The 72,089-nt window shown below is 40.4% G+C and overlaps 2 protein-coding genes and 1 long non-coding RNA gene across 6 annotated transcripts; 2 read left to right on the forward strand and 1 right to left on the reverse strand.

Annotated features, from left to right (window-relative positions):
• Positions 1 to 6,687: 6,687 nt before the first annotated feature.
• On the forward strand, positions 6,688 to 32,755 carry LOC147151701 (solute carrier family 4 member 11-like). Of its 2 annotated transcripts, XM_086020123.1 has the most exons (20): positions 6,688 to 6,904; positions 11,349 to 11,399; positions 14,401 to 14,496; positions 16,007 to 16,050; positions 16,874 to 17,093; positions 17,168 to 17,249; positions 18,142 to 18,265; positions 19,082 to 19,291; positions 21,765 to 21,849; positions 21,958 to 22,083; positions 22,876 to 22,989; positions 23,738 to 23,870; positions 24,158 to 24,231; positions 25,764 to 26,037; positions 27,465 to 27,571; positions 27,646 to 27,811; positions 28,783 to 28,956; positions 30,425 to 30,620; positions 30,859 to 31,028; positions 32,324 to 32,755. In XM_086020123.1, the coding sequence occupies exons 1-20, from the start codon at positions 6,868 to 6,870 to the stop codon at positions 32,388 to 32,390; spliced, it is 2,550 nt and encodes an 849-aa protein (XP_085876249.1). In that variant the 5' UTR covers positions 6,688 to 6,867; the 3' UTR covers positions 32,391 to 32,755. The 2 variants fall into 2 exon arrangements, with proteins under 2 accessions (XP_085876249.1, XP_085876258.1); XM_086020132.1 differs by lacking the exons at positions 6,688 to 6,904; positions 11,349 to 11,399; positions 14,401 to 14,496 and adding an exon at positions 15,181 to 15,444.
• A 6,750-nt stretch (positions 32,756 to 39,505) lies between these two features.
• LOC147151702 (uncharacterized) lies at positions 39,506 to 40,834 on the reverse strand. The gene is made up of 3 exons (XR_015085830.1): positions 40,674 to 40,834; positions 39,835 to 40,158; positions 39,506 to 39,756 (listed from the first exon to the last, which is right to left on the reverse strand). It is a non-coding gene; the product is annotated as an uncharacterized LOC147151702 (long non-coding RNA).
• A 14,736-nt stretch (positions 40,835 to 55,570) lies between these two features.
• Positions 55,571 to 59,245, forward strand: LOC147151703 (single-stranded DNA cytosine deaminase-like). Of its 3 annotated transcripts, XM_086022420.1 has the most exons (6): positions 55,571 to 55,624; positions 55,742 to 55,901; positions 55,994 to 56,237; positions 56,331 to 56,449; positions 56,554 to 56,779; positions 56,869 to 56,998. In XM_086022420.1, the coding sequence occupies exons 1-6, from the start codon at positions 55,611 to 55,613 to the stop codon at positions 56,877 to 56,879; spliced, it is 774 nt and encodes a 257-aa protein (XP_085878546.1). In that variant the 5' UTR covers positions 55,571 to 55,610; the 3' UTR covers positions 56,880 to 56,998. The 3 variants fall into 3 exon arrangements, with proteins under 3 accessions (XP_085878546.1, XP_085878524.1, XP_085878534.1); XM_086022398.1 differs by having other exon boundaries at positions 56,554 to 59,245; XM_086022408.1 differs by having other exon boundaries at positions 56,668 to 59,245.
• Positions 59,246 to 72,089: the final 12,844 nt, after the last annotated feature.

The raw sequence follows: 72,089 nt of genomic DNA on the forward strand, positions 1-72,089 counted from the left end.
GAACCAGGATTATAGTTATAAATTATAAAATTATAACTGTGAGCAGCAACACAGCATCCCACAATCCGATGATTGAGTAATAGGGATATAATGATTAAGCGAAAATCGATTTAAAATTGATTCAAATAGGGATGCTCCGCTCGATCGGCACCGATCATGATCGGCTGATTTTTGTGAGAAATTACATGATCGGAATATTCGATCAAAGCCTTTTGTTGCCGATCAAAACATCCGATCACCCGCAGCTCATGCTTGGCTGCCGCGAGACGAAATGGCAAAAAAGTTCAATTGTTCAATACGCGACGACGTCCCTCCGTCCAAAAGAATCACTCGCGCCGCCCTGCACGCAACCGTGGCCGCCCACGCAAACTACATTGACTCCAATTGAAACGCGCCGCCAGAAAGGCTCCCTAAAGCAGCCGTGCCTCCGCTGCGACCAGAGGGGAGCATGAGCTGCGGGTGATCGGATGTTTTGATCGGCAATAAAAGGCTTTGATCGAATACTCCGACCACTGTAGTTGGTGTGAACATAGCATTGTCTGCTGTGTGTGTGGACTTTGCGTCTTGTAATACTGTACATGCCATGAAAAGGTACCTCGCGCGGGTACCATGGTCAAAAGTTTCACACAACCAAATTAATCCGACATTTGAAGAACAAGCAATTGGGAGACTACGGTGAGTTTACGAGGCTCACTGCATTGAATAAAGTCAAGGCGGACAAAGCGCAGCATTATTGCCACGGGGAGATTAAAAGATTAACAGTGACTTTTTTCTCGACAAATGCACAAGATAGTTTGTCTATGCACAAGACAATAAAGTTCCTGAGTCGTTTCAATTTAGGAACTCATTGAATAGTTTATTCAAGTGAAGCCTGCATGTGACTATTTTTTCTACTTTGATTATATTCTGAACAATGCAACGTTTAGGTGGCATGTTATTTATTTGACTTTTTGCATAATTAAGTCTTTTGAGACTGCTGATTATTTTGATCTGTTAAAAACGGTGTTACTAAAAGCTGATAATTTTAAGTTTTTCAGCTATCTTTGTGATTGTTGTATTGTGCCAGCAACGGTTTTGTATTTCTTCATGCTTTTGAAAATATATATAGTTTTTTGTCAAAATTATGGCAATAAAGTGGCAGTTTTTTTTAGATAATATTGCAAAATAGCAGTCACCATAAATAAATGGAAAAATATACAGATATTCCAAGTGATCGGTATCGGTATTGGCTGATCTCACTCATGCATGATCGGTATCGGTGTCATAAAAGCCGATCGGAACATCCCTAACTCAAACCGATTAATCCAAAACATTCCCTTTTGCACATGCATTCTCCGAGTCCCAATACTCCCTCAGAAGGTGAACAACTGCCAAGTCCCATCAATATAGAGTGGTCAAAAGACTGTTTTATAAAATATCCAGGGGACATACTGTACGTGTTTCAACCAAATACAGGGCCCGGCATTCATATTTCAGTGAACCCTTATTCATTGTGGGAAATATTTTCAGAACCAGCCCACTATAATTGGAAAAACTGCCATACAGAGGGTCCATACAAAAAAAAGATGCTCTTCTGCGAGTATGCTCACCGGGCCTCATGAAGAGTTCGAATGCAAAAAACGTAATCTGCATTTTTTTTTTAATGAGTAAAATGAATAGTTTTTATGTTAAAGCAAATTGCTTTATTTGGGGTATTCAAAGTTAATATTAATTAAGAATTTAAGAAGCTATTTGATGTCATTATGTCACAACTCCAAGAAATTAATTGAGCTAAAAAACAGACAAGTCCAACATTTAGTGCACACACTAGCACTCCGTTTTTGGTGTGCTCTGAATTTCTGGCAAATTCGAGGAACGCACTGAATTTCCGAAGAGTCGGAGTGAACCAGTGTGCACTCCGAGCGTATTTCCGGACGCGCCCTCAGACACCACTTGCTGCCATATGATTGGCTGGCTGTTGCTTGCGCATAGAACATATGCAAGTGTGTATACGTGCACCGCATATTGTATATCTATCACAGACCAGAATGACAACAAGCGGTTCGTTAAGTAGAAAAAAGGAAGAAGTCTTTTGCTGATTTTTTTTTAACAAAATGAGAGGAGAGAGGTGGATGCTAGTGGTGAAGGAGAGACAGCGAAAGGTGCCAAATCACACGGTATTGATGATGAAAAGCACAGGGAGACATCAGCCAAGCATGCGGACCATGTTGCAAACATCTCTTGATCACATTTTGTTAAGTTCCTTTCTTTTTTCATTTGTGACTCGTGGTTTGATAATGCAATTATCTGTTCACGCAACATGATCATCCCCACCAACAATCCTTGTTTATACTAATTTGCATATTTCTATGAGGGCATGGTGAGGAAGGAGTCTGGTACTCCAACTCACCCGGATTGATTGAGATGCATGAAATGAATGTGCTTGGATTCATGCGTACGCACAGATTCATGTATCTGGATTTTTTGTTGTCCGTGCAACATTTTGTGGATTTGGCCGTACGCCGTGTTTTAGTATGAAAGCCTATGCGCCATGTCTTTGTACATGAAGCCGCTGATGACTAACAAATTATGTGCAAAATGAATGAATGAATGAATGAGGAGCTGCTTTGATTGGCGGGGACTTTAGTCAACTGAGTTCACACCCACAGAGGCACAGACCTCCCTCTTTTACATATAGTCCCTTACCATTGTCTACAAAATTACGAACACCCCGTCCATCTACCTCTGCACTGATTTATGTTGCCCGCCGCATCGGATTTACATCGGTCAAAAAAATAGAGCCTATGAGAGATTTAGGACACTTCCTTGTGTCGGGGCATTCCACAGTGCCATTTAAACACCTACTATTGTCACCGTATGACAAGTTGTTTAAAATGTTGGCATGTCCCATCAGGGGTCATCATAGCAAGCCACTCACATTATTTTTGGGCACATTTTTCATGCTATATGCCATTCCTGACGCACGCCATCTGTTAGAGAAAATGACGGAACTGACTAATCCTAGCACTAACACGCACGCACACACACACACACACGCAAAGTGCAGATACTGATACTAACAATTAGTGGTGATATACAAAGTATACAGTAATTTGATCAAATCATCAGCATTTCTCCTCTGGTCCCTCTCTAAAATTATGACTTTACTGTGAAAACTGATTTTTACTCTTGAAAACACACAACTTTCTTCCCCTAACATATGCAAGTTAAAAGTATATAACTGTAAAACTTTAATCTCGTAATGTAATCATTTTTCAGTGTGGCCTTATTACTTCATTGTAAAAATGTCCCACTTCCGGGTGAGTGGCAATGGCCTTTAAACACATTGAATTCTACTCCTATAAGGGCCAATGTTGGTTTCAGTCCACAACTGTGATCTAAACATCAGATGATTTGTGAAGCGAATAACTAGGGCAGCAATGACTAAATGGTGTGGGACCAAGGAGCTCAAAGTTTGACACACCTCCCCCAACACTGTGGGGATATGGGCATGAGAAGAGACTATAAGCAATGAAAAGGATTTAATCTCACGATTTAAAAAAAAAGTTCATGGTGGACTCTGTTGCCATTTTCCTTCATCATCTGATGGCAGTGTCATTAGTCCAAGAGTTACTGATTTAAGGCTGGTGTGTGTGTGTGTGTAAATAATGAATAGGCAGACAGAATTTAACAAAACAAAGCACGATGATGCAACACTGTTCAGTATAGGATCAGGAATATAAATAAATGACTTGTTCAATTGAAAATGACACTCAACAGTGCTTTTCTTTTTTTAATATGAAAAAAAAAAATGTAATCCAGAATATTACCACCTACATAAATCTGTACGGGATGACAGATGAAAAAAATGAGGACATTTTATGTTTGAATGGTCACTTACAAAATATTTTAAAAATGGTACATTAATCCAAAATATTACCACCCACGTACAGTAATTCAATTCTGTACAATACTGTATGTAACATGGTTTTCATGCGCTGTGCTGCCATCTAGAGGCTTTTATGCTGCAAAGTAGTACTAATAATGTTCCTGTCCTGTACTCACTCAGAATGGTACATTTCTACAGTTGCCTCAATCAAATTGAAATAGACTGTAATTTTTGCATGGGTTATTTGTTTTATCTGCCACATCTTTCCCCTAAAAAGTTGGCCTAAAATTGGCAACATGAATTAGGAAGCTTGACGTTGAAGCTCATACAGTATTAATACTCCTCAACCTATCATTGTACTTTAAAAACTGGCCATCATCATGAACCACAATTATCAAATTGTACGATTTTCTTGCTTTATTTCAGTTCAAGGTTACTGAGTTCAAAACTGTTTCTTTAGGTCCAAATACATACTAAAAATAGCGCGGGGGGGTGGGGGGTGGGGGGAGACAACCACTTCAACCAAAACAAAGTCAAGCTTGAAAAGAATGAATTTCAAATCGAAAGACAACTATGACAAAAATGTTATACATTTTATACATACAATGACTTACAAGGTAATGATGGGCATCATCAATCACTAATAATTGGAAGATTTTATGGAACTGATTCGATCTGTCTTGAAACAATTGAGGGACTACTTGACTGCAGCCAGCTGTTGTTTGTTGTTTGTCATGTGTTTGCAGCGTTTGGCCATTTGCAGCATTACTTACTCGCAGAGTTTTTGTTTTGCAGTTGTTTTGTGTGTTTTTTTGTTTGTTTGCAAGCATGTGTGGGTTTGTCTTGTTTATTGTTTTTTTAATCTTTTTTTGTTGTTGTTTGCAGCATTTCTGTGTTTGCAGCATTTCGCTGGGTTAGGGTTAAAATAATAGACAGACTGACCGATAGGAGATTACCATTTGCCCCGGTTTGACAAATAGACAGATAGACGGATAGCAAAAGGTATATACCCAGGCTGCAGTCGGATGGCGATTGACAGACCCACACATTTTACTCAAATGCTCACCTCTGGTGTTATGTAGATGTCGTTTGTGTGCGTGCGTGTGTGGGTGTGCGTGAGCATGTGTGTGTTTTGTCATCCAGCGAACACTGCAAGAGCAGCGAGTGAAGATTTTCACCTCGTCACTGTGGCGTGTCCCGCACTTCGAAATTATGTTAAGATGTTAAAAATCAATGCGTGTATCCTGCTTAATGATTCCAGCAAAGACTGGAGCAGTAAATGCCAGCTTTTCATAGGGATGAGTGGTGCTGCAAATAGCAAGTCTGCGAGTAATTGACACTCCCTAATTGCCAAACTGACACTTGTGAGGATAAGCGGTATCGATGATGGATGTATAATTGCCAAACTGTAGTTGCCACACGATGGCAGCAAAGCAATCTTTACAAGACAAAGTTATGAACCATTTTAGGCTATATTCACATTACACTGCAGCTTAATTCCGATTTGTCTTTCCATTTGAACCTAATTTAACCCCACTTGAAACATGAAGCACTTACGAATTCCACCATTCAGATGCTTCATTTATTAGGTGTGGCAATGACGTGACGTCATATTTAGTAGACGTCTCCATTAAATGAGGACATCGAGCAGTGTTGCCTCATATCCCCAAAATATTTCTACCACCTCCCGTCTTGCTACTCTGGCGATTTGAGATGATAAAATGAGCCCCTACATGCGGGATCATATTTATTTACGCAAACACTGCGGCACGTGAGATCTTTTTTTGGTGCACATCATTCGACGTCGTGCTTTGAGCGCATGTGTGTCAGTGTCACATCACGGACGTGTTGCATTCACATTATAAGTCACATTATGTTTTTGTAATGTGAAAGACTACATAAAAAGATCAGATTAAAAAAAAAAAATCATCACGCGCAGCAGTGTGAACAAAGCCTAAGTAAAGTTTCTCTCCTCAGTTCAACATGGGTGCCTGGTCGTGATGGGAAAAAATAAGGTTCAAATTTTCTTCATGAACCAGTTGTATTTTTGACTCTTCTAGGTAGTATTGTTGGTTTAAAGACAGGGGTTTAAGAAATGGCAAATCAGTGTGCTTTCAGCCCTATGATGAATGGAGAGTGCCAACTAGAGGGCTCAATGAACACAACAAGTGGATCATCTTGAAGCTTCATTTTCCCATCACTAGCTTGTCATTAAGATCTTACCAGATGACACCAAAGCAATATGTTTGCATTGGACAGGGCTGCACACATGCGACAACAGCAAAAATGGGAGAGCTATCAGCGAACGAACAACCTATAATAGGTTCCCCCAGAAACCTGTGAATAAGTGAATTTGCGAATGCCGAAATCACAATGTGAGTGTACTGTTCACTATATCAACAATTCACACTACAATGATAATCAAGCTCATCTTTGATTAACACATGCAAACAATAATTTGAACAGTATTTATTGTTGCAGTAGTGTAGAAAAAAACTACAACTTTACACTGAGAGTAACTAAAATATAAGAAACAGATCTAAGCATGAGACAGCAATGCAAACTATAACCACAATAACAAACAAATGATAACTTCCTGACAGTGTCAATCAAAACCGATATTTATTATCCTTGGAGAGGCAGAACTCTGAGCTGACATGTTGCGCAAGTGTTCCTAATGTTATGACCAGAGTAGCAGTAGTAGTTGGTAACATGAGCCAGCTCATAGGCAGAGGGACCCAGCAGGAACAAATACCGGCCACCACCCCAACACGTCACCTAACCACTTCCTCTTGCAAACCCATGTGCTGCTGTAGGAGGTCTTAGGAACTCCACGTGTGCGAGTGCCTTCTGTGTATGTGTGTAAGGTTTGTGTGTGTGTGTGTGTGTGTGTGAGAGAGAGAGAGCGAGCGAGAGAGAGAGAGAGTGTGCAGAGCAGGGCAAACGTGAAAATGATGGGTTGACCTCTTGAGAGCATCTCACCTGAACCCCTGGAGAACATGGAGGGCAAAAAGGTCCTCCATTTTGTGCCAGCCGGTAAGTTTTTTTTTATTGGTGTACATGTACATGTATGTAGTTGGAAAGTCTCCCACGGTGCAACCTGAGCCACCTTATATCACGTGGAGTGGAGACCTCTGCTATGTGTGTGAATTGATTTATGACAAAATGACTTTCAGTATTTTGCTATTGTTGTATTCACCCTTCCTATGAAGAAGGTCTGATGAGCAGCGCGCTTGTATTGTCAAAAAGCAACCAAACAAAGTCAATATTCACCACCAAGCAATAAAAGTGTTCACATGTGAGGTAGCTATACAAACACTACATTTGCTTAGTCAAATGAGATTTTCATGAGAGATCTTCTTGCACTAGAGCCACAACCGGTTAAACCTCAATCACACGTCACAGATTACCGGTTAAATCTCAATCACATGTCACAGATTAAGGAGATTATGAAGAAGAAAAATGTTTTGTGTTTTAGATCTAGCAAACCATTTGGTCTCCAACTTTCCATTGATATGATGTATCCCTGTTTTTATTGTGTCATTTCATAAGTGATTGTTAGTATTTGATGATTACGTTCACATCCACTGATGTCTTGGGGATAGCATTTATGGCTGAGATTATTGTTGGTCCACTGGCTACGTCCACTGTGCCGGATGAGCAAACATCAGGTGGTTTTGAATTGCAAGACGTTGAGGTGTTGAAGCGGACTGAGCTGTGAAGCTTTCCTTCCTGCTATCCGCTTTATTTCGCATGCGAACGTGTACACCGGGACTTCAAGTGCAAACACAGTTCATACAGCAACCATTAAGGGTGACTGAACTCCAACTGCACCTGACGTGACCCTGATCAAATCTGATGAGCGACAGGAGCTTCATATTCAAAAGCCAAAGCGTGTACAATTTGTTTTCAGAGACACTACAAGGATTCTTTTTTTCAGCTTGTTTCCTATTGCTCAAGGACATCCTCTTCTCGCTGATAGTAGGACAGTGAAGATGAATACAACATTCTCCGCAGTTAGAGGCAGCTCAGTCCATCCAGAGATTTGTTTTCATGTCTGAGGCCTAACACAACTGATTCTTGATTGCTTGCTTGCTCGCAGTGTGCAAACGTTTTAATGCTGTTACACACAGATTATTTTATGTACAGTATGTTGCCTCATGTTAGCTATACAGTAGTTGCCTACCTCATATAGCGGCCAGGGGTATTTATTTTCAAAGAGCACCATACGTATAACCGGTATAGGTGAAAAGGCATTTGTGTGTCTGTGTATGTGTGTGTTTTTTTTAATCAGAAAATCCAAACAAACTAAAGGACTTCGCATTTCAGACGAAAAACTCAAAAAATTGGAGCTACAGTGAACCCACACCTACAGTATTTATTTCTATTCACAGATTCACCGATTTGCATTGTCCTTCTGTTTTCTATCCTCAGCTATTTGAGACTTTCAGTCACATTTTTGTACGCTTTCTCGAATGCCCTATGATGCTGGCAAATTAAACAAGTGTATTTTTGCACCGCTGGAGTGGCTACTAAAACTCTTGATTTAACAAAACAATAGATGTCTCATTATTGTTTGACAATTGGTATTTTAATGATTGTGAAGGTGACATACACTACATGCGTACGTCCGGTGCATTTTTTTTTAGATCAAATCATCGGTAAGCCATTTAATTTTAAAGGGTAATATTGTGGGTTGAGTTGAGATGATACTTAAGTGTTTTGTACGATAGTTTGTGCAATGGTTAACTATCACTATAGGCCATCATAGACATTTTGGTGGGTTTACAATTCCTCTGTTTTTGCTATGCGTGGCAGGGTTCGGTCCCTATCCCCTATGAGTAATGGGGGTTTACTGGTCATGCTTTTATTGTACAGCAACGACAGACGTCAGCTGTACAGATGCCATGTCTGCCGTGCAGGCAATGTTTGGTGTAAGATGCCTCTACCATGTCACTCTTCTCTATTAACGCATCATACATGGAGGATTTTTTTTTTTAGGGTAGGGGGGTCGAATGTAAGGACGGAACCGCTTTGAGAAGACAAGGACGGATGGGGTCGGAGGACGATTATTTTTATGAATAAGGATGGAGGGATGACAGCTCTGCTAATATACTTAATAACCATATTCATACTGAGTTTCTCCGGTAATGACTTGGCTGCTAGGATTGCTGAAATTCCATAGATATTTGGGAGTATTTATGTCACGCACCACACAGCTAGTGTAATGTGGTGGCTTGGTGATGAAATGTTGCTTCTACCCGTGTTATTCGTGAAATATGTATGGGCCACTCACTTTAAGTGTGTGTGATCCCACCCACTGGTCGTCATTGCAACGAAAGCCAAACTTGCCAGCAGTGGAGTGGATGAGTGGCTGGCGTACTTGCATCAGACAGGGCTGCCCCCTAAAACAAAACAATTTTAGCAAGACAATAGAGTGTGTCAAATTCTGGATCCTTGGCATAAAGTATATGGACAAAAACATGTTACAGATATCTGGAAACGTTTAAATTGCAGAAAAAAATATACACATTTGAGGAGCACTACATTATAAGAAACTACTCAACTCACTTCCAATATGGGACCGTATGGGAAATACTTTTATCATAGACAATGCTTTAGCCTCGGCACAAAAACAGCAAAATAAGTATCAGATCACAAATATGCGGTGGATGCTGTAATGATAAAATCAATTTTGGCAGCCATTTTGTGAGCAGTATGCCCCTAGCATGGACCCCGCTAATGATTAGCTACAGTTATGAATGCCTAAATGCCAAGTTGGACCATTTCCTTAGCGACACAAAAGAGTACATCTCGCAGACACCCTGCATAGTACAAATACCTTGTTGCTCGAGTTGTGAGGCTCCCTGACATCTCCCGTGAGGGGAAAATGAGGCCTTGGGAATGTTCTGTGCTAATCTGCTGTGAGGCTGAGTCTAGCTCAGGAGGTTTCAGAGCCAAACAGCTCATCTTTACAGAAACACAATGATTGCTTATAAAAACACTGGTCACAGCTGCTCTCCGGTTTTCATTGTAAGTGAGAGCGGAATATGTGTTTTCCACTTCTCACCGCATGCTATAGCTTCCCTCTACCGTTTGAAAAAACAAAACAAAAAAAACAAAAAAAACCCTTTCCACCACATTGTACTAGTGTCAGAGAGGTGTGAATTTAACAACAGTGACAATGTAAAAAAAAAAAAAAGAACATATGACAACAGATTGTGGATTTCCGAGTTTAAATCTCGGCTCCCTTCCTGTGAGGGGTTTGCATGTTCTCCCCGTCCTTGTGTGGGTCTTTTCACGGTACTCCTACATTGCAATGAGGAAAACATACATAGTATGTTCATTGTAGACTCTGAATTGTTATCTTTGACATGAGTGTGAATGGGTATATGTGTGCCCTGCAATTGACTGGCGACCGGTTCAGCCTGAAATAGGCTCCAACTCCTCAACCATTTTGGGTCATATACTGTATATTTCTGTAAACCCTGATTATAGTTAAATAAAATCCCCAAAACATTTTACAACTGCGGCCAGTTTAGTTCCACACAACTGTTAATGAAGTGTCCGTCACTTTTTTCACAAAGACAACAGCGACCTCCAAAGCACCAAGTACGAACTGCAAGAGCCATTATTTAAAATGATGATAAGATGTTCAGAATCGACTGATGAATGTACACCGATTATCACTGTAAAGTCAAATGTTATGTAAAGTATGAGCTTAATGGTATAAACTATTTAACTTAAATTAGCGTGTTGCCATGGACGACGATAGAGCTCACAACTTACAACTTCAACATAATTTCAGAACAGCATTACAGAACTGACATACAGTAAACGAGAACAAAAGTGCTATCAAGACAAACGCTGTTTAATGTAATCTTAAATTAAATTTGACATTTGCTTACTTAACAATTTGTCCGCTTCCTGGTTCGTTTGCTTCGCTTCCTCGTATTTCTTCTTCTACGGTCAGGTATGACTTCCTTTATTGCTTGCTGAATTGTTCTAACGGTAGTTACTTCTATTGACATATTGACTGCCAAGGACTTAACTTATATGTCTTTTCACAATCCAGATATTCAATCCCAGGAATTCATTTATATTTTCTCCCATTTTTTTAAACGTTAGGATAAAAGAGGGTCGAATATGTCTGGTAGTGAAAGAGTTAATAATTGGGTTTATGTTGCGTACAGCACTGTTTCAGCTGTGGTGGCTTAAGTGCTCTAAAAAATTGAGTTGAGTTCTATTGTGTAAAGCGTTTTCTAATGTTTTGCACTTCATGTAGCTGAAAAGGGTACTGCAATTACTTACAAATAGTTAAATTATTAGTTATGTTGAAAGTCTCAGTCAAAAGTGAACAATGTTCCAAATAAGTATGTGCGATTAAGTTTTTGTTTTGTCAACAAATAAGTGCTCAATGAATAATGGAGCATATTTGAATGAAAATCTCACAAACATGGTTATGTTTTGTGTTCTGCAGAGGCCCCACCAACCGGGAGCTCCAAGAATGGATATGTGTTTCAGGAAATGGGTTTGTATTTTTCTATATACTGTATTTGTGCTAATTTCTTTGAATTCAGTGCTGTCATTTTCTTTTCAGGGTCTGCTTTACACATGTTTGATGCAATCATCATTCCGAGTACCCATGGACATCAAATATTTTGTGACATTTTAAACCTTCATTAGTTTAGATCTATCAGCAAGCGCTTCATTGATAGGAGCATGCAGATGTCAATGAGTGCAGAGTTTTTGCCTACAAGTATGCCAAAGCTGTACTTTTTGTGTACAGAAATGTCATACAGTAGTGGAAAAAGCAGTAAGATGGAGAACAGCCCATCTACTAGTGTGCACTAGTCGTTGCGCTGAAATGTCTTTCTAGTGAGGACAAAGACCATACTAGTTACACGGAATTGAAAAGGAATGTTGAACGGCTTTCCATAAAGCGCTCTTCATTGTGGACAACTTTGGCATTTTAGTAGGCAGCTACATAGTTGCTATAGTGAAGCACTTTTTACTTCACCAGTAGGACTAATAGTGCAAAGATTTTCTACTAGTATACCACATTTCTCCTACTAGTAAGGACAAAGCACTTTATGGATGGATTTATTCCACAGTGATACTGTCCAGTTTAAAGATGAAGTCAACACCAAATTTTCTTTACAATTAATGTAGCCCCACTAGTCCAAACACGGCATTCTGACTGATATTGTGTTTTTGGAATATGAGTTAACCCATTATGGCCTAAAGCGCCTGGCTCAACAGCTCCCCAAAACCTAAGGTCCCCTTTGGAATTACCCTTGAAAACCTGAAGTTCTCCCAGAAATTCAAAACTTACAAAATAATTAATATCTCAGCCCCTATAGCAGGCAGAAACATAATTCCAAAATAATTAGAGAGAATAGACATGTGGCTTTCACACAGGCCGAATTTATTATTATTTACTAGTAAACAATAATGTATTATTATGTTTCAATCGAAGATGTAAAAATAACGTGTCAGTGCAAGAGAAGCACTATTTTCATTTTTTTTTTAATCGAGTGGTAATTACCATCCTCTATTTTGTTACAAAGATGTCAATATCGTCATTGTCGACACACCGCATCATATCACGTTCTACTGGTTCCACTGGTTCAAAGTCCACAAGCGCGTCATCTATATATCACTGCTGTTACTTATTTCAGAGCTCCCGGTGATCGATGGCGTCCACCATTAGCCAACGGCTTGAAAAAAATCTGCGGTCTTGCGACACCGTCATGTGTATATTCTGATGCATTAAATTGGCTAAGAGATGGAGAATTGGATTAAAAAAAGACACAGACGTATCCGCTTTCCCGGCTTTAAAGGTAGAAAAGACGCAACAGCGCTCCCTGCTCTAGTGGTAGAAACGCGGTCAAGCGCTCCCGTCCTTAATGGGTTAAGCAGCAAAATACGCCTGTTTTTAGCCATCTCGGGGGGGGGGGGGAACCATTTTGTCACTTGCTGCCGACTGAAAATGACATCAAAGTTGCTCCGGGCTCAGGTAACAGGCTCAGTTTTAGAAAAAAGGTGAGCCACGATTGGTTGTTACCTGGGTCCTGAGCAACTGTGATGCAATTTTCAGTCGACAGCAAGTGACGAAATGGCCGCCCCCTGAGATGGCTAGAAACGTGTGGATTTTGCTGCTTCACTCATATTCTACAAATGCAAAATTAATCAGAATGGCATATTTAGACGAGTGGAGGCGCATAGACATTTTTGGGTTGACTACTACTTTAAGGACAATGTACGAGTATGCATAATAGTAGGACAAACTTTGCATAATAATAGGACAACTAAAATATTATTATTGGGGAGGGAAAACTAATAGTTGACATTTTGGTGCTAGTATTCAGATCCAGGAGGTTACTAGTCCCTGACACATGGCCAGTTGGCAGAGCTGGGCATCGTCTAACCGCTACCAAGTTCTCATCTGCATATTTAAACGACCCACGTGGTCCCTCGTCGGTGACAGCCAATCGACGTCGGAATCGTAATCTTCACATCTCACGTAGGCGCGGCATGAGCAGATGCTGCCAAACAAAGAAAAAATATCAAACAAAAATAGCTGACACACACGCACAGCGTGATGATCGATGAAATAAGAACAATATGGGGCACATGTCATTGCGTCTGTGGTACCGCAAGATAGACAACATTTTTTCTTTACTCAGCAACGTGTCAGGAGTGACATGGAACTGTTAAGTCTGTTCTCTACGCAGTTTGGCTGACTCGGACTGACTGGGACCACGTGGGTCGATTAAGTATGCAGGCGGGAACTCGGTGGCGGTTAGGCAATGCCCAGTTCTGCTTGTTGGTTACTAGGTCATCAAGTTTACTAGTAAGGTTTAATTGCATATCAGTTGGCCAAAAGTGGAAGGAGTAAAAATAAACTTTACATGTAAGAATTTGGTCTACTGTCTCTTCATACTAGTGAGGAAAAAGAGCGTACTAGTAAATGGACCTTAAGATGGATATCTAGGATATTAAAGAAATGCTTAAATGGCTTCGGCTTGCCATACTTATTTCAGATGCATGCTGTGCCCTTGCTGGATTGTTGAGCGTCTTAAATAATGGATAAATAACGAGGCGGATAATCTCTAAGGGGAGCAATCATCACTCATGAAAGCTTTTTGCCTAATTCCTAGATTCAGAGTCTTCCTTCTCCTCATAAAATGAGCTTCCATGCTGTATTTATGGTCTGTACAATAAAGGAATTTATGTCGGAGGTGCAATTTGTTATTTTGCCGCAGGTTTTGTTTAAAGGGGGATTTAAAAAAAAAATCTTTATTTCATTGGATCTCTCTCTCTCTGTACTTGTGGCCTGATGCCAGGGTGTAAAACAAAGACTGGCTAACTATAGGCACCCTTAATGTGGCTAATATAACACCTGCAGCTCAATAAAGGACCCGTTTTTCTCAGAGGGCCAACGAATGAAATCAATATGACTTGCTTTGTGTAAATCAATTATGTTTATGCTATGTTAACTTAAAAGTACCAAACTGCTTCATCCGCAGAGCTGCGCAATGGAGAACAAGAGGATTATGGGAAAAATTCAACCTTCCCCCACAAGGACCCTAACTATGACAATGAGAGCCAACTCAGCGTATCAGGTGTGTAGGATGGGTGACTCACAGGAGCGCAAATAGCACTGCTGGTTATTATTGGATTATCACAGTGGAAGCTCCAAAATCCTGATTAATTTCTGGAATGTGTCAAAAGTAAAACATATACTGTAATCACATGTGAAATCAGCAAATCCGGTGAGACTTCAGCTCAGAGAACATCTCAAGGAGTAAACTCCCCCTATACGCTACCTGCTTTTTTATTGGCTTCTTTAAAGGGAAGTCAACCCCAACATTTTTTTCAAGAATATCTTCTATGCGGGCCCACTAGTTGAAACAAGGCATTCTGATTAATATTGTGTTTGTGCTCAATGAGTTAAACAGCAAAATCCACCCGTTTTTAGCCATCTCAGGGGGCGGCCATTTTGTCACTTCTGTCGACTGAAAATGACATCACAATTGCTCAGGGCTCAGGTAACGATCAATCAGAGCTCACCTGTTTTCTGAAGCTAACCTGAAATCTATATGATATTATAATACAGTATGCTGCAAATTTCACTACATACAGCACACATACACACGCGCACACGCACTCTAGCTGCTTTGATAACACTGATGACACTAAATAATAATGCAATCACATAGGGACACCTAGGTTTTATAATGGGCAGCCCTTCCTTGGGAGGTGGAGCTGACACTGATTTATAACGCAAAAGGCTATGGCATGACTTCCTGATCCCGCGGGAGACAGAGGAATGACCCATCGCTGCTCTTTCTACTGGACCATCATTTTTGTACTTCCTAATTGTTGTATTCAATAGTCAAAGACAATTTTATTGTATCGGAATTCCATTTGGATACATCATCACCTATAAACATTATAAGAACCTGGGAGTAGGAATTCCATTGTGGATACTTTTTATTGACGAGGCTGCAGGGTCTTGTGGTCTTGCCTCGGAATTCCTGACAACAACAAGAGCCAACACAGCATGTCAGGTGTGTGGTAGGAGTGTTTCAAAAGATGTAAAATAACACTAATGATTATTATTAAACTATCAGAGTAGAAGCTCCATTGTCCAAATTGCTGTGTCGCAAAAGTATATAGAAAATAACTGTCATGTGTAGCTACAGCAAATCTTATTCTTATCAGACTTCAGATCAGATAACATATCTCGGATTAAACTCCACTTATATTTTGCTTCTTTTATGATAATGCCACAGAACTGAATCAGTAATGATAACCATAGAACAAGAAATGCAACTTCTTTTGACATGCGGAGGGTCAGGTTGTTCGGACAAAATTTAAAGGTCTAAAGCACGCCTAGTCTACTACTCTATTTAGGACACATTTAATGGTTTCTCATGTATTATATATGGACCAAATTTAATGTTAAGGCACCTCTAATGTATCATATTTACCTTCGTTAAGTCTGCCATTCGTTCAAATTTTGAAAACCACTGACTTACTGCATGTTTATTTACAGTCAGTCAATGCGTAACTTGATAAAAATTGATCCAATTTGGGTTTATTTTTGTGTTTTAATGTTTTTATTCACAGACGAAGAAGTTCCAGGGTTTGGCCTTTTAAACACTACAAGAAAGGTAAAAATCATCTATTTATCCAACCTTTTTCTTTCGAATCATCTTGGAAAAAAAAGACCATATTCAGCTCCAGATAGCACATACAAATGAACCCTTTATATACGAGGTGTGTCATAAAAGAGATAGTTCAACTCCAAACTGCAAGTTTTATCTCCTGGAATTTAACACACTTTCCCAGCCTTCTCTGTCACACTTTCATGCACTCCTGGAGGGATTTTTCTGGGATCCTCCACATGACATGCCATAGTTATTGTATCTTTCTTTGAGTTGCAAACCTTGGATGTTGCCATTCTTTTCCACCCGATTTGATCAAAAATGTCATCCTTGAATACAAATGTAATAATCCTCGGAGCTCCTTTTCATGAGGTGGCCTCTGCACGGCACATTATAGAATACGGGTGGGCTGCCAGGTTTGTGCGCACTTCACAAAATATCACTTTTCTTTCAAAAACAAAACAAACATAACACTATCTTGAAAATGCAGATTTTCAAATGTCAATAGACAAGACGTGACAGAAGTCTAAGTCGAATCTCATGAGTACTATCGAGTGATTAATAAGATTTAGGTAAGCAAGTCGTAAACTTGGTGACTTAAGTCCAGAGGTGGCAAATCCAGGTCAAGAAAGTAAAAACCCTGCCGCGGTTTGGCTTTAGCCACAGGAGCGTCTACTCAACTGGCAGGTAAACGAGCTCCCGGGAAGAAGCTCCTGTGGCTCAAGACAAACGGTGGCAGTATTCTTACTTTCCGGACCTGGATTTGCCACCTCCGCTTAAGTCTGACTTGAGTCAAGTCATAGGACTCTCCCCCACTTCTGCTTTGTAGTATGTGAAGCCAATGGACTTTTGCGAGGAGGTGCGTGCCCACAGAGATGTGGACACTTTCCTGGCCCAGGCAAGCATCCTCCTGGATGAGGGAGCGTCCACCCTTGACGCGGTCCTGAGGCGGATGTTGAGCAGTGCGGTGGAGGATGGCCACACTGGCTGTGACGTGAACCATGTCATGGGCTCGCTGTTCACAGATGCAGGAAGGAAGGACATGGACGGTAAGAAAGTGAAGCATGAAATGGGACAAGTCATTTGAAATTGGATTGGACTTGTTTTGTTTGTACGCCAACAGTTCACCTATTGTCGGAAACCATTCAGGGGGTGACCGTGACATCCACGGGGATTCATTACCAGCAGTCATGGCTTTGTATCCTGTGAGTTCATTTCATTGATAATGCCTTTTATCCTCGTAGTAACTCTGTGTTACCAGTGTTTCAGCAGAGGTTGCTGCATTGATTTCTTTCCAATGTGTGCATTATAATCTATACGAAATAGTGGTTCGGTTACAAAATTATTACTTACTAACAAATGGGCCTGATTTACAAATTGTTCAAATAGTGGGTGCTAAAGTGAGTATTCATCACACTTGAAAAACTGCTCTGGGAGAGGCCAGTATCGATTGTCACCATGCTCTGAAATGACCAAAATGCAAGGAAATACAGCAATGAAAGGAGTTTAGTCACATGTGATATGGCATGACTCCTTCTTGTGACTAGCTCCAAGTTAACCCTAGATCATTTAGAAGCTCCAACACTGTATTGGTCAACATACCATATATCACAGTAATTTTTGTTTCTGGCATTGCATAAGCTCACAGTCACCTCTCATTATGCCTACGCCTCTATGGTGCAGGTTTGCGCTTGCCTTTCAGACGTATGTAAAAATGCATTTCAGGCATTCAGCACTTTGTCCCATACTGCGCAAAATTAACTGCCTGGTAAATTTGCCCATTTGGCAGACATAATCCAGGGTGGGCCCTGTAAGTAGATCAACATCAACATCTGTTTGTGTGAGCCTGGCGTATTTAATATGCCATTTCTAGACCGAATGTGATGTCTGTGCACCTGCCATATTTAACTCGGTTGAGTGTGCACCCTTAATATACCATATTTAGACTGTATTTACTGTAATAATTATTTACAAGATAATTTACATTGAAGTAAAAGATTAGGAATTTAGTTGTGTACTTAAATAAAAAGAATCCTGTTCTTCCAGTCTCTGATTTAATAGGGTATAAAAAGTGATCACAAACTGTGTGTTGTTCAGCTGCAGTGTGAGTAGCCTGCAGAAACGCCACGTTTGCATCGCACGCCTGGAGAGGCCGCAGAATTGGGGGGTCGACTGCTGCGAGGCGCGCTACGTCATCCTCATCCTGGCCCCACCCAGAACGGTAAGTACACGAGACCAGTGGTTCCTAACCTCTGTGAGAGATCATCATGTGTGCACGGTAAATTATCCAGTCTCAATGAATTGGATGGCCTTAATTGGAGCAAGAACGATTTGTTATTTACTGCAAATAATGTACCCTTGGTCATCTATGTATGCCAGTGATGTATAATGACAGGCAAAACAAATAAATGCTATTCAACTGGTTGGCAAAAGGCGGCACGGTGGTCGACTGGTTAGCACGTCCGCCTCACAGTTCAGAGGTCATGGGTTCGATCCCGGCTCCGGCCTCCCTGTGTGGAGTTTGCATGTTCTGACCGTGCCTGCGTGGGTTTTCTCTGGGTACTCCGGTTTCCTCCCACATTCCAAAAACATGCATGGTAAGTTGATTGGACACTCTAAATTGCCTCTGTGATTGTGAGTGTGGTTGTTTGTTTGTCTCTGTGTGCACTGCGATTGGCTGGCAACCAATTCAGGGTGTCCCCCGCCTACTGCCCGAAGACGGCTGGGATAGGCTCCAGCTTGGATAAGGATAAGGATAAGCGGTATAGATAATGGATGGATGGATGGCTGGCAAAAGGTACAATTGACCTATATGTCCACTTGTTGCCAATCACACAACAGGACAATTGCTTTGTGTGCAACTACACGGTATGATAAGTACTTTGTAAAAGTGTAAGTAAACCGACCGAGCCCTCAACCAGGAATAGCAAAAAGCCCTGAGTAAATGAAGCAGGTGTGCCTAATGACGTAAATGTACACAATATAATGTACATTTCAGAGCTAACAAAAGGAACATTTCCATGCTCCACGTTCACAGAAAAGTACCAAGTCGGCGATTGAAGTGGGACGAACATTCGCCACCATGTTCTCGGACATTTCCTTCAGACAGAAGCTTCTGGAGACGAAGACCCTGGAGGAGTTCAAACAAGAGTTGGTCCGCCAGCGTCAGCAACTCTCTGCATTCAGAGAGAAGACGGCTGTAGAGCAAGTGGATGACTTCGATCCGCGGAGAGGCAAAGAACTTAAGGTAAGGGACAAAATAGGTGGACATACCACAAAGAAGATACACACTAATGACAAAAAATAACCTAAACCAGAAGCCGGTGGTGCTCAAACTGGGATCTTTTGACCCCCTGGGGGCTCATGAGCAGTTGCTTGGGGGTCCACAACATCATGCAATAAAATGATGCATCCCTTTATCAAAATTACATACTTAGATTATGTATTTGGGCACCATTATGTAGGTATGCACAGTATATACCTGTAGGTACATAACGACAATTGTCAGAGTTTCCTGCCCTTTTGTTGTGTCTAGAGGGGTGTGATGTGTTTGGTGTCAACGATAAAACAGCATGTTCAAAACAACATTTTATCTTTCCATTGGCATTTCATCTCCAGCGCTCCAGTCAGGCATGCAATAAAATCAAGTGCCAAATGTGATTATCCCAATCCCAAAATCGACTGACTAGGCCCGAGAAATGAGATGCAGATGGTTCGGGGAAACGGCTGCCAAGAACGAGTGCAGACTCACGTAATGATAAAACACCAAAACACTTCATTGTGTCCACTTGGGTTTGGGTTGTAACGTTGACACAGTTTGGTTCTGTGATGAGGATGATTAAATGTTTGTTCAAAAGCCTTGAAGAAAGGTAGTTTAGTGGTTCGCAAAGCTGATTGATTTTGAACACATTTAATGGTCCGCACCTTTATTGTGCCGTATTTCGACCATATGGTCTATGTATGGTTTATGATCATATGGTTATGTATTCTGTATGTATGGTACATAGTCTAATGCACCATGATTAGACCTTATTTGATGATCTGTGCACCTCCAATGTACCATTTGTATAGACCATATACTGTTGTCTGTGTAGCATCATATAGGATTTGTGTATGGTCTAATGCAGTAGTTCCAGAGGTGGATAAAGTAGCCAAAAATTGTACTCAAGTAAAAGTACTGTTACTTCAGAATAACATGACATGTAACGGAGTAAATGTAACTCGTAACTACCCACCTCTGAGTGGTTCCCAGCCTTTTTTAGCTTGTGTACCCCTGAATCTTTTTGTCATCAAATGAGTAAGTACCCCATCACACATACATGTTGATATTTCTCTAAAGGTAAACTGTAACACAACTAATTATTAAATGAAAATGATTTTATCTTGTTTCCTTAATTTGGACATTTAAGTGTTAGGCTGTCTTTTTTCAAGTTAAACATAAAAGTCAATATATTAATATGTCAATATGACTTGAAAATTTGTCAACTGCATGCCTGCCGCATGAATATGCTGCCACAGGCTATTAATCTGGGAAACAGATTATTAAATGTTTCCCTTTTTTCAATGTGCTCACGTACCCCTAGGGGTACGCATACCCCTAATTGGGAAACACTGGTTGTATGTATCATATTTCAGACCACATTTAATGGTCAGTTAAACTCCAATGCACCAATGCTCTGCACACCTACGATATACATGTACAGTATATGGTTTGTGCATCTGTAGTGTACCATATTTAGATCGTGTTTATTGGTCTTTCTATCCAAAATGTAAAAAAAAAAACGACAATATTTAATGGTCCGTGCACCTTTGGCGTGCTATATGTAAAGGTCTGTGCACTTTTAATTGATGATATCTAATCAAAATGGAATGGTCTGTGTATCTTTAATGGAGCATATTTAATGGTTGGTGCTTCTCTAATGTATTTAAACCATTGTTTAATGGTCTGGGCACTTGTAATGTGCCAAATCTAGTCAAAATTTAATTCAATGCGATGGCAGCTAGCTCGATCGTATTGTGTGATATTATTCTGAATGGATAGTAGCGGTGGGAGTAGGTCACATAGTCTCATATAGCAAGTTGTAAGTAAGTCAAGTCTTAACCTTAAAGTTCCTAGCAGGTTCTAAATTACTGTGGCAAAAATTAAGTCATAAGCCAAGTCATACAATCTTGCTGAGTCGTGACATGTATTTTATTTGCACATTAGCCATTGTGCTCTCAGTAGCTGTACTCGCGCCAGTTAGCCGTATTAATACATTCACAAGCTTGTTGTTGTTTTTATGATTGAGAACCAGTCTTCGAATTATCTGTTACTTTAGTGTCTTTTCAATTAAATGCACAACTGACATGAAGCTTCATTTCTGTTCAACTATTGGTTTGGTCAAATTAACATTACTGCAGCTAGCCTGTCAAGTTTTGGTGTAGGTTTTCCATGAGGTTTAGCCAAGTAAGTCCCAAGTCCTAAAATTGGCAACTTAAGTCTGAGTCGAGTCAAGTCATGTGACTAAAATCCGCCACCTCTGATGGATAGGACCTGTTACTGATTGATCAGATAGAAAATAATGACTGGTAGCACGCTCAAAAAGCAAAAAAAAAAAAACTGTTTTGATCATTTAAAATAAAATGTACTTTATTCAATAGCTCTTCAGCTTGTGTGCTTTCTAAATGCAAACAATCCCTTGAATGTCCTCCCGTGCTGAAATGTTTTTTTTTCATTGCAGTGTAAAGATTTCTTCAAAGCTGGAAAAGGTGTTTACGACGACCTTCGCCGCCGCCTACCACTCTACCCTTCTGACTTCACAGATGGTAAATAACCTTATTTCAGCTCTCATAGGTTTTGTGCTTTAAACCCACTTCTGTAAAGGTGTTTCCATTTTAATATTTTGTATCCTTTACTACTCACCCTGAATGAAGGTATAATTGGGAAGGACCGCTGTCTGCTGAAGTATACCACTACTGCTATTTTCCTTTACATCGCTATTCTGCTGCCAGCCATCGCTTTTGGTTCTCTCAACGACGAAAGCACAAGAGGGGAAATAGGTACTGACTACATAAACACTTCAGAGTTGCCGACACTAAATTACGCTTCAGACCACATGTGTCAAAATCATGGCCTGGCGGCCAGATCTTCCAACTAAAGTACGCCTACTTCATGTTTCTTGCTTCGAGGGTTTATTCTTTTCATATTTGCAGAAAAACTGCACTGACCTTGCAATTTCTCTTCACTTTTAACATATATTGCAAGCAAATAAATTGAACAATAGTTGTATGGGTCCACTGTGTACTGTCGAATATGGCCTAACATCATCTAACGAGCACTGAAGCATTTAAAACTTTTTGTCCAATTAATTTATTTGACAAGGTTTAATCTATTTATTCATCTGTTAGTAGATTTGACGTAGTCATCAAATACTAATCAAACCAAAGTACACATCAATTAAACCATCCATCCATCCATCCACCCATTATCTATAACGCTTATCCTCACAAGGGTCGTGGGCGTACTGGAGCCTATCCCAGCTGTCATCGGGCAGTAGGCGGGGGACACCCTGAATTGGTTGCCAGCCAATCGCAGGGCACAAAGAGACAAACAAACATCCGCACTCACAATCACACCTAGGGGCAATTTAGAGTGTCCAATTAACCTACCAAGCATTTTTTGGGGATGTGGGAGGAAACCGGAGTGCCCACGACCTCTGATCATTAAAATCAATACATTGTAAATATTTGAATGGGACCTCGTCCAATTTGTATGGCAAATGTTGGCCCCTGATGTCAAAAACGTGAACAACCCCTGAGTAGACCATCCTCTGAGTTTAATTTCTTTTACAGATGTTCAGAAGACCATTGTCGGCCAGAGCATCGGAGGCGTGATCTACTCCTTGTTTGCCGGTTCACCACTTGTCATTCCACTGACCACTGCCCCATTGGCCATCTTCATAAGCGGTGTGTGTTCAGACGCATTTTCCACTGAGATATTGACAGAGGTGGGAGTAAGTTACCGATGTGCAAGTAATAAGTAAAGCCTGATTCACACGGCAGGATTTTCAAACTATCGTCCGACTTCCAAACTCCGAGAGACCCCACACATGACTAGAAAAAAGTTACGTGTATTACAGTTTTAAACGTATCGTGGGTGTTGTGCAGCCACACGGCAATTCAACACATAACCGTCAAGAAGTTGTTAAGATTTTGTATTGATGGATGTAGTTACATTTCATAATTATTCTGTCACTATTTGACTTGCAAACATTGCAGGTTGCTGTCATCTTCAAACACATCACGCTACAATACAAATACATAAATACAATAGTATCCGGCGCACCCTTCATGATACTGACTTCATGAGGTGGACTCTGCACTTCGTATGGTGGGTTGCTAGATTTGCAAACATTACACAAAAAACGAAATTATTTCTAAAAACAAAACAAATGACACGCTGTCTTGTAAACGGCTTCATGCAAACAGGCGGCAAGACTTATCAAGTCAATCACAGTAGCTAAGTCTTAGATATGTTGAGTCTCATGAATACGAAGTCAAGTCGACTCGATTCTTTCATAAGTTTTAGTCAAGCAAGTAATAAATCTGGCGACTTCAGTCTGGCTTAAGTCAAACCATTTGACTCGAATTCCCCACCTCGGGATAGTGAACCAAGGTAGGGATTGTTTTTTAACACAGTTGGGTTTGGTCATAGTAATTCGGGGCATCTGTGATGACTACAACCTGGACTTTGACGCCTTCTACGCTTGCATCGGACTGTGGAACAGTTTGTTCCTCATCCTAGGAGGTTTTTTCAACGTCAGCCTGTTGATGAAGCTCTTCAAACGGTAAGTGCCTTACAAAACACTCTGTGGGGGGAGTTGGGGGGGGACACACTCACACTACGGCATATTCACAAAGTTAGTCGCCTGATGTGTTATCCACAAGAGAGTTAAACTCCTGTTTAAATATGTAGCGCTTTGCTCAATAAACCAAATTGTGACCGCAGGGCAAGGACTTTGATTTAAAAAAGCGCATGTTATGACTTCCTTTTTTACACCGTGTTGTTTCATTCTGCTGGGTTGTTATGTCTGCACACTTAGAAATAACCCTGCTATGGCTCTCTTTCTCCCAGCTCCACAGAGGAAGTCATTGCGTTGTTCATCTCCATCGCATTTGTTGGGGATGCAGTGAAAGGCACGGTTAAAAGTGAGTCCACTGAATATGTTTAATTATGGAGATTGACTTACACAAGCAGGGATGTGGAACTTTATGGGAAATGTATTAAAAAAATATAATGCAAAGTTTCTTATTATCATGAGCATTTGGGCGTTAAATCCCTTTTTTTCCTTTTAGAACACTTCCTCTGAGGATAAAATGTCTAATCATTGACTAAAAAATAATTGTGGGTTTGTTTCACACTGGCTAGTTTTAATTTAATTGTTTCAATGTTATTTTTTTAAGTGTTTAATTAAATTTAAAAATACACTAAATTAATCTTAATCATAAATCACCTTTTACTTTGTTTTTTCCCACTTTCTAGTTTTGGATTAATTCAAATTCAGTTTATTTATTAAGGGTTTGGCGACATTTAGCGACATTTCCATCCCCCCTAGCAGCTATTTTTCCAAAGAAGAGACTTGCAAAAATGAGAACAGTGCTCCTAATGTTAGCAAGATTCCTACTTCCTGCATGGTGGAGGGAAGAGAGGGCCAAGAAGATTTAGCCTGCTAATACTCTATGCAAATCAACAGTTTCTCATACTATACATATTGTGTGTGTGATAAGTCATCACTGTATCATTAATAACCATCAATGATATTATACTTCCACTTAGCTTTATATTGTATACACTGGTATACTCTATATTCTATACTGGCTAGTCCTGGCTAGTATGAGTTGGTGGTTGGCTCACCAAATTAATGTTATCAATTTTAAAATGTAAATTTGTAAGTTTAACGACTTTTGATAATGTTTTTCCTAACACGTTATATCCACAAAAGTAGTAACTTATTGAAACAAGACAATCTACTTTTACATACTTTAAAAATAATATAGACAAAGTGGAGGGTAGCTTGTTGACTTGGCCCTCTGCAAGTGTTCCAGTTTCTCATGTGGCCCCTGTGTAAAAATTAATTGCCCACCCCTGTGTTACACAGTTATCTTACGTTGTGAAATTAATTAGCCTTGCCATCTGTTGAACCATTTATACACAACTGATGAAATGATTTTGATGAACCACCATCGATTCGGAAATGAATGGCTGAGTCATTTGTTGCATGAAAACCGGGATAACATTTTGATGAAAAAAAATGGACTCCTACACAGAATTTCCGCTGTAATTAAGAGATGTTTTGTGAACATTATCAATTAGATACAGAGTAAAGACATTAAAATTATTTACATAAATATGTTTCTCTTTCCTCATCCTGTAGTAGTTTTAATTCAAATGTTTTCTTTTTTTTTGTTAAATTATGTTTAATTTAAAATTTTCATTTTAAACATATATTTGACATGAATTAGAAATAAATTATTTCATAGTAAAATAAAGTACCGTAGTCTTTTTCTTGCTACTGGCTTCCAAATTTTTCCCCCAAATAAAGGTTAACCCATTGTACATTCAAATAAATGTTCTAATTATGTGTGTCTTCCCTAAACACTTGGAAAAAAAAAATGATAATGATACAATGGAACATATTTCCAAATGAATAATTAATGAAGGAGTCCTCTTTCCTTGCTAGTTTTCCATCACTTCTTCCATGATCCCACATTGGCGACTACAAACAGTACAGTGGTGCTTCACCAGATCACAGAGATTCTGGGGAAGATGAATAACCAGACGCTGGGCCATCACAATGCTAGCGGGGACCTGCCGACGGATCACGCTGAGGGGCACGCCTCCGTCTTCCTGCCCAAGTCTCTGGTGATGTGCTCCAGAGAGATCCCCATACTGTGCCTGCTGCTCATGCTGGGCACCTTGTGGCTGGGTTACGCCCTCTACCTCGTCAAGAGGAGGTAGGCCACTGACTGCAACCTGCCCAGGCTGTTCCTCAAAAACGGTCAACCATTCACAGACACCCCATGAACCTTTTTTTTTTTTGTAGTAAAAACCTTGTTGACTGTCTAGCGTCAGATATTCAAACTGAATAGGTTTGACTGGTATAAGAATCTTATGAAATATGGTCAGAAAAACTGGTCAGATGCATATAATGCTTGTAAATGTGTCCTTTGATCTCAACAAATCATGTCAGAGTCTTTAATTAAAATCAAGACAATACTTGCTGTTTATTACTGTACACTCTCTACAAGTTGGAAGCGCCATTCACTTTGTGTACTATTCTGTCACCAAGTGGCCTTTTATAGGTATCGATAATTAATGTGTTGTGTGGTGTAAAAAAAGTACTTATGTCCGCATTCGCTTGGGAGAAGTCCATTTGTATGCAATTGTATTGGGCAGATTAGACTGATATGGTAGCATAGAGGCTGAAATAATAATTGAGAATAATGATAATAATGACAATGATAGGACAACCGTTTAATGTGTCTAATAGCAAATATAGTAAATGCAAGTCAGTGCCTCTGATAGTGTTTATAACAGATAACACTTAACCACTGTTAAAAATGTCTCTTTCACACTCCTAGGAGAGTAATCCTTTGCATTGGTGGTTGAGGATTGTGTCTCGTTTGAGTACAACTGGATAAATATAGACATAGAGTGGATCATTTTGTCCAGATGAAATCAAGTGGGTCGAATGAATAGCACAAGTAGGTTTCACAGCACTATTGCCGCTTTATTTATTCCATCCGTCACTATATGAGAGGGGAATATTTCACTTTCCACTACACTCTATTTGTCTGGCAGCCACTGTGACCCATTTGTTTCGGCCACTTGACACGGCGCTGTGAAATGTGAAAGAATCGTTCCTCTCTCTAGGCTTGTTGTGGCGAATATTTTTTATATTGCCGTAATAAACACAGCAGCACGGCGAGGTGTCTCACAGTCAAGTATTCCCGCGTTCAAATCTCTGCATCCTGTGTGCCGCTTGCTGGGTTAGGCTCGCTCCAGCTCACCATGGCCCAAATGTGTGTTGTTAAAAGCATTATTAAAAATGGATAGAGTGAAGACTTGGACACATCAGTAGTAAGGTTATTTCTTGCAAGCAAGTGGAGCGATTGTAGCATACGTGCAATGCAGTATACAAGGTCTTCTGACTCAGGCTATAGTGAATTTCAGGTTCATCCTGAAATTTCACCCAAAGGCAGAATATCCCCAATTTTTGGTGAGTTGTCTGTAATTGTTTCTTGCTATTGGACAATGAGCCACATGCTGCTTCACCGAGTCTAATGCCAAATACTTTTCTGATCACGTGCAGTAGCAGCCTGCTCTGATAAATTTCCACAACAGCTGAACTATGCACCACTTCATTTTTCATTCCTTTCAGTCCATATATGAACGGCAAAGTCCGAGAGGTAGTGTCCGACTGCGCACTGCCCATCTCGGTGCTGTTTTTCTCCTTCGTTGGCTCTTACCTCTTCCTTGACATACAGAGTGAGTGCCTGTCTTGACGTATCTTTTTACTGTGTGACATATGTGTAGCCTAACGGTTCGCCCCCTCTCGACAGTCCCCGTGTTCAGCGTCCACAACGGGCCCGTCTTCAACTACCCGCCTTTCGACAAGCTGTCGGGCCTCAACACCCTGAGTGCCGTGGGCCTCGGCTTCCTCCTCGCCCTGCTCATCTTCATCGACCAGAACATCGTCATTTCGCTCACACACGTACCGGAGCACAAGTAAGAGACTAGTGCCTTTTGTACTTCTCTGCTGGACCCCAATTGTAAACACCTGCACAGTGCACAGTCTCATGAGATCCAATATGAGAGCAGAAGTATTGATTCTAGGGCTGAGAAATATGGCCTAAAAATAAATTCTCTGATTTGCAAGGCTGTTTTCCCCCCCTTTTGTTTATAGAAAAAGCAAATTACATTATTCCCCAAAAGTTGTTCTTTTTATTTTTTCCCCCTTCAGGGATTTGCTTTCTTCCTCCTGATACCAAACAAGCTGTGAAACATTTTTTTTCACTGTTTTTTCCCCCCTGCATTAACTTGCAATAACTTCCACAAAGAAAAAAAATACATCTAATGTGAAAGTAAGTGTAAAAAAGTCCGTTTTGACAAAATATATACAGATGATCCTTAATGAATTAACATTTTGAAATGTTCAGCAATTCATAAAATAAGCCGTCAAACTCCATGGCTGAGTTGGTGCATATGTCTGTTGCCATCTCTGTCATGCGCGTTTCTCATGTGGAGGTGTACAGTTGAGGCAAGGCTTGGTAGCACATACCTAAAGCGGCAAATTTAAGACATGTTGATAAACGACTGTTTTGTAACATTTAAATGGCTATTATGTCTTTCGCAGCGCACTTGTCTATATTTCCTTCCACTGGGTTCCTTTCTTGTCATAAAGAAAACAATGGGAAAATGATTCCGCTTGGTTGTCAGTTTCTTAGTGGGAATTAAATTTGCTTTCAGCTTTTTGTTGAAAAAAAAAAAAAAAAAAAAAAAAGTCACTACAGTAGTCAGAAAAGTCACTAATAGTGGCCAAAGTGCAACATAGCCAAAACTGCTTTTGTGAACTTAGCAATAATGTTTTAACGCGTGTAATGTATCTAGAAACAAATCTCTGCATTCACGTTCTTTAGGTATTTAATTAAAAAAAAAAAAAAAAACACAGATCTTTGATACGAATTTGTTGGTTGCAGACTGCTCAAAGGCACAGCATTTCACTGGGACCTAGTGCTGACGGGCCTCATCAACATCCTCATGTCTTGTCTGGGGTTGCCATGGATGCATGCCGCCTTCCCGCATTCCTCACTGCATGCCCGTCAGCTGGCCAAAATGGAACAGCACGTGGAGAACGGCCACGTCTACACCACGTACGTCAACCCAAAAGCCCAAAGACACAACACAAAACAAGCACTCGTATCGTGAAGACCTTTTAAAAACAATTCTCAAATCAGAACCTTTTCCTCTTGGACAAAAAAATGTAATAAAAAAATCCTTTGACTTTTTTTTTTTTTTTTTCAAATCAAATGCACTCGTTGTCCACATGGGACCCATGGGCTGTAGGTTATAAATATTCTTGCATCTTGGTCTGGAATAAACATTTATCGCCTAATTCGTTTATTTTTATTTTTATTTTATTTTTTTATCAAATCACAGCAAATGACAACCAATGTGATTCATTATAAGCATATAAGACAAATAACGTCAGGAAAAAGATCAGGAAAGAAACTAAATGGAGACGTGACCTTTTAAGTAAAATACTATAAACTAGGTTTTCTTTGATTAAAGAAAAAAAGTACTGTATTATGACATGATACAAACTCATTGACACAAATATAATTAACAAAATATTCATGTTTTGTATCACAAATCTATTTAAATATCATTTTTAAACATTCATCATATTTATATCATATATGTATTATTTTTTTTCTCTGACATCATAAATGCAAAAAATAACAAATAATTAAAGCATATGTGCGGCACGGTGGTCGACTGGTTAGCACGTCCGCCTCACAGTTCAGAGGTTGTGGGTTCGATCCCGGCTCCGGCCTCCCTGTGTGGAGTTTGCATGTTCTCCCCGTGCCTGCGTGGGTTTTCTCCGGGCACTCCGGTTTCCTCCCACATTCCAAAAAACATGCATGGTAAGTTGATTGGATACTCTAAATTGCCCCTAGGTGTGATTGTGAGTGCGGTTGTTTGTCTCTGTGTGCCCTGCGATTGGCTGGCAACCAGTTCAGGGTGTCCCCCGCCTACTGCCCAAAGACAGCTGGGATAGGCTCCAGCACGCCCCGCGACCCTTGTGAGGAGAAGCGGTACAGATAATGGATGGATGGATAAAGCATATGTTTTAAAATATACATACATATATTCAGATGCAGCGTATTATTAATTTTTTTCCATGGCAATGACTTCCCAAAACATAAGTGTAAAAATGAACACAAAAAAAATCACTCATACATGATTTTAAATGAAAATGTTCTAAGTTTGTTTATGTGTTTATATGTATACAACATACAGTCTTTAGAGTGTATTTATATGAATTTATTACGCATTATTACGTGTGGATAATGCGTAATCCCAATTGTCACAAACTGTTCTTATCAGAATACCCCATTATTTAAAAAAAACAATCCTGGGTGAGACTTGTATGTATGCCAAAATATGCAGACAAAAAGTTACACCCAAGTAAACGAACTGAAAACTAAACCTTGAATGAGCTAAAACAAAACATGGTTTTGGAACACACTGTAGTGATCATCTTGATTGTGTTGGAATGTTGAAAATGAGCGCGTCAAGGACTTCATGTATGCTTTATTTTTTTCCAATGTCTAACAGTATCATCAGCGTAAAGGAGACCCGTCTGACCTCGCTGGTCGCCAACATCCTAATCGGGCTGTCCGCCTTCATGCTACCCATTCCTCTCCAGTGGATTCCCAAGCCTGTCCTCTACGGGCTCTTCCTCTACATCGCCGCTACGTCGCTAGACGGGAACCAGATGGTGGACCGCATGGCTCTGCTGCTGAAGGAACAGGTGTGCAGAAATCAGCCTGTTTGGATAGCGATTTGGTCCTTTAAAGATGCTCATAAGCTGGATCTTGTGGCCCTTTTCTTACTCTTGAATAAAATTGCCAAAAAGTCAATACAGGACACCCTTTGTCCTCCTCCATGATTGTTGTTTCCTGGCTTGTTTAAGATATTCAATGGTGATTACAGTGTGAAATAAGGAGATGGAAAAGCAGTTTGTAACCGTTTCACTTTCGTTGATATAGACATCCTATCCCCCCACCCATTACATCCGCCGTGTGCCCCAGAGGAAAGTGCACTACTTCACCGGGCTGCAGATGATCCAGCTCATCATCCTGTGTGCCTTTGGCATGTATCCTCTGCCATACATGAAGATGGTCTTCCCCTTACTGATGATCTTGCTCGTCCCCATCAGGTGAAGAGAGCCAGAATTTAATTTCTTTCCCTTTTAAAGTGGAAGTCAACCCTAACATTTTTTTCTCCATAATATGTTCTATGAAGGCCCACAGGTTGAAATACGGCATTCTGATTGATATTGCGTTTGTGGAATATAAGTTAACCAACAAAATGCACCCACTTTTAGCCATTTCAGGGGGTGGCCGTCGAAGTTGCTCAGGGCTCAGATAACGATCAATCACGGCTCACCTGTTGTCTGAAGCTGGGCTATGATTGGTCGTTATCTGAGCACTGAACAACTTCGATGTCATCTTCAGTCGACAGAAGTGACAGAATGTTCGCCCCCTGAGCTAGCTAAAAACGGGTGTATTTCTCATATTCCACAAGAATGCCGTGTTTAGACTAGTGGGCATGCGTAGAACATATTCTGGAAAACCATACGTTTGGGTTGACTTCCCTTTAAGTTGTGTATAAAATGTAGGCGCTGAACTATAACACACAATACCATTCTGGCCTATCTGCATCAAAATAATGTGGTATTAAAATGCAATGTCTGGTCAAAGTCACCTTCTGGATTTACCTAAGCAAATAGCCCTACTGTTGGATAGAGCGTTGTCTTGCTTCTCCCTCCCATACCCATTTAAGAGTCCATTGTCTGTCATGACATTGAAACCTTTGAGATCTCTTTTCGCAGAGTCAGACTGACGTTTGCCTGTTTATGTGGGCTTTTATACTGTAGTTATGTGTTGTTGTTTTTTTTTTTACGTAAATAGCCTGAAGGACATTTTCATTGTCTGTAAATGACATATGTAAATGGGTAGATATACACTTGCATTTTCTGTTTACATGAATGGACTGTTTTTTCATCATATTCGTATATAAAGTGACAGAGAGAAATTTGAATCATGACTGTAATTTAAATGGACAGATGGACATTTTCCTTGTGTTCGATTGGGCGGACTGTCATTTCCATAATTTGCGTGTGCAAATAGATGACTGATGTTAGTATTATGTGTAAGCAAATGGACAGACTGACGTCTTCATTGTGTGTGTGCGTGTGTGTAAATAGACAGACATACATGCGTGTTTGCATTTTCTGCGTATATTATCAATTGACATTTTCATTAGGTATTCATGTAAATGGAGAGAGAGAGTGCATTATCAGTGTGCATAAAAGTACCTTACAGACCTGTCTCTGTTTACGTTCATAGCTTCCATTTTTTTGTGTGGAAGTGTATAAACAAGCAAACTTTATTTTTAGACCGGTATTTCTATATGACATCAATAATATTTTCTCTGTTTGTTTTGCTTCAGGACCAGCTTACTTCCGAGAATTATTGACGCCAAGTATCTGGACATCATGGACTCACAGTACATGTAAAACAAGAGAACATTAAAACATATGAGTATATACAAAATCTGTATCTGTATTTGCTTGTTAAAAGTCAGTGTAATTATTGAAATCATTACTGTATCATTATTGTAACTATTTCACCAACCATTTTCTGCAAGCTAATCAGTCTCGAGCAAGCATGTGTATCCACACACGAAAAAAGTGCTTATATAATTATTCAGAAATATATAAGTTCTTTTTCAGTTTTTTTTTATTTGGATTTTGTATTTGTCTGTGCATTGTTTTTTTAAACATATGACACATTTTTATTTGAGCCTCACTTGTGCAATACAAATTGTTGTACTGACGTTTTGGTAGAATAAATCAGTTCATCATTCAAATGAAACTCAAAATCCAGTTCTCCTTTTTTTTGTTTCAACGTATTACATTTTAAGGATGAGTGTAATGTGATGAAGTACGCTATTATATAGAGAATTGGCTCAGTGCAGTTGCAATGTCGGCATTAAATCGAAGACTTGTCAGCAAACGAAGCCCTTCCACTGAGTTAATTGTCTGTTAGGATTAATTTGACTGAGCAAAAAATACACTAACTGCCAGGGAGTGTCGTGTGAAACTCATGCAGTAGGTGGCAGTACAAGCCAAGCAGCTGGATGTGTGCGACTGCGAGCTCTTTTGCCCTTAGAAGAACACTACAGAGTAATTTATAGACTAAGAAGCCACCCCCCAAAAATTTTTTTGCATCAGCTGTTACTAAAGTGAAGGCCAAGCAGCCTTGGATTTAACTGGCAGATGCTGAATTCCAATTTGTTTCCTCACACAAAATGGCCATGTAGCCCCAACTTTCACACCTGCACCCTACAGTAAAATAAACGAGCATCTGTGGAACTGTGCAGCATTAAAGCCGGGCTCACACATACTCACACATAAACGCTCCGCCACGCCCCCACTCCCCACACGAAAAAAACTAATAGGCCAGATTATTTTATGTCTCTGAACGATTCTCCTTTGTGATTATGTTGCCGGGTAGGGTGTGTTGGTATTTGCCTTCCATAAACCTATCGTGTTTGTTGTCTCCGGTACACTACACACAATAAATGCAGTATGAACACAATAGTATTTTTTTTTTATGTATTTTTTTTTAATGTATTTAATGTATTTTTTTTAATGTATTTTTTTTAATCAGGAAAATGATATTATCTTGCATTTGAACCTTTATCAATTTGCTTTGGAGAAATCAGTACAGTACAAAACTAACATGTTCAGGAACGCCTACAAATAATGAGCAATCTGACCACGGCGCTGGAAGTACGGAGCTCTTAATCTTTCCAAATCCAATTTTGACATTTTGACAAACCGGACCTCCGAAATTGACGCACACGGGCTGGCCCACTCGCACAGCGATGCCGCTGTATCTCTGGCATTCGCCGCAACGAGACCTCCTCTGTAGCAAACACGGTGCTCCTCGCTGGCTGATGGTATGGACGGTAAGAAGATATTCTGCTAACTTTGACTGTTAGCAATCAAAAGCTAATTCTGCCTCGACTAGCTGCGGGAGGCAACAACCATGGCTGCTTGGCTGCTATGGGAAAATAACAAAGCGTTTGCATCGCTAAATGTCAGAAAACTACGATCAATTGTCACTAAAATTCTTATGTACATTCCTGGTATTATCCACTCCAACCGGTAATTAAAAAAAATAAAAGATAGAAAAAACGACCAGCACAATATGTTTGATTTTGTGGAGGTGATAGTGTTTTCTCCTCATAGGAGCTCACATTTGATGTAAAGAAAAAAAAGAAATATTGTGCCGCCCGCTTTTGTATTCCCACAGTTTGAAATGGACAAGAGTAGGAATGTGCAAATGAATTTTAATAGCAATGAATCACTTTCAGACACTAGGTGACAACAGAATGTGACAAACCAAAACAAGGAACAACACGGATCAAGCCTCCCTGCGATCACGTTGACAGCCTGAGATGGAGAACAAAAAAAAAAAAAACGTGCTCCAAAAATGGGCGTGCCAATGTGCGGCTTTAGTCATCACTAAAACGCCCATAAATCACTACAGCTTCTTCTAAGTGAGTGAATTTTAGTACTGTACTGACATCTTTTTTTCATATAGACCCATTATATTCCTGGTAGTGTTGAAGTTCAGCCCAATCAAGTGTCGCTTTAATTAAGATTAGACGTTTAAACCACATTGCGTGAGCCATCATGTCACACAAGAATTCAAAGGATTACCGTGACTCATGAGTCTTGCTTCTTCTTTGGGTTTTTGGTGTCTTTTTTTGATGCCACCGCAGAGGGTACCAATGTGATGGTGAAGAGGAAAGTGGATTACAAGTATAGAACAAGACCATGGCCAGGCAGATGTTTGCATTCTGTACATACTGTATGCAGATAGTATGTAAATTGAGACTAACATTTTCATTGTGTGTAAATACAGTATTTAATTGGACAGATAGAAATTTGCACTGTTGTTTTTACATCTGTTCATGTACGTAAATAGTCATCCTTATATTTTCATTAAGTGTGTCTGTGTTTCTACAGTAATAATTACACAATAGTGGTGGCTTTCTGCATGTGTGTCGTGAGCTTGGCTTTCTAGGTGGGATTTAGTTGGTTGAAACGGGGGATTCTAGAGTGTCATCATAATGATCTGTCCAATTAAATGTGGCATTTCGCCCCTCCTTATTAATCCTGGTACCCTGATATAGAAAATGTCCACTTGAAGTGAGGCAGAGGATAATAACGGTGTTCTCATCTCAGCTGTGGGTTTCCGCCACATTTCTAGTGTCTCCTCTCGAGTGTTTTCTTGACAATATGTCACCCAGCCCACACATGTGGGAAGTGCTCCTCATGCATATTGGACCTACAATTAGGCACTGTAATGTATAGGCTGAATACAAAATAGAACCCAAAAGGGAGGTAATGAAAAATTCTGCTTTTACAACGATAATACTGAGTTTTCAAATAAAATGTTGGTTTCTACCAGCAACCTCAAAAATAAAAAACATAACAAAAATAAATAGTGTACAGTGGAGTCTCCAAAATGGAACACCATGTTTTCTGCCATGTTCATGGACTTCCAAGTTGCTTTCATTTCAAAGAAAAAAATTCCATCAGAAATAATGTGAAGCTAATGCATTCCACCATAAAATTTTAAGTGTAATATGCAGTTAACCACTGGATAACAAAACTTAAATTAAGTAAAACTACTCCGCTTTTGAAGACACCTAATGGAGATGCAACAGGAATTTGTTTTCCAGAGCGGTACTGTCACTTACTTGCATCATGGCGGGGTGCACAATTTGCCCTCTGGCATTCGTCATGGCAATGGAGCTGGTCATACGGGCATCCCGATGGGTAGTGGGAGGCGAGAGGACCAAGAGTGGCCTGCGGCTTCCGCCCATTAGAGCCTATAAGGACGACATGATCGTCATAACAACTACCAAACCATGCACCAGACGCTTGCTACAGAAGCTCCAGGAAAACATTCAGTGGGCGTGAATGGACTTCAAACCAAGCAAGTCACGTAGCATTTCAATCGTTAAAGGCCAACTGACAGACAAGAGGTTACACATCAGTTATGAGCCAATTCCAACACTCCTGGAGAAGCCCATCAAGAGCCTTGGGCGTTGGTATAATGCAGACCTCAGAGACACCCAGCAACTCGAACAACTGCGGCAGGACACAGCCAATGGTCTTAGACAGATCGACAACACTGCGCTGCCAGGGAAACTGAAGCTCTGGTGCCTCCAGTTTGGCTTACTGCCCAGACCACAGTGGCCTCTGGCAATGTATGAGATCCCTATATGCCATTCTAAGCGCTTGGAAAGGCTGGTGAACTCCCATGTGAGGAAGTGGCTCGGACTTCCGAAGTGCTTCAGCAGCATTGGACTCTACAGTGACGGAGCCTTGTCACTGCCAATCTCGAGCTTGGTTGAGGAGTTCAAGTGCGCCAAGGTGAGGCTGGAGATGTCCCTCACTGATTCCCGGGACCCCGTAGTGAGAGGTGTCCCTCCGACCTTGACAACAGGGAGGAAGTGGAGCCCTGCCACCGCTGTCCTTCAGGCCAAATCTGCTCTCCTCCATCGTGACGTAGTGGGCCATGTCCAGCAAGGCAGAGGAGGTTTTGGCCTTGGAACTGGAACTCCTTTCTGGCAAAAGGCATCAGCAACTGATCAACGAACCATGGTTGTAGCGGACGTGCACTGACAGGAAGAAGCAACTAGACTTTCCAAAGCGGTGACACAAGCCAAACAGGGCCGCTGGACGAGGTGGGAGGGTGTCGAGAAGAGGAAGCTCTCATGGAGTGAACTCTGGGGCATGGAATGCAACAGGTTCAGCTTCATCGTTCGAGCAACGTATGATGTGCTACCATCTCCCGTAAACCTGCAACAATGGTTTGGAAAGGACCCAGCATGCCCCCTGTGCGCGACCCGAGCAACACTCAAGCATACCATGGTGGGCTGCAAAACCAGCCTCACTCAAGGCAGATATACATGGAGACACAACCAGGTCCTCAGATGTCTAGCTGATAAACTTGAGTGCAAGAGGGTTTCCATCAATGCCCAACCTATCAACCAGCATGCCTACCAACACCCATCATCGTTTGTTCGGGAGGGGGAAAAGCACAGGTCAAAGGCCCTCACACCCTGACCTGGGCCCACTGAATGCAGCCAGAGACTGGCAGATGCAGGTCGACCTAGATCGGTGACTCATTTTCCCCCCGGAGATCGACCTACGACCACCCTACGTCCAGACCTCGTCCTATGGTCGATTACATTCAAGCTCGCCTACATCATTGAGCTAACAGTTCCTTGGAAGGATGCCGCCGGAGAAGCGTATGAACGCAAGAAGGTGCGGTACTCCAACCTAGCGGCTGCAGCAGAGGACAGAGACTGGAAGCCGAGGGTGCGCCCGCTGGAGGTGGGGTGTAGGGGTTTTGTGGCCAGTTCAACAGCAAAGCTCCTTTGGGTAATTGGAGTCAGGGGATAGGTCCACAGACAGGCCATTAAAGGGCTGGCCAACACCGCCGAGAGGGCAAGCCATTGGCTGTGGCTGTAGAGGAGCGACACCATCTGGGCCGCCAGGGGCAAAGGCTTAGTCCTGAGACACACACCCAGGAGTGATCAACCTATGGTGGGCCTGCCTCAGCTGAGGGCGTCTTGCGATAAGTGGCTGAGCAGAGCCTTAAAGCAGCAGCTCCTAGTCCATCCAGGTATGTGGTCAGGTGCAAGCTTGGCCCAGGGAGGAGGACACCCCTGCCATGCAAAGTCCTGGGGATTGTTACACCGAGTCCTTTCATCGAACGGGCTTATTATGGGTATTGCTGGAAATCATACAGTTTGTGTAGTTATACAGTTTTTTTTATTTACCATGGAAACTTGGTTTTCATATGCAGTAGTTTTCATATGATTTGGTTTTTGACATGTTTTCCTAGTTATCATACATCCACTAATTTTTCACACGAAAGAACTTCTGACTGGGCCGTTCATTTCACAGAATCAATGTTCATCAGAAGCATTTTGTAAATTGTTTAAAAAGGAGGTGAGTTAGGTATTCCGTCCCAGGCACGGAACGGTCCATCCGTCCGTCCTGGACGGATGCCCATTTTGTGGATGAATGTACGGAGGACAAGATTTTTTTTTTTTGAAAGGACATACTAAGCAAGGACAGAAGTGGGTTTTTGTCTGTCCCTGCAATCATCCCTAGCCAGGTCAAGTACCCACTGACATGTTGCGGTGGGTTCTTTTAAAAAGCAAAACCACTGTTCTCTTCTGCGATACCACGGAGCCGCCTTTATTAACTGCCTGCACAACACTGGAGTCCTTTTTTTTTCTTTCCCTGTGTGCTCCCTGCAGTAACATTGTACTCATGGGAATATAGTCTGCCCTTTGGTGGTTCAACACGTCACACCATGTGTTGCGGGTATTGTGACCGCTTGTGCATGAAGTGTGGGTGTGTTGTGCGCATGCGTGAAGAAGAAGGCAGAAGAGAGTGAAGGTGTGTGTGCGCTGGGGCGAACGAGAGGATAGGGGCAAGCGAGAGAATATTAAGTGAAGAATAGGAAGCAAGAGGAAAGTATGTCAAATAAAGTGAGACTGCAGTGCGACCCTTGTCTCCCTTTGACGTGTTGTTGGGCTACTGGGCTCCCCCTTTTTGACGAAGTGCGACGGCCGCAATGCCGGAGGCAATTCCGGCCTTGGAGAAAGATCTCCCGTGTCTCCCGACTATGTCTTTGTCTGGGACTATGGGGTAGCTGTAGAGCATAAAAATATCTCTAATTCGTTAATTCATGTCAGCGCAGTACACTTCATACTACGACCCGGAAGTAGACGTCTTTCGTTCTCCTACAATAACGTTGCGTTATTTTGCAGGTTTTTTTTTTTTTGCAAAATAACGCAATACATTTTCAATTTGTATTGCTTTATTTTGCAAAAAGAAAAGAAACCAAGAAAAATAATGAAATGTTATTTTAGGAGAACGAGACTTCCACTTCATCATACATTCACTCAGCTTTCTTTGAGTGTACTGCGCTGACATGATGCAATATGTTTTCAGTTTTTACTCCATTATAACGCAAAAGTTATTAAATAAAACCCAATAGTGTTACGTTATAATGCAATCTGAAATATTTTCGTGATGTTACCTGGTCAGCTACGTAGTCTGGTGACCAACCGTGGTTGTGTTGGCAGCTAAATGCTATCTTGGGTGACATTTAAACAGTTGTAAACAATTCAATCCACTCACTATACTCCCAGCCGGTGAGTGGATGTGAACAGGAAATTAGCCAGCTAATGAGCTTCAAATAATGTTTATGAATTATGAAACCTATCACAGTGTCATGCACAAATTTTTTTTTTGTGCGGAGTGGGGGGCGTACTGACGGAATGTAAGGACGAAAAGCGCTTTAAAAGGACGCGGACAGACGGGGTCTGATTATTTTTATGAATAAGGAGTGTACCCCGGTCGGGAACAGACCGGCAATAGGGTAAAATGCCCATCTCTGGAGAAAAAAAAAATTAAACAATACAAGCTTTTATTATCATAGTCAGGCAACAACTCTAACACAACCTGGCAAAAGTCAGACCCTTTAAATAAAAGCAAGCAGTAGAACCAGAGTTTCTCCACACTTTGTTAGGACTGACAAGTTTCTAGAATGTCGACCCAAAAGCGAACAGGAAACTGGTTGAGAGTATAGATAGAGTTTAATGACAAAAACTGAGCATCTGAATTGTGTCCAGAAGTGAGTTAAAGCAAGCAATGAGTTGATGGGTTTCTTCGGAGCAACGTAACAGGTGACGGGTCCTCTGTACGAAAGTCGGACTTGGGATGATGAGAAGAATGAGGCTGGGATCAGGGTTCAGCAGCAAAACCTCTGGAAAAACTGTTGTCAAGGAGAATAATATCAAAAAACAGACACTCACAAACAACAAGGTTCAAACTGTAGTGTCAGCTGAAGTACCACTGTTGGAACAGGAATCATCTGGCACCTGTATGCTGGTCTGACTGGCTTTTAAACCTAATTGATTGCAGATGGCTTGCAGGTGCGAGTGGATGTCCTCCAGAAGAGAACCGCCCAGCCTGAAACACAAAAGCAAGCAAAAACAAGCAAGACAGAAAAGGAACTATGCCCGCCAAAATAAAACCATAGCACAATACAAAACACCACACACTTTATTTCATAGTCACACTCAATTGACGTGCGACTGGCTGGCGACCAGTTCAGGGTGTAGTTCGCCTTTCGCCCATAGTCAGCTGGGATAGGCTCCAGCACCTCCCCGCGACCCTGTACAGGACAAGCGGCGTGGGAGATGACACATGACACTCAATTGACAAACACAAGTATGACTGCTAAATAAGCCAATGTCAGCCCATAGAAAATATAGTGTCACTGGTGTGCTTTTATTTTGAAGGGTTAACTTCTGACAGGGTGTGATATGCCGTGAAGCCCTATTTTTTTGTTATTAATTTTGTGTTTATAGATTCTTGACTCTGGAACGGATTAATTGGATTTGCCTTATTATCTATGGGACATATTGCTTTGGTTTTCAAGTGGTTGATTTTTAGTCTGACTTTCTGGAACATCATGATAACCACGGTTCCACTGTACAAATTGAATTATATGGCTCCTTTTGTATTGCGCAGCTGGACTCTTTGCAATGTCACATTAAATTACATTTCTGGCTGTATGGTTATCATGACACTTTTGTTCTTTGCCATCACTGGTATCCTTATATGGTGACATCAAAGCAAAAACACAAAAAATAAACAAAAAGAAGCACAAATAAAAGTAATATACACCTGTGGTGTTCATCCCTCTCATGACGTCCCATATGAGGATGGCTTTGAACTTTTAAGTTTTGTTGACTTCCAATTTACGAGGCATATTTGCAGCATGTCATTGCAACTATATCCCCTCGAGGTTGACATCGGGACCCTAATAATATGAGTGACAGCACCGCCTGAAAGAAAGAATTCCACTGTGAGGGTTTGCTATGAATAAGGCGCACTTGAATGTTCCATGCCTGTGATGATGATAATGATGATGATGATGTCAGAATGCATTAAGGTCCATTGTGGAGATTGGTGACTGCTGTGTCACTACAGAGAATGGAGCTGTTTGAAGTCAATGCATAAACACACGCACACACACGCACGCACACCCAGATAAATGGGCTGCTGCTGGAGCAGTCCGCACAGCAAAGTGAGCTCTGTGCAAAACTGTGCATCAACACATATTTGACCACCTAATCCAGAAGGGCAAACTTTTGTGCTCAAAGGCCAATTTGATTGATGTAAGAAAAAAAGTTAAAAAGTCGAAAATATTTAAAATAGTTCACTTTTCAAATAATAATGAAACTACTTGTATAAAAAAGAAAAAACAACAACATTTGATTCATAATTTGTTTCAAATCTACGCAGTTCAAGGTGTACCCCGCCTACTGCCCAGAGACAGCTGGGACAGGCTCCATGTAAGGATAAGCGGATGGGATAATGGATGGATGGATATTGATAAAGTTGTTTCAACGTATTGGTAAAGACGTTCGAACATATTTGGTAAAGTCGTTCTATCATATATAGTCAAATATGGCCGAAAACGTTATAAGAATATCATTTGTCCCCATAATGCCGTAGAGTATTTATTCTTAATCCATTGGACGCTCACTGTTGAATAATCTATACTCTAATCATGTAATCATTATTTAAGTACTTAAAAAATCCTGTAATTAAATGAAAGGTAAAACTTGCAATTTCTGCTCTGCAAACGCCTTCCTGTTCCCTCTCTATCTCAGTCTGATGTCTTCAAAGGGTGAGTCGAATGACTTTATTCCTGATATAGTACAATGCTTAGCTTGTTTTCACACTTGTATAATAGTAACAAATGTTATTTAAAAAAATGTCTGTATGGTTATTAAAAGTATGGTAGAACAACCAGTGTGTTCCACTTGGGAGATTCCACTTCCTGACCTTTCAGCTAGCATTTACAACATCCAGCACAATTGCAATTAGTACATGAATAAAACAACAGTGCTTAATAAATACTTTATGGAAATGAATAATGGAATACGCTGCTCGCAAAAGTAATCTATCCTTTGAAAATTTGCACACCTCAATTCAATTAGGTGCATGTCCCAATGTCAACCTTCAAAAGCAATAGCGCCATTTGTCACATGACCTACTGTTTTGTCAAAGACTAATTCAGAAAACTATAGAAGAGGGGAAACTTCTATGGTGATTCTATTATGATGGCCATCATTTTTCTGAGTATGTCAAAGCTTGCTAAAGTCATTTTATGGGAGAACACAGTATTATGCAAAAGAGAATTGTTTTTACCAGGCAGCATTTGTAGTCATTTCAAGCAAAGTAACCAGTATACTAGTACAGGTTGGGCATTTCGGGCACTAGTATAGGTTGGCCATTTCGTCCCAGGGATGGAACGCTTTGTTCGTCCGTTCCGAATGGATGCCCATTTTGGGGACGGAGTTTGAATTGTTTTTTAAAAAGGATGGACTGAGCAAGGATGGAAGTGGGGTTTTTTCGTTCAGCCCTGTAATCGACCCTAACCAGGTCAAGTACCGACTGACATGTTGTTTTAAAAAAAGACACCCGCGGTGAGCAAGCATGCACGAAACTGGTTTGCGTATTTCCATTTTCATCAGCAATAATGGACTGTGAGGTCCATTTGGACTTGACCGGGTTGTAGTGGAATACATAGACTTTGTAAATCCACTTCCATCTATACTTAGTCCGTCTTTTTTTTTTTTTTTAAGTTTCCCGTTCATCCTTTATCGCCTGCACAGACGGATAGGACCGGTCCATCTGACTGACGGAATGCCCACCTCTGATTGTTTGTCCACAACTGGCGACTAACATGTCGCTCAGTCACCTGGGATAGGTTCCAACTAACCAATCAATGACCCAATTGAAGACAAATACTATAGAAAATGGATGTTTCCCATTGGAGCAATGGCTTCCAAAGAGGAAGTGGCTCATCCACTCTACACATAGGAATGTGTTTTCTGTTATTTCGTAGCATTTGCCTGGTAGGAATTGCTCGCATTGTATTTCTAAAATCTTCATCGCATTCATGTTCAATAAAGAGAAAAAAAGGGAAAAAAATACTTGAGGTGTCTTGAGTGGTCATTCAAGATTCTTTTCGTGACACATTTCAAGCAAAAACACAGTAACAGCTTCTTGAAACCGAATGAAAAAGCTGTTTGCAACTCATTGCAAAAAAAAAAAAAGTATAACATTTTTGAGTTGCAGGAGGTACTTTTATAAAGCCACAGACAGGACCCGACTTTCTTTGCTTCAAACAAGATGTCAAGGAGACCGATTGTGATGCGGGGCGGCAGCGGCCATGATCAGAGGACAAGCACCATTGAAGACCTAACGACCCGTGAGCCAATCACACAGCTGCAGAACTCTTTCTTCTTAGCAAAGCCCGCGGAGGACACCGGCCAGCTTGATGCTTTCGTTCTTTGAGCCAACAACTCTAATTAACAGGGCAAAACAGCGGCAGCCTTGTTTACATCCATAAATAATGCATTTCACTATACACGAGGGGAGGCTCGTGCGTATGACGCCGGCCATGTTTCCCATCACGCCGCCGCGTTGTGTTATGTAATCCAATGAGGACAAGTGGGTTCGGTGCTTTATTTGTCCCCGCTCGCTCAGTCGAATGTCATTATGCAAAGTTGGCAGCTCAAAGGAAGCAAGGCGGACACAAAAGAAATAAGACAGGCATGTATCGGCGATGTGATATTTTATGTAGACTGACAAGACGCTGTAAATACTCGCAGCTCTACTCAGTTTTGATTGACATTAAGGCCTTTGTACTACTACTGTATTTTGTTGGTCGTGGTGATGGTACTAATTAACTTTTTTTTATGGTGGTACTTTGTGTAAAAAGCTCAAGAATCACTGAGCCCCAACCCATATACGGTACTTTCAACACAATTGAAAGGCACACTCGCGCTCTTCATTTTTGTACCTGGGCAAGTCTGATTTACTGTATTTGGGAATTTGGCAGACTGTGTATTCCGGTGGACCGCATTTTCAATTAAACATTGGTCTAAGTAGTTGGACCGAAACACTAACAGAAGCTCGTTTAAAATGAAAGACGGACTGACCTATAGGCGATTACTATTTGGTCCGGCCGGACAAAAAGGCGAATAGACGGACGGCGGAAGGGTACCCCGTCTGCAGATGGAAGACGATAAACGGACCGGTGAAATGCCCAGCTCTGATAATAATACATTCATTCATTCATTCTCCATACCGCTTATCCTCACAAGGGTCGCAGGCGTGCTGGAGCCTATCCCAGCTGTCTTTGGGCAGTAGGCGGGGGACACCCTGAATTGGTTGCCAGCCAATCGCAGGGCACACAGAGACAAACATCCGCACTCACAATCACACCTAGGGGCAATTTAGACAGTCCAATCAACTTACCATGCATGTTTTTGGAATGTGGGAGGAAACCGGAGTACCCGGAGGAAACCCACGCAGGCACGGGGAGAACATGCAAACTCCACACAGAGTGGCCGGAGCCGGGATCGAACCCACGACCTCTGAACTGTGAGGCGGACGTGCTAACCAGTCGACCACCGTGCCACCCTGATAATAATAATAACTATTATTATATTAGACTTGTCACAGATCTGATCAGCTTGATCGGATCATCAGATATTTTGCATTTGTTTAATACAAAATCTGTAATGAGTTGTAATGTCATATTTTGCCGGTCGAGCAATGACGTCATTGATCAGCTCCGAAAAGTAGGACATTATAGTAAACGCAATCTCGTACATTTAATAATCCAGGGGTTCTCATCATAAATAATCAGATTTTTTTTTTTTCCCCAATATTTTAAATAATTTATTTTTTTCGGGGTGGGGGTCGGGTTTCCCCGCTCATTTTCCATATATTGAATGTTCATCAGTGTTTTGGGGAGAATTCTTTAGGTTTTATCTGTTTTTTTATCTGTTTTTTCCAAATGCATTTCAATAGGGGTCAATGATATGCGATTATTGGCTAGTTGTGGACTGGTCTGATCCCAATCCCCCGCGAATAGCGGGGTCAACTGCAAAGTAAATAAACAAGTTGTTTATATAGTTTGGATGGATTGGGCCTTCTTCTGATCGGATCGGTGATCGGTTTTCGTTTTTTTAACTCGATGATTGGTGACCTGCTCCAAAATCCTGATCGTGTGAAGCCTAAATAATTTGTTTTTATCTGACTTGTCAGATGCAACCTTAAAAGAGCATCACCATCCAACAGGAGAACAATATCTTAGGGCATTACTAAGACTTGATAAGTTTAAAAAAAAAAAGTAGATATTGTAAGTTATTGAAATTAATTAGCTAAGAATACATTGAGCCTGCTTATTTTGCCACAATTTCTTTCTTTCATTCAATAATAAAAATATCATTTCTTTTGGTGCATGTTAAATATCGCATAATATCAATATCACACATTCAACACCCATATCGCATATCACATATTTTCCCAATAAGCATGCAGCCTTACTGCAAATGCCTTATCAACACTTTTTACCTCAGCAATGCCACCTCAGCAGCCTCACTGGAATGTGGCACCCTTAGAGGAATCCACTAAAGATAAGAAATCTTCGGTGACGATATCGCCACCTCTATCTAATTATGCACATCGACTTTGCTCTAAGGTCAATTACAGTAAGGTACGTATCAAATACAGTGTGGTGCTTGTTGACAGAATACCCCCTTGGAATTAATAGTGTTTTTTTTCAATGGCCTCAAATATATATGCAATTATAGATTGAAATATAATAAGTGTCAACCTACGAAAAATCCATCTTATGAATAGCCTTTCAGAACCAATTGTGTTCGTATATTGGGGACCTCCTGTATTGCAGTGTTTATGTGTTAGACTTGTCTTTAAGAGGCAGGGCCTCAAGTTGCATATAAGTGAAGCCTCATGCCAACTTCACACAGGATGGCTGTAAGTCAGATATGCTTACCATTAGTACACCATACTGCCTAACGGTGTGTTTGTTTTTTTCCCCCTGACACTATCAACAAGATGTCACTGTAAATGCTGTTATGACATGAGTGCACAATTATAAAGAACGGGAGCATCTTTTGTACAGCAGTGCATCAGATCGTATGCAATTACATCGTGGGGGGAAGAATACACAAGAGGCATTGTGGGGCCAAACTGCAGCATCAGCAAACAACTTCACAATTAAACACAAGTGTGGCTGAACAATCTACACACAGAAGTGTGAGGCCACTCTAATTGACTCGCAAATGTGCAAATATGCATTCATGATCCTGTTTAGATTGGGACACTTTGCAAACAACAACAAAATTGTCCACGAGAGCGACTCCAATATGTCAAAACAAGGCAAAAAGTACAAACAATGATGATGAAGCTGTTTTCATGCTTAATGGAAGTAGAACAAATAAGGCGAATTTCTAAAAATCCTCGCATGAAGCACAAGCGAGATCTCAGGGTTAAAGTGTGTTTTTTTTTTGCCCATGCACACACTGACTGGATGAACGCTCTTTTCACCCCGTCTGTCATCTCGTTTTAACGTCTCCAGATAGACTCAATTAGAGAAATGAAAGGGAATGTCAATGGGAGACAAGTCTTCCACTAATCCAATAAGACGCTCCACAATGCACCCTCCTTCATCGCACAAGAAGCTGACTGGTGCCGCTGGCAAGAAGGTCCAATTCATCAACACTATTTACAGTGCGACCTCAGTTTTCGGAATTCATCCGTTTATATACATTTACACACAAAAACATTGATAAATAAATAGATAAATACAATAAAATATAATTAGGTAGTGTCTCTTACCTTTATTGAAGGGTCTTGATGGCATATATGTGATGAGTAAAGAGAGGAGAACCATTTACAGAGTTCTTTTGAATTCTATCATGGCCTTTTTTTTTTTTTTTCCATAAAACTTTTTTCCATAGAACTTTCTGTCATATTGTGTGAAATGGATTCAACAGACGGAAAGACAAGTTCCACAATGCAATCTTTTAGTAACAATCAAGGCAATAACAAGCTTCCCGGTCTATTTAAGAGTTGCACTCAAACAATTTTGTGCTTTTTTTTATGCAGCGTGACCATTAAAACCACTGTGTGCTATACTGTGTGCTTTTATTTTGAAGGTCTGACTTTTGGCGGGATGTGTTATACAGTTGTTGCCGGAGTGTTGCAGAACAGCCAGGTTATTGCTTTGCGGGAATACCCTCTAGAGATGGAAAAAGAAGCTTCAAAATGGTTCATGAACCAGTTGTAGTTAAATAAGAGGTTCAACAAATGGTTCTCTGTTGTTCCTCAGCTGTGCGTTGTCTTAGTTCTTGTTTATATGCTTTTCTGTAGTTTTTTTTTTTTTTGCCTTCTTGTTGTATCTCTGCTGTTCCTTAGCTGGGCCTTATTCGTCTTCTGTCCCGTGTCACTTTTTTCTGACATTGCTCAGCAGTTAATCTGAGCTCCCTCACCTGCCTCCCTTAGATGTCTCGTTTAGTGGCCTTCTTCAATCGTTTTGTTGTTGTTCCAGATCACTTTTTCTGTTGTTCCTAATCCGTGTCCTCGGTGTTCCTTGTTTGTATTTCAACTGCATCATCGCTGTTCATCAACTGTTTCCTGGGTGTCCCTACATAGCTGCTTCTCATTTGTAGCCGTGCTCCTTATCCTTATTCCTTTCTTTTTCTCTTATGTCTGACCTTCCTCAGTTGGTTTGTTGTTGTTGTTCCATCTTTTTTTCCAGTTTCTCTGCTGTTTCCTTGACATTGCTCATTTGTGCCTCTGCTGTTCCTTACTTGCAGCTCTCATTAGACACTATAATTGGTACACCTCAAAATCTAATTGGACCAAATACATTAAATTCTGAGCTCATTATTAAACTTGTAGTTTGCAGTGGTGTAGAGGTGCTATGAATCATATGGACATACACCATTTACACACAAAATTACTTCAGTCATAGTCCATTACTATGTCGGGGTTGATTTGATGCTCTGGTAGCCGAGGTAACTCTTTCGTAAGTTTCATCAAAACGTTCAAGTTTGCAGTATTATGACTGTCAGTCACTTCGTTCAGGTTGTTTCAAAGTGGGGGGCCGTTTAAGTTGTCTGTCATTAGCATTCAACATCACATTTCTCAGACATTCAATTTACTTGCATCCTCTCTAGTTTCTTCCCGTGAAGCCCATTATTAGCACCCATAGACTGCACAACGGAGTTGAGATGTGTGCGTTGATTGAGTTATCCGGCGCCTCATGACAGTTGCGCTTCAGTCTCGTTGTTATTCAATTACATGGTTGATCGAACTTGGAGCCCATTCGAATGTCAGCCCTCAATTACCTCCTCAAAGTGTACTTAGGAAACATATAATAAAGGGTCACGAGGTAATGGCATGTGTCCGTCCGCATTTCAGACATGTAATTTGTGGTTCTTGGACAAGCCAAATAGAGTGGACACTGTTCCATATTCGTTACAATGAGCCACTAAACATCACATTTATGAATCACAATTTTCTGCACTGTTTTTAATTTGATCACTTTTCCAGTACGGGTTCCCCTCTGACTTTTAAACCTCACACTTCATTCCGTCTGCCAATAACCTGTAATGATGTAACTTAAAGAGATGTGAATTCAGGAGATGCAGATGATAGTGATGAACATACCCGAGGCAATGTGACTAAAATATGCAAACATATTCAGAATGACATGCTATAAAATAAATCTCATTTGGGAGTTCATTCAAGGGCTTGACTTGTCCCTGGACGCCTCTGCACACTTCCAAGCTGTGTGATGATACCGGACCAAGGATGACAAAAAGGGGGGAAATGAAATGTTAGATTTGAACTTATTTGAATTATGATGGCATTTCTCAGCATTCCAAGTTCAACGATTTAGTCATTTTGATGGCAAAATAGATAAAAACCTGTATCGTAAAATTTTATTGTCTGTTATGTTCTCCACCTTTTTCTCTGCTGTTCATCAAATTTCAAAACTAGTGATCCATCAATTAGTTGTGTATAAGGCGATCATACATTTACACGGGTCATAACGGCCCTCCGAGCGAAATCATAACTATGATGTGGCCCGCGACAAAAATGAGTTTGACACCCCTACTATAGGCAATTTGGTCAACCATTTGGTCTGGACGGGCAAAATGTTTGTATGCATTTGCTTGTTTGTTTGTTTAATTTAAAATCATTTTACTGTGTGCTATTCACAATATGGATTTTATGGAAAAAATGGGAAAAAAATGTAAATTGACAATTTTAAGGATGGGGTGTTTCTCAGCTGTTCTGTTTCACTTTTCTTTTATCTTCAACTGCTCCTCATCACATTTTTCTCAGTCTTTCCTCAGCTGTTCCTAGTGTACTTTTTGTGCTTTTCCTCCCTCAGCTGCTTTCCACACTGCTCTTATTATTTTATTATCTAGTTCCCTGTTGTTCCCTTCATCGTCATCTCAGTGGTTCCTCAGTGATGTGCTGTCAGTTTTTTTCTGTTGTTACTCAGGCTGCTTCTCAGCTGCTTTCTTTGTCTTGTTTTTGCTTGTATGTGTTCCTCAGCTGTTCATTACCTATTTCAAGGGCTTTCCTCTGTGCGTTCTGTCTGCTTTCCTTCTTTGCCTATGTCCCATTTTGCTTTTTTGACTCTTATGTGTGTTACTTGGATTTTGGGTTTTTTTCACCAACTCGCTTCATTTCCTTACACGATGCAACAAACTTCTTAAGAGGTCTGACTAAAACTATACACGAATAGTCTAGGTTTAATTATTTATAGCGTCTTCACATCGACAAGATACAGTCACTCTAATCTCATGAATATTATAGAATTTCATTTTTTAGTTCAATTCAGATGAAAAAAAAAAATCTGCCGAAGACGCTAGAGGTTCATGCTCAGCAGGAATTCAAGAAAATATGAATGTATTTGGCATTGTGAATATGGTCCAATGGGATGTACCGGTAAGTGTATGAAAGTGTTGTTTAAGGACAAGTAAGTACATGCTGAGGCTATTTGACATCACAGTGGGTGACCAGATAAATGTATGGCAGCCTGAAGATATGTTTTCTTTTGTTTCTCGCTCCCGGGGGGAATATGTTCAAAAGAAGCTTCTGGCTTTTTTTTAATCCAATAGACATTGTAATTTTCCCATACAGCGGATAGAAAAAGTATACACATCCCTGTTAAATTTTCAGGATTCTGTGATATAAAAAAAAATAAGACTAAGAGAAATGATTTCCAAAATGTTCCCACCATTGTGACCCTTAACCTTTATTACACAACTGTAAGATAAAATGAAATCTTTTCCAGAAGGAAAGTAACCAATTAACCAGCGGTGGGCGCGTGAGTGAATTTCATCATTCGCCAGCGGCAGAACCCGGAAGACCATCAATCGTCATTATTTCAGGCCGGCTTGGTCCGTCAGTCCGTCACTCCCTCAACGTCATCTTTAACTTGCTTCCTTCATCGCTAAATGACATTACAAAATGCCCCTTGTCTTTTTTTTTTTTTCAGGTTCCTTGCGGAGATTAAATGGTGCCCAGCAAATTATTTATTTAAAGGAAATCTTATTAACCATAAATAAATTTCAGCTGTTCTAGTATACTTTTGAAAGCATACGAACGGCTTGCTTAAGATGCAGTCACATTTGCATCTTTACGTGATGCAAGAAGAGATTTTTCAATCCCTCCCTTGGTCGTAACTTCCTATTTTACGTTCAGCAAAATGGAGCTCCTTCTCTTAATGGTATTCACAAGCATCAATGGTTAGCTCACCAGGCTCCAGATGCTTGGATTCGTCAAGGTGGTCCTGTGGAGTGGCCTCCCAAATTCCCAGATATCACTCCGCTTGACTTTTATCTTTGGGTAAATTTGAAGGTCAATGGTGGTGTATCAGGGAAACATCCATCCATCCATTATCTGTACCGCTTCTCCTCACAAGGGTCGCGGGGCGTGCTGGAGCCTATCCCAGCTGTCTTTGGGCAGTAGGCGGGGGACACCCTGAACTGGTTGCCAGCCAATCGCAGGGCACACAGAGACAAACATCCGCACTCACAATCACACCTAGGGGCAATTTAGAGTATCCAATCAACTTACCATGCATGTTTTTGGAATGTGGGAGGAAACCGGAGTGCCCGGAGAAAACCCACGCAGGCACGGGGAGAACATGCAAACTCCACACAGGGAGGCCGGAGCCGGGATCGAACCCGCGACCTCTGAACTGTGAGGCGGACGTGTTAACCAGTCGACCACCGTGCCGCCTCAGGGAAACATACAAAACAAAAATCCCAAGGAACGTATCACCAATGCCTTTACGAGCATGATTCCAGCTGTGCTAATACATGTTTTTCAGCACAGTTGCATATCAAAAAAACATATCAACAGTTACAGTCATGCAGTAGAACTAAAAATGGATTTCATTAAAAGAATGAAAAAAAAAAAAAAAAAAGCAAGGAAACTAAATGCTGATTGGAAGGACGCATGGCTGGTGTACCTTTGATAAAATTTGTAATGATAAGCACGAGATCTGCAGGTTTGGATTTTCAGAGGACCATGGGAACTATTTGAACATTTAGCTTTTGGCTAATTCATCAGGCGAAAAGAAGGAACTGTTAGGGATCCAGGAACCTTTGGGGTGGGGTCTACACTATTGATCAAACCTGATCGCAATATTTTCATTCTTGAAACTATACGTTTACAAGAACTACAAGTTCCCAGAACATTACATGGGAATGTGGCTATTGCAGTTGTAGTAAACACTATTGAGAAATGCATATACTGCATGTGGGATGACGTACTTAAGGTGATAAGATATGAAACCACAAAGCCTGTTAGTTGTGTCTCCAGTCAAGCATGACTACTATTGATAAGTAGAGAATATTAACTTTCTGCCCAAGGACAATTTGGACATTGCAATTATTCCTCCGCTTAATGGTGTCATCAACAACAGGCAGGCAGGGAAGTACCTGTTTTTACTCTCTCATTCAGACCTTACGTATGATCGAATGCACAGTGCAACACAGTGTCAATGTTTGATTTAAAACATCAAGGTTGGACATTATTTCCCTGCATCTGAAGGGCGTGACTTTTTCCAGGGCAAAGAGATTAGAGTCTGATTACTTCCTGTTCTATGCAGCTTGTTTATCTCTTATATTACATTTGTTTCTAATCGGATCACAACACAGTTTATTTGGATATAATGCAGCCGCCCAGTGTTTTGTCTCTTCTTGTGATTTCAAATTCGGTGCAGTAATACACCATATTTGACCCCTTCTGACCGCACACACTTTTTGGCTGTGCATACATCACTTAGTTACCGCAGGAGATTTCTGAAAGGACACAGCTTCAAATAATGGTGTAAAGAAACATTTAAATTCAGTTCAACACATCCATTCAGGGATGATCAGCCTTTGATTTCAAACGGGCTTTCGTTGGCGATTCCGACTGCAATATTCAATAATTGTAATTTATCCAAGAAAAGACCACATTTAAAAAGATGTTTCAAAGTAGTAGTAGTAATCACGAGAAAAGTGTTGACCAGTGCCACGGGATGTATTGTCTTGTACTTCTCAGGTTTGGCCGTAAACGAAAGCGAGCAAGCTGGATACAACAAGTCTCTCAGGCCAAACAATTACATTGTCGAGTCCCAGGATTTTATGGTAGTGTAAATATCTCAAGTGTGAACTTGTGAGAGTGGTGTGCAGATGGCAAGTCGGTGTGTGGCATTACACATGCAGTGACAGAACAGACAGCAACGCTGACTGTGAAATTCAGGCAGGCCCCGTTTTTGCCCTCTTCAGTGAAAGCGGGCGCATAGAAACACGTCGTCCCTCTGGTGACAGCAAAATAAAAAAAAATAAAAAAGAGGCGACAGATAAGAGGCAAACATGCAGAAATAACTTTGCATATGAGCCTGTGTGAATACTGTGGGGTTACAAGGTTCAGGGTGTGATGAATGACAGTGTGTGGCGGACGGCCCTGGGGAGCACCTTGTTAATGTCACACCTCCATCCTGAGATGTGATTAGCACTCTGGTGCGCCAACAGATTGAACTCCTTCCACTTTTGATAGCGTGCATGAATATTCACGAGGGATATGAATCGGCCTGATCGGGATTCAAAGGGAAAACCTGACACTGACAGCAAAGGTTGATGTCCAAATGAGTGTTTGTGTTTTAAAAGGTGAGTTTGGCTTCCAAGCAGTATGCCCGTTTGTAACAATTGCTATAAACTTGAGACAAAAGCTTCATACCTGAGATTGTCCCAGCACAGGCCTCAATCCCCAAACCACTGTGTTCAAAGATGCACCGAAACAACCAGGCAACTAGAGTTGCTTATCAGTCAGGCTTTCAAAGGAGTGTTTAAGGTGTCAAAAGCAATCTGCAAGCTGTCACGATTTTTGACAGCTGTCCCAAAATTCAGTTGAAGAATTCAGCTGTCCGGATGCGTGACTCCGCTAAAATAGACAATTACATAGATGGGAAAATAAATGGGCTTCAGACTATGCTTAGTCCGACGATTTTTATTTGACTAAGTTTACCGTCTACTTATCGCCTACAAAATGGTCGTCCGTCATAGGTGGATAGGCGGACCGGTCTGTCACATCGGTGGTTCATTCAATTCTTGTGTATAGGTTAGATTCAGTTTCATTTCTTTTCAAGGCCTCCTCCCATATGCCTCCTTCTGCTGTGGCTCCATCCACACCATTCGTTTAGTTTTAGTTTCTATTCCACTTCACTACATGTTGACCTTTTGCCATCGTGGCTTTTTGTTTGAATCTTTTATTTTACTTCACGTCTTACATGCTCCTTCTGTTTATTAAAATGTGTTTATTGTATTCTCAGTTGATAGGGTCCAAGATTTGTGACAATAAAAAGATGAATGTTTTCTAAAGGAAGAGACAACTGAAATGGTAACAGGAGTTAAAAAAAAAAAGAGAGAAAAAAAAAACATGTCTGTGATCTTTGTCATTGCGCAAGATTAGCATGTTTTTTGGGGGGTTATGTAATTCAAACAGCTCCTTTGTTTTTTTTTTGAATACCATAAACATGATAGTTTTTAGACTGTATTTAAAATAGAATAATGATAGTCACTATGCTCATTCTCCAAGAATGAAATCATACTTTGGACTTCTGAGGCAAAAGTGGACACTGACACAAAAGTGAAAAAATTAACTTCATTAAACATGGAAACAAAGTAGCAAAAGAAAGAGGACCGGGCGTGGCAGCGGCTGAGCTCTTACCACATCGAGGCTGAGAAAAGAAGAATAAATGGAAGTCAGTCCAAAGTCAAAGTGTTGGAGAAGCCAGGAAAAAAAACTCTAAAAGTAAGCAAAGTAATGAAGGGAAAATCACTGGCACCAACGAGGGTCAAAGACCAAAGTGCAACATGCAACTAAATAGAACAAAACATGACTCACAACATTAAAGTCATAATATTATAAGTAAAGTTTATTTCTAGAAAAATGAAGTAATCCTTTCATAAAAGAATTTCCTAATATTAATGTAGTATGAGAAAAATGTCAATTTTTAGTCAAATAAACTGATAAAAAGAAGTAGTACAATTACAAGAAAGATCAAACTCATAATTTCGGCAATGTTTAAATGTTTAAGATAAGAATATAATCATATTACATAAAGTTGCTCATAGTTCTAGAACTAAGTCATAAAAATAAAATTAAATTTCACAAAATATTTAAGAATTTGAGATGAAGAATTATGGGGGTAAAACAAAAGTGTGACAAAAACTGTATGAATACAAAAAAGAATTTATTAGATGTACATTTAATAATTTGACATGAAAAAAGTTGTCGTTTTACAAGAATCAATATTACAAGAAAAAAGTAAACATTTAATATGATTAAAGTCAATATGAAATAAAAGTTTGACTAATTACAAATGAGATTAACTCCTTGATATTATGGTGAAATCGTCATTTAAGGACAATGAAAAATGCTTTGATTTGATGATATTATGAGAAAAGTCTTAATACAATGAAGTAACAATGACATTAAATGTTTAATATTACGAGAGAGAAAAAGCCTTGCATTTTATAAGATGAGGACTGTTAAGAGTCACCCTCTAGTTTTGAAACTCAAAGCTACTCCTTAAGTACTGGATAATGCAAAGGGCTACTACTTTAATTCACACTTCCGGAATACCAAATTTGCTCAAATTACATTTAACTATATATTGTTGTGTGAGAACACCATGTTAATGTTTTCTACAATAACTATCGACAACGATTCAACAGGGTGGACATGTCAATCCCATCAATCAAGGTGACGTCAATGGTGAATAGCAACGCTCTTAGAATTTAAGGAATGTGTATAGCAGGATCAAAGTTTTCCATCCAGAGTGCTTTATTTTTATTGATCAATAGATAAAGATGTTGCAACAGATATAAACTAACAAGCAAGTAGCTAATGTGACCAGGGAAACAAAAGCTGCTTTTGTTGTGACAGCCCAGAAGTAACACACATTACCCCAAATTGGGCCCATTCACTGAAGTGAAAATACTGGCACAAATACTGATTGCACGTGGGCAAAGAGAAACGAAACAAACGATAAGTATCAGCTGGTGCATACGCTCTTGCACTTGATTGGGTAAACTGGGCAAGTCAAACCAGCGGGGTGAGATTTCAGATTATAAAGCAACGCTCCTAACAGAGCAAGGATCACTATAGGTGCCGGTCTTCTGAAGCAATGCAAAGCTTACATTCGTCACCAAAATGGCAGAACCGGGGTAGGTGCAGATGTGTGTATTGCCTGCAATGTTTGCGAAAGGCTGCGTTACATCCTATAATTTTACCTCATATTGTGGCCACTGAATGAATGACATCTGATTTTCCTTTTGCCTCAGTAAGATTTTGAGCAGCGCTCGCTTTCTTTTCCAATACAAAAATGCACTTTTGGGACCACGCTGGGGAGCCTACCTGTGCTTTAAAGCATTAAGTGACCAAACTGGCGATTCTCCTGTATCTGGATATTTCCACAGTGACTCTGGTGAAGTGCACGCAGAGGTCAGCATGGAGAAACATACTGAAGGGCTTTCTCAAAGGAACCCTTTCAAATACTGACTAAAATCTATTTGTATACTCATTCTCTCACATAGATGCGTTTTCTGGATTACCTGAAAACCTCGCATCGTGGACTCAACTACATGGTCACTTGTTACTTGTCCTGGTCACCCTGTGCACACTGTTCCCGGGCATTAGTCACATTCCTCCAGAACAATGCAAACGTAAAGCTTCGCATGTTTGTGTCCCGCCTCTACTGCGTGGAAATCAAGGAAAATCGCAAGGGCCTGCAACTGCTGAGTGACGTTGGAGTGCACCTCGAAGTCATGAAGAACAAACGTAATTTAGACTGAGTATACTGTGTCAACGAGTGAACTGACTACTGCAGAGTCTTGTGAAAATACCAAACCTTTTTTCCTCCATTCTCCATAGATTTTGAATATTGCTGGAAAACCTTTGTTGATCATCGACAAAGGCCCTTCCCGCCTTGGGACGACATTGTTGGAAACCATGTTCATTATCAAGAAGAACTGACGGATATTCTCAAACAGGTAACTGGCACTCAAGCTCTGTCGGTATAATCGAGAGTGAAACTACAAAATATCATTTTTTTCAATCAGACATGGTGCATAATTTAATCTTCATTTTATATCAGAACTACTTTTGCACATGGGACGGGGAATGTGTGCTTATCGTCGGGACCTCTTTGGTCCGGCATGTGGAGATTAGCAGATGCAGCACTTCCTGTCACCCATGTGCACTCGTTCAGGACGTCAACGAGGTCATCCCCCATCTGCTGGCTCGACACCCGTCTTTCTCTGCCGTGGTTGCGCACGTCGGAACGTGGGACCATAAACTGCAGCAGTCGGAGAAACTGAAAGGTGACTACATCTCCCTCATACGCACCATCCAGGATTCAAAGAAGCATGTCATAGTCTCAGGTCCCTTTGTTCCCCCTTCCTTTGGAGAGGTAAAGTTTAGCCGCATCAGACAACTCCACATCTGGCTTAAAAGATACTGTCACAGCAAAGACATCCCCTATGTGGACAACTTCACCACTTTTCTCAATAGACTGGACCTTTTCAAACCGGACCGCCTCCACCCAAATCTCACTGGATCTCGCCTTTTAGCCATGAATATTGAACTCACCCTGCTCTCTTGCAATGCGTTCTCAAAATAACGGTCAGTAAATCTATATTCATTGATCGGTCCGCCCCTACTGTCCACCTTCAACTTCCACCAGCCATAACCTCCAATAGGGCTCCACACAATAACATCCCCAACCCAAGTGAGAGGTGGCCCTGCCTCCTCCAAATTCCCATCACATGTGGTTTTGATGAGTGCACATTTAGTACAAACATTAATCTGGCTCTGCTGAATATTCTCGACAATACCTTCAGTATAAATTACCTGGTTGTTGACAATAAACTGGAGATGATTTTGCTAACGGGCGGCACGGTGGTCGACTGGTTAGCACGTCCGCCTCACAGTTCAGAGGTCGTGGGTTCGATCCCGGCTCTGGCCTCCCTGTGTGGAGTTTGCATGTTCTCCCCGTGCCTGCGTGGGTTTTCTCCGGGCACTCCGGTTTCCTCCCACATTCCAAAAACATGCATGGTAAGTTGATTGGACACTCCAAATTGGCCCTAGGTGTGATTGTGAGTGCGGATGTTTGTCTCTGTGTGCCCTGCGATTGGCTGGCAACCAGTTCAGGGTGTCCCCCGCCTACTGCCCAAAGACAGCTGGGATAGGCTCCAGCACGCCCCGCGACCCTTGTGAGGAGAAGCGGTACAGATAATGGATGGATGGATGGATTTTGCTAACAGAAACAAGGCTTGGTACTGATTCAGCTGTTGTTCTCATAAGGCCTGCTCGCTCATTTTAAAACTTTATTTTCCACAAGGGGGTTAAGAGGAAAGACGGTACTGCGTAACTGATTAAAGAAACATTGAACTCAAATGAGGTTTCTTTTAATTGTTACAAATTGTTTGAATATCATGCCAATCCTCTGTCTCACAGTATTCAGCTCACCCCAACATTCCACTTCTTTTGTCAATGATTTTTCAGAATTACTATGAGTCATACACACCACGTACAATAGGGTTTTGACGTCACACAGCCAACTCACAACAAGGTGTGCCCTCACCTTGGATCTTATTATAATCTACATCCTGTCAACTAGAGCGCCCCCTGTTGTGAGCTGGCAGTCTCTGACCACTGATGTATGTTTTTTAAATTGTTTTTACAACATCCATTTTAATAACATATAATTTTAAAACCAAACGAACTAAACTGACCAGACTCAATGGCTCCACTTTTCACAAAACAATACAAATAAAACGTACGCCACTCATGCACTAAGAAAGGTCAACATTTTTTTTTTTTTTTAATAATAAATGGGAGGAGTGAAGAGAGGAGGTGGACAAAAAACAAGTTGACAGTTCACCATGAAGTATTTAGGGAACAACTCAAAACCTACAATAACACAGTCAAAAAGGCATGGGTTTCCCATTTTTCAAACTCCTCACAGAAAAAAAAAACAATCACAAATTCGCTTTATCCACCATCGACCTTTTAACCAACACCAATTTTTAAAACAAACTCCCATGCCACCATCTGGGGGCCTTTGCCAGGACTTTGCAAGCCACTTCACAAACAAGATTGATGGTATCAGTTCCAGTCATTTATCTCAGAACGTAATTTTGAACACACTTGAATTGTCACGTTTATCGGAGGAAATACTGGATGGTTTTGCCCTGATTGACGCGTGGTCAAGCGTTCTCCTTGGTAAACCCAACAACCTCCCTTTTAGATCCAATTCCCACATCCCTCTTAAAAATATTGTATGGCTTATTTGAGGAACATATTTTGAGTGTTGTGAACTACTTTTCTTCACTTATAACTGCAGTGGTGAAAGCCCCTTCTGAAGGAGAGTAATTTAGATGGCAGTGAATTTCTTCGAGCTCAACCAGGACAAAACAGAGATTTGAGTTACTGGCCCTCGAGGCAAGCGAGAGAAACTGTTATCAAAACTACAAGTTTTGAAACCCTCATAATATGTAAAGAACCTTGGTGCCATTTTAGTTGCGATCTTTACTTTTACTCCACACAAAGAATTATTTCAGTCATTGTTGTTGTCTTTTTCTTTCTTGATTGCATAGGTACCAACCGTTTTGTTCATGTGTTTATTTCTTTAACAAACTATTTGTCTTTGCTCTCTGTAAAGTAGTGCTCGCTGTGCACATTAGGGTGCCTTGAGAGACTAACAATAATGATAATAATCTATTATCTATAATGTAATCTTTTCCAGTGACAAGCAGAACAATAAAATGGCAAAATGTACAGTTAAAGCAACACTGTGTCATATGTCCGTTTTTGTTGATTATTATTGATATACGCCATGTGTACAAACGCGGTCGTGTTTTGATAAAAGTCAACCAAATTTCCCAGGCGCGCATGGTGTCGTGAAATCCTGAGCTCTCGCTGGCCTGCAAGTTGGAGTGAATTATATTTCTATTTCCAGTGTCTGTGTGAAAAGTGAATAGCGATGAGGTAATGAATCTAATTTTGTTCAAACAATATTTTTTTTGTTTTGTTTTGGGGCTTCTGCCATGACACCAGTAATAGTGCGTAGACGTTCAAATCAACTTCCGTCCTTATAGCGAAAGGAGGAAGTGAGTATGCCGTAAAGCCATTCATGACATTTGTATTTTTTTTGTGTGCCAGCGTTGCTACCATCCTCCTCAAAGTTGCTTAGTGCCAGTAAAAACGATACAGAGGGCATGACAAAAGTCCCATTCCACGACTTGTAAGTCAATGTTTCATCAAAAGAGTTGTGAAAAAAATGCATTGAGGTGGAATTCTTGCCCAGTGCTTCTTTAATGTGTATCTGCATGCTGCCATTCATACAAAACATTAGCTTTGTGTTCAATTTAACAGGCCCAAATTTCACACTAAGTAAATTAGTAAGTAAACTGGGAAAACAATTCTCATTTTCTCAGTATATGTAGGTCTACTTTGTGTGGCATTTTTGTTTGGTGGTGTGCAGTGAGAACACAGCTCTAAAGGAATGACACATTTGAAGGATGTTTCTTCATTCTTTCATTCATGAATTTGGAATATTCAGTGTTTCTCACTGCATTTGCACCAATCGCAATAAAATATATTTTAAGCATTTACTCACTTATTGAAACGTACTGATCCTGGCTCCTTTAGCTCGATATGCAGAAAAATTGCACAAGGCCCTGATTTCACATCTGTTTGCTGAACTTGCATCCATTGTTACAATTCTAACATTCTGGCGCTTGAAGAAAGTATGCCATCAGTCCGGGCAATATTCAAACATCATTGAGGTGACAATCGGGAATGCAGAAGCAAGAAAGGATAGAGGAGATGAAAAGAATACCTTAAAATCCCACATAGACACAGACCTTGGCTCCATGCATTAAGATTCCGGAATCCATTCGATGCTATGTGCATGAGTGATGATCTATCATGGCAACAGACATTGAACCATGGTGTTTTCTGTCCAGACCCCCTGAGGTGCTGTTGTTTGTTAATACATAGTCAAACCAACCTACACATGCACACAAGCACACACGCCCCCACACACACACTTATCACATCACCGCTCCCATAACACCCCTTGCTGTGGTATTTTAATAGATGTGAGTAGTCTTGAATCACTGTCAGCAATCTGAGTACATTCATATTATCATTTCATTACGGAGCTAGTACTGGAATGCACATAGTGTTGCTGTCCAATGAAAAACATGTCTCTTTATCTTTAAGAAAACATTCACACTCACTTTAATACCGATGGACAATTTAGAATCTGTTTTTGGATTGTGCGCCCAGAGAGGAATAGAAGGCGGCTAACCACTCGTCCACTGAGGTGCTCCCCATTTGAGTCAAAACTTCCCAAAGTTGCGTCATCTCACAGTGGCCCAGTTCTAAAATTAGACAGACCTCCTCATACAGCCACGTTCACTGGCTGGCCCTGTGCAGAGCCACCAATGCCGCATTGCGTGTGGCATACTTGACACCACTGCATTAATGTTGGCCAGCGTTTGATCTCGTCTGCCTACTCGCCAAACTAAACGTGAGGGGGTTAGGTGGGCATCTGGTGGTACCCTTGCATCAGCATTCATTGAGGTCATCAGAGGTTGTCTCCAGGCTGGATAGGCAGTCCCCTTTCATTTTTTTTTTTTTTTTTTTCTCTCTGTTCTTGAGGCCAAACAAATACCTGGGGACAGCCATTCATGCCCTTAAGGAAAGATGAGCCAAAGGCAAGGAAATGAAAGAAAACTCCAGACGCCACCAAGACTTTAAATTGACTCTTTGAGAGAGGAAAGAGGGTGAAATATATTTTCTCTCATGCTGCCCTCTACATAATCTCTACTACCCTTTCGTCCTTCGCACATGTCCACACAACATGGACAAGTACAATGGAAGTCAAATTATCCCAACACAAAACATTTGTTAACTTTTTGGACAATAATGTTTTATTAAGTCAGCGGTTCACCTGGCGTACCATTTATTTAAGTTAAAACCAATAAAGTGGTATGTCAAAAATATCCTCCTAAAAAATATGTAGGCCTTCCCCAAACGGTTCCAAGAGAGGTGGGCGTATACATTTGTCCAAAATTGAGGGTTCTAGTCTAGCCTGGACATTGATTGAAGCGGTATATACACACTGTGCTACATGTGTGTCAAGGTTAAAGGGATCAGCTCATCCCCCTAGTTCAGATCAAATGACATGCTGATCACAGTCTTTGTATTCATCCGGATCGCCGTTTTACCACAGTAAGTGTGCACGTGAGTGCATGGACAGGTGAAAGACGAGAAAGTTAGACCATTGATTTACTTCTCGTCTTCCTCCAGCTAGGCAAATAAAAAGCATTGTTTCGGTCCCGATTGCTCCAAGACTGTGCTGATGAGTTATGACTATGAGGCATTTTGTCGCTGTTTCTCTGAAAATCACAAAAGTCCAATTTTGGAAATGTTTTTCAATTTCACCTTAATGTGCTGTCTGTAACGCCTGAAACACCATTCATGTAAAAATAAGAACATTGAAAAAAATGGACATAAGTGTTTTTCACAGGACAGCAACGATTTGTAAAGGAATCGACAGCCTGCGATTCACAGTCAGAAGAGGCAGAACACCCCTGGCTTTAATCTATGGTTACCAAACAGATTACAAAAAAATAACTCGTGTGAACACATGTCATTTGCTGTCATCTGTGTCAGCATAAGCATGTCTAAATTTCAGCCTACAAGAACTCCATTTCATTTTCTATGAAATCTCTACCCAGTGAGCCTATTGTGCGGCCTTTATAAGTGCGAAAAGAGAAAGTAAAACCACTTCTTGTGACTGAATTTGCCTTAATTTATTGCATTGATTGAAGAGTTATTTTATGATTGTTCTAATTTGTATAATTAAAGTGATATTGTGAAATTGCACACTTCCGATTTTATATTTTTGGCTTTTTGACGTGCATGCTATGATTAAAAAGGCGATAAATCAGACGTTGCTTACCAGTTACTCAGTACTTGTGTATGTTTTTAATTGAGCACTTACTTAATAAAGCAATTATTTGGAGGACTACTTAAGACTTTAACCTGAATCAAATTCATTTTAAGGCCCTATTGCCCGGGGTTTTTATCTGGCCCACGGCATCATTTTACGTGGCCCGCAAGACAAATCATGTGTGTTGACTTGACATGTTTCTTTCAAATTGTCTTCACTTTTAACACTACATATGAGATATTGCAAACATTTGTTACCAAACTCTCCTTTAAAATAACTTTTGACTAAACTTTGTTGTTGGACAAACTATTTCCTGGCTTCTGATTTCAAATTTGTTGTGTTATGTGATAAGATAAGGCTCCATTTCAATGGGTTCACAGTTGTAACGGCCCTCCAAGGGACACCTTGACTATGATGTGGCCCGCGACAAAAATGAGTTTGACACCCCTACATTACAGCATATAACGTGACATGGTGACAGCCACTATAACAAGAAAAAACTATACTTGAGTATATGAACTTTACCCTGTGGACAAAGTGACATAAAGCTCAGCACCATAGCCATTCAGTGCCATGCAGTAATATAGTGTTGTATCTGTGACTTTCCAACTTTTGTATTCATGACCCCAGTCTGTAATATAGTATACATATATACAGTGCATACAGTCTATCTACAGTATATGGGTGTAAATGTGTGAACAGGAAAAGCCCACAATCTATAGATCTCCAGTTCCAGTCTTACACCAGGCAAGTGCTTTTTTTCAATTTCTCTCTCACACACACACACACAGACACGCACACACCCGCACTCCCCCCCCCCACACACACAGGCACACACACTAAATAATGCAAAGGGGTTTTATTGCAGTGCCTGCTGTTTTAAATGAGCTTTGTGAAGTGTGAACATAGAGCCACGATTCACTCGGAGAGATTTAAGGTATCTGCAAAGCGAATCTGCCGGATGGAGATAAAACGCTTTATTTCAAGACATGTGAGGTGAGATTCACAGTGGCCGGGAGGGGTGTAAGTTAAATTAAAGGTAATCATGCTCAGTTATGATTGTGACTGTCAGAGAGGTTATTCATTTATTTGTGGATTCATTATTGTGGTTAAATTTTTGCAATGGTTCACCCTACTGAGATAATAATAATGTAATCTTTTTAACCCATATTTTGACAGCTCTGGACAGCTATGACACAGCCACAATAATAAACATTATTGGAAACTTGCTGCTGTGGCTCTGTCCACCTGATTCAGTTACTAAATATCCACTGAATAAATTACTTACATCAGTCTTTTGTCATCGTTGTTTTTCGCTTTGTGTTTAGTATTTTTTTCTCACGTTTACAAGCACCATTGATTCAATGTTGTTTGTCTGCTCTACTTTTGGTAAGTCTGCTTTGGGGTCCACGTTGTTGCGCTTATGCCAGCCCTGACAGAGCGAATGCAGATATTATATATTTGAAAAATCTCATGGCACACTACCTAACAAAAATGTTACAAAGTATACAGTATATAATAAAATAATGATGGCTAGGCAGGTTAATTTTACCTTCTGCCATCTAGTGGAAGAGCACTTAATTGTTCTGCCTGTCAAAAACAGTAGCCTATGTCACTGGTATAAATATATGACCAAAATGTGTATATATTGTATATATATGTGTATATATATGTGTATATATATGTGTATATATATATATATATATATATATATATATATATATATATATATATATATATATACATATATATATATATATATATATATATATATATATGTATTAGGGGTGTAACGGTACACGAAATCAGGTTTCGGTTTGGTTCGGTTTTTTGGAAACTTTGGTTCGGTATATTATTGGTTCAAAAACAGATTTTTAAAAAATAATATTTTTATTTTGAAAAGATGTCAAGTAAACTGTACTTTTTTGGGGGGGACAAAATAAATAAGAGCGAACCATTCACGTCATATTCTAAAAAATTACACCAGAATAAAAAATACACTAACAATAAAGATCTCTTAATTTTGTAAATTATTAAGACACTGAAATCAATCAGACGGTGCTTAAAGACGCAACAACGCCTAACACCTCCGACGTCGGTTTGGTGTATCAGGGCCTTAACACACGACGTGCTGCCAACTGTACTAAATCAACAATAGCATTTCACATCGAAACAACAGAAGATACATAACATCAGCCAATCACATTCATGTGCACTTCAGGGAACAATTACAGCACCTAATGCTAGTATAGCGCCCTCGCCTGTTGAACTCCTCCACCTGCAGTCACATCCAGTTAATGGGCAAATGTATCGTATTAAATTGTACTGTAATTCCGGTTAGAGCGCCCCGAGCGGTGGACGAAAAATCCACAGAATAGCCGCACCGGACTATAAACCATATACACATACATGGGAAACCTTCAGAAGGGACCACAGATGTTCAGGCTGCAATGGATGCCGAGGGGCAACATTGAACACACATTACAGTATTATACAGTGTTTGTTAAAGTGATGTGAAAGTTAATCAAATGAAGTGCTGCAGGAGGATGACATGGCCAGTCATGCACTCCTATTGGCTCAGCAGCGCAAAGTATCCTGATTTGTGTAGTTTACAATGCTGTGATCGTCTGAAGCGGGCCGACGGAGATGTTGAAAAACGTGCTGATATGACTGATTTATGTGACCTTTTGTTGGTTGGAACATAATGTTGTTCATGTGAGCAATAATCTGTTTTATTTCTATTTGACTTGGTTTTGTGGGTGTGTGTATGATATCTGTAGAACACAAAATAAACAAATACAAATAAAATAAACATGAGCAGATGCATGTAAATGTCTCTACACAATGCTAAATTACCTGTGGTCCTAGTTATACATATAGTTCGAATAGTATAGTCAACATTAACCTGAATGTACAAATGACCTACAATGACCGAACACCTAATATTGAGGCCAAGGTTTTTCCTGGCTCAGGTTGACCTGACCATGCGCCATGACGTGCATGTATTCTGTAAATTCAATTTACTCGCTTTCTTTTACAGTGAACATACTTTAAGTTACGAGTTCCAGGAATGACTATTATCACATTAAAGCATTCATTTCTGAACACCAGAGCCACAATTTTTTAAAACGTTACTGCAAAGAGTCAAATTATACATCTGGGCACACATAATAGATATGACCTCACAGGATATGCTATCTTATCGTGTACTTGTGCTGGTGTTGGTGTTTTGCTTTTGTTGTTGTTGTGTTTTTTTATTTTTATTTTGCGGGGTTGCCATTGCGTCAACAACGTCCTGTGTTGAACTTCATGTTTTTTTTTTATGGTCTGATTTTTTTCCCCCTCCAATTTTAAAAGTAAACTTGGTAGGCAACACTACTCAACATTTTTTTTTCCCTCAATCTCATTTGCGTCAAAGTGCATGTGTGAGATGCACGTAGCCGGTACCTCGCTTGCCGAATGTCATCTGTTCGATCGCCGCGTTCGGACAAGCCCATCATCAGACGTGCAACAGCGTGCCCATATTTGGAAGTTCTGACCTAGCAGCCGACAGGATGTAAAAAGTGAGGCTTTTCCTACTGATTTACAAAATGTATCTTTCATTGTTACAAAAGAAAGCTCAGTCTATGCTCTTTTTTTTGAAAAAAAAAAAAGGTAAATCAAGAGGAGACAAAATATATCTTTCAGTATTAATACAGTATATGCACTTTATTCATCAAGGCTTCATCCATTTACCTCATGCCGTAGCTTGTAAATAAATTGTAAATAAGTCAGCCAAATTAGCAAATTAGTGCAAATTAAACTGCACTAATAAACTAACCACCAGAGGCTGCTGGAAATGCACAAATGGAAAACAACTTGGGCTTTTAAACAGATTTGCTGCTATTAATATTGTGACATGACGATGACGATATATCGGGGCAATTTTAATATCACGATATTGCCGATATTGTATGTATATACATATATATATATATATATATATATATATATATATATATATACATATATATACATATATATGTGTATATATACATATATATATGTGTGTGTATATATACATATACATACATCCAAGGCAACAAATTATAATTTGTATCATTATTTATGACAAGGGTGTCCAAACCTGGTCCTCGAGGTCCACTGTCTTGCATGTTTTACAGTTCTTCCTACGCCACGCCACCTGATTGAAATGATCATGATCGTTATCAGGCTTCTTCAGAGCTGGCTGATAAGCTGATCATTTGAATCAGGTGCGGTGGAGTAGAGAGACATATAAAGCACACAGGACAGCGGCCCTCGAGGACCGGAGCTGGGCATACCAGATTTACGGCACACCTGATGATCTCTCACAACACCATGGTTGGGAATCACCGCTCTTAAGTCAATTGTACAATTCGGAATCATAAAGCAGTGAAGGAAGCACTGTGAATGGCTTTTGCTTTGGCATTTTATGCAACACTTATTCCAGAAGCAGGAGCAGCCTGAACAAGTAGGAACAGCATGGCAATTTCATATCACGATTAATGTGAGCAAAATGACCACAGTTATACAATGATGATATAGTTGTTAACGTAGACCATGTTTTGGTTTTACATTTTGATATTGACTATGGTTAACTTATTTTTACAGTGTCTGATGGTTTAACATTTTATTTCACGCATTTCAGTTAATACAGGTTTTAGAATGGTGACAGTTTGATCTTGGAACTAATTGTTGGACTACGTTGTTTCCAAATCCAAACAAATTGGAGGTTGACCAGCATCTTTTTGACCATAGAAGTTCCACTGCAATGTTAATCCACTAGCCCACTGGGGCAAGTCAAAATTGAGCAATATCATCTTTTGAAAGGTGGAATTTTTTTGACATGGCTCGTGCAACGGATACTGTTACTACGCTGCGTATAGATCAAACTAACAGCATAAAGTCATTTTAAAGTCATTGAGGCACCACATTTGTTTTACCAGTACCCACTACAGTCTTTGTGATGAATGACTCTGGGTGGTTTTTGTCAACATGAAAATGTGTCTTCTGCGTCATCTTCCACACCGCTTATCCTGCATGTACAGAGTTGCAGCGAGGTGCTGGAGCCTATCCCAGCAGACTATGGGCAAAAGGCGGACTACACCCTGAACTGGCGACAACACCCTGAACTGGCGACCCTGAACTGGTCGCCAGCCAGTCGCAGGGCACACACAGACACGTTCAATGAGTGGGAACCGATCCCACGCTGCCCGCACACAACTCAGGCGAGTGTACCACTACACCATCAGTGACCCAAACTGAACATTTTTTCATCTAAATAAACCTGGATGTGTAAGTGTAAATTTCTGGGTCCACCCTTCTCCATTGGGCAGCCTCGTGTGAGATTTTTGTGTCCTTATGTCTCCATTAATCTCTTTTGTCTTGTGATTCTTTACGCTCACAAGAAAAGGATGTACTGTGCATTATTACATTTATGGACCAAGTGCAGAGTAGGAAAAAAAAAATAGAGCTATAAAAAATAAATACAAGGGTGAACAAAAGGGAAAACAAACTCGCTCTGCTGTAAAGTACTAATTCATCATCAGATAGTATTAATTCATCATCAGAGCAGCAATTAAATTACACCACAACCACAGCAAGTTTGCAATATGGCACTGGAATAATGCGAAGCTACACAAAATGTATGTCCAATAAATGTAAAGTTAATTCATTTATTCCAATGCTTCAGTCACGCTTGGATTGCTGCTTCGTTTTCTGCACAGAGATGTCTCCATGCAAAATAGGAGTGCACCATATTTAAAGGGAACGAGTGGAGCCATTTTGATTGGCAGAGAATCACTGTCTGCTATGTTTAAACCCACAACTGCACAAACCGCCCTTTTTAAATGCAGCAGCTTGAGCGCATCAGCAAAATAAAAACACCCAGTGCAACACGTCTCCCTGCAAATTGACAATGTTCGCCCTGCCAGACTTGCACTGGTCACGAAAATAGAGGTCTTCTCCTGATAAGAGAAGTACTGTGTAGAAAAGCACAACATCAGCGCTTGTGTGCAGGCAGGTGCAACTGAGACCATGCTGGATGCCTAATTACGCTGGTCAATAAATTCGTATTAAGTTTTTTTAATCAAAGGTGCAAGTAAACTCTTCTAGATTATTTTTTGTGCAGCTTCTGAATCTGACCTTTTTTCTAGGCATATTAGGTTTTCATAATAATACTATAAAAATGAACAATAATATAATGTAAAGTAAATAGTCACGCATTTTTAAAAATATTTATGGGTTAAGGGTTAGGTTCAGCAACAGGTGGATTTTTTTTCTGAAATGTCATAGCTACAAATTGCAAAGCATAGTAAAATCGGTATTGTGCAAGCTTTTACAGACCAGTGTTATCACAGCAGAGTGAGCCCAAACACAAAGCTGGAATTAATTCCACTTGCATTAATTACACCTGGAGAGAATTGCCTTAATTAAAATGGTCTGGATTGACAGCTCATTGACACAAAGCAGAACAAAGTACATTTAAAATAGTGTATTCCATCATAAAGTGTCATGGCCGGAGGTGTTCATTTACTCAAGTGCAGAGAGTAGCAGGTGTTTATGTCACAGGAGGACTTTTATTATGAGCTGATTTTAAATTAGATGTCCAGCTCTGTTTTGATGCACTTTAAATTGTTCTCATTGAAACTGTGAGCGAGGTACCTTATTTAGTCACAGCGAGTATGGTTTTATTTTAGCGCCAGAACAGTCTTGATTTTCCAAAGATGATTTCGCTAATGTAATTACCAGAAAAAGCTGCTACTGTATATGTGATCGTATAGCAACCTCCTTAGACTGGAAGAAGCAGTATGACAATGTGAATTTATGTGGAGATAGAGTCTGGGTGTGTCTGGGCCGCATCAAGTATTCCTCAAAAAATGAGTTCAAGTTTTCCAGAAAAGTACAACTAATCTAATCTCCTCAAGCATGTCTAGTTGAGTAATTACATCTGATTCTATGAGCACCGCAACTTTCTCCCAAAAACAAAACAACAAAAATTCCCTATCTTGTTCTTCTTGAAATTGGCTGTTTTTGTCGCCAAACTTTGTCTTCATGGCAGTTTATGAAAACGACATGACTGGGACTTGGCGATAGGTTATCTTTAGAATTATGTTTCACCGAAAGCTGTCATTAGCCTGAGCTCTGGTAGCTCATAAATGGCCACACTAAACATTAGACTTAGGTGCCCGCAAAATGGCACAAATGGCCCCTGGGCCGTGAGTTTGAGACACCTGCAGATCGGTATGACCAAGGTTGACCCTGTGTAAAAAAATGGCTGGAATAAGCATGGCCGGAAATGGATTTTAGTTTGGCCCTCATGCGTTTGAAGTGGTCGCGAGGCGGCCAAATTTCATCTCAGCCTACTTAGTGAAAGGCTCCTGTTTAGGCTTCTTTCTACTCCCGCGCCGGCGCGAGCGACAACTGCCGCATTGATTAACGTGACCGACGCATTGTGCTGTTGGCGACAGGTCTGCAACACATGCCACGCACACATCATAATTTTTTTGAATAAGGGCGTGGGGGCGCGGTCGGACCGGCAAAAAAGGGTCAAGTGCCCAGCTCTGGCTAATTGTCAACAATTGTAAGTGCGATAAGATGCCAAGTTTGAAGACCATGCAGTGTACAATTTCACATCTTCTTGAAGAAAGAATAAGACAAGACAAGAATAAAACAGAACAAAACAACAACTTTGCTTTTGTGAGTTGTGCATATTTCAGTAGAGGGATTATAGAGTATGTAATGTTTTGAAATGTCTCTTTTAAAAGAATGCTGTAAATGCTATTATTGCCTGACCGTGGGTGCGACAGCACAAAGGCAAAACCATAAAAGTTAGGAACACACACATACACGCACGTAAGCACGCACATACAAGCCTATCTATCTAAAAAAAATCCTTCTTCTTTTGGATTATCCAAGACAAGACTGTGACCAAATTTTTAGCCTCGAAAATGAAACAAATCACGATGACGAAATGCATTCTAGGATTTCAGTGTTATGAAGAGCATGTTTGAGGGTGTTTGGAGAGACAGGCAAGCCTCTCCCATTGAGCGTAATTCCCCCAAGACGATTATGTCCTCAGCATAAAACCAGAGGGGACCGGAGACGTCCACGTATACTGTACATCGTATGAGAGCCATGCGAGTACACTTTCAGATTATTTAAACTTTTTAACAATGATATTTTGTGTTTCCCTGTGTGGCTAAACAATCAACAAAGACCTGTTACAATGCAATTTTGGACAAATATCTCCATGTGCAACCAGAAATGTCCTTCAAACACAACATGGCAAAACTGAAGGCCCGTCAACATTACACTGATTTAACATAAACAAACAATGAGAACCTTTTTTATGGATCTCCAGTGGTGGCTAGTGCTTCACTTAAGATCTTAAGCACTTAAGTCATTTTCAGACCACACCACTCTGTTTCCTTTGCACAATGAATGGGTAAAGCCGTAGAAGATACATATTGTACGGTATTTTGCATTATAAAAGACTCATGGCACATCTCCAAACAAAACTGTCACAAAACGTATACATATATGCTTAAGGTATATTTACAGTACTGGAATAATCGTCTCAATTTACTTCTCACAAATTTATTTAAAGAGGAAGTCACGCAAACATTTCTTTCAAGAAGACGTTCGATGCAGGCCACACATGTTGGACTTCCGCTTTAAGCCATTACTTATGCTTTTGTATGAATGTCAACAGGTGGATACACCTGTTAATTGTACCTTCTGCCATTTAACATTCAAAGGTTCCGCCTGTCTCTGTACATTGCTCGTATCGACAGAACAAAATTACATTAATTCGTAGTCAATAAATAATAATGTTCGGATCATCCATCCATCCATTATCCATTCCGCTTGTCCTTACAAGGGTCGCGGGCGTGCTGGAGTCTATCCCAGCTGTCTTTGGGCTGTAGGCATGGGACACCCTCTAACTGGTTGCCAGCCAATCAGAGGGCACACAGAGAGACAAACAAACATTCACACTCACAATCATACCTAGGGGCAATTTAGAGTGCTTTTTTTTCGGATCAATGAGGTGAAATTGGATAATTTCATGAGTCACTACCATTGATCTATCGTGACACAGTCATTTAAAATCACTGCTTTAGGCCGTGCTCTACCACCTCATTCACTTTGTAAGAAAGAGATTTTGTTTAATGAACTGAGCGCTGAGCGCTGGAAAACCCGTTTTATGCACGCCATGTTTTCAACAGGTATTCATTCAATCGTTTGTTGAATATTTTTGCTGTACAACTAGTTTGCAGCAACAGTCAACGGGATCATACGAAGAGATATATCAAGTACTGTACTTTGCCTCTCAAACGATCAATCATCAGATACACAGCAAGATGTAAGGGAGGGAGTACTCATGGTCATTATTGGCCTTTGTACACCATTTCATTTATGCTCATTCACGTTTGCCATTGTGAAAATCTAAAGATGGTTCTTTGAAAACATCCCACTGTGATGTTGCCCCCAAGATGCCACCTGAGTCGGAGCTTTATGCTGTTGCAGCTTCCATTAAAGCCCAGAGGCTTCACTTGCACTGGAAAACCAACAAGTATGCCAAAAAAGAAGATAAAAACATCTCAACGGTTCTGTGAAAAAGCCTTTCCATCTGTTCAAATGAA

This window comes from Filicampus tigris, chromosome 2, assembly GCF_054856515.1.
Source record: "Filicampus tigris isolate MCC_2025a chromosome 2, RoL_Ftig_1.0, whole genome shotgun sequence".
NCBI classification, from domain to species: Eukaryota; Metazoa; Chordata; class Actinopteri; order Syngnathiformes; family Syngnathidae; genus Filicampus; species Filicampus tigris.

Coding starts and splice junctions, on each gene's coding strand:
- LOC147151701 (XM_086020123.1), top strand. CDS start 6,868: ATGGAGGGCAAAAAGGTCCTCCATTTTGTGCCAGCCG. Junction 17,094..17,167: donor AGGAAGGAAGGACATGGACG/GTAAGAAAGTGA, acceptor GTACGCCAACAG/TTCACCTATTGTCGGAAACC. Junction 22,084..22,875: donor AAGCACAAGAGGGGAAATAG/GTACTGACTACA, acceptor TTTCTTTTACAG/ATGTTCAGAAGACCATTGTC.
- LOC147151703 (XM_086022398.1), top strand. Junction 56,238..56,330: donor CGAAGTCATGAAGAACAAAC/GTAATTTAGACT, acceptor CATTCTCCATAG/ATTTTGAATATTGCTGGAAA. Junction 56,450..56,553: donor TGACGGATATTCTCAAACAG/GTAACTGGCACT, acceptor ATTTTATATCAG/AACTACTTTTGCACATGGGA.